Source organism: Nicotiana tomentosiformis, chromosome 4, assembly GCF_000390325.3.
Source record: "Nicotiana tomentosiformis chromosome 4, ASM39032v3, whole genome shotgun sequence".
NCBI classification, from domain to species: domain Eukaryota; kingdom Viridiplantae; phylum Streptophyta; class Magnoliopsida; order Solanales; family Solanaceae; genus Nicotiana; species Nicotiana tomentosiformis.
Genome location: NC_090815.1, coordinates 92242108 through 92314196, shown reverse-complemented (window position 1 = coordinate 92314196; position 72089 = coordinate 92242108). Strand labels below are relative to the sequence as shown.

The 72089-nt window shown below is 37.8% G+C and overlaps 6 protein-coding genes across 11 annotated transcripts in view; 3 read left to right on the top strand and 3 right to left on the bottom strand.

Moving 5' to 3' along the window:
* Window positions 1–5792, top strand: part of LOC104086129 (uncharacterized) — an 8749-nt gene extending 2957 nt beyond the window's left edge. The window contains exons 2-7 of the mRNA XM_009590315.4: window positions 169–247; window positions 2450–2601; window positions 3160–3283; window positions 3817–4002; window positions 4308–4379; window positions 4501–5792. Of these exons, the coding sequence (XP_009588610.1) occupies window positions 169–247; window positions 2450–2601; window positions 3160–3283; window positions 3817–4002; window positions 4308–4379; window positions 4501–5319 (1432 nt within the window). The 3' untranslated portion in view covers window positions 5320–5792. The remainder of the gene's footprint in view (window positions 1–168; window positions 248–2449; window positions 2602–3159; window positions 3284–3816; window positions 4003–4307; window positions 4380–4500) is intronic.
* Window positions 5793–6595: 803 nt separating this feature from the next.
* Window positions 6596–14358, bottom strand: LOC104086130 (uncharacterized). Of its 2 annotated transcripts, XM_033653380.2 has the most exons (6): window positions 14075–14330; window positions 13917–13980; window positions 13059–13132; window positions 12882–12985; window positions 12692–12757; window positions 6596–7176 (listed from the first exon to the last, which is right to left on the bottom strand). In XM_033653380.2, exons 1-6 carry the CDS (start codon window positions 14118–14120, stop codon window positions 6925–6927), a joined length of 606 nt encoding a protein of 201 aa, XP_033509271.1. In that variant the 5' UTR covers window positions 14121–14330; the 3' UTR covers window positions 6596–6924. The 2 variants fall into 2 exon arrangements, with proteins under 2 accessions (XP_033509271.1, XP_009588611.1); XM_009590316.4 differs by lacking the exon at window positions 13917–13980 and having other exon boundaries at window positions 14075–14358.
* A 26026-nt stretch (window positions 14359–40384) lies between these two features.
* LOC104086131 (histone H3.2) lies at window positions 40385–41025 on the top strand. The gene has a single exon (XM_009590317.4). The coding sequence runs from the start codon at window positions 40461–40463 to the stop codon at window positions 40869–40871; it is 411 nt and encodes a 136-aa protein (XP_009588612.1). The 5' UTR covers window positions 40385–40460; the 3' UTR covers window positions 40872–41025.
* A 6419-nt stretch (window positions 41026–47444) lies between these two features.
* On the bottom strand, window positions 47445–53670 carry LOC104086132 (putative late blight resistance protein homolog R1A-3). Of its 5 annotated transcripts, none has more exons than XM_009590320.4 (4): window positions 53498–53670; window positions 53192–53290; window positions 52018–52098; window positions 47445–50878 (listed from the first exon to the last, which is right to left on the bottom strand). In XM_009590320.4, exons 3-4 carry the CDS (start codon window positions 52080–52082, stop codon window positions 47596–47598), a joined length of 3348 nt encoding a protein of 1115 aa, XP_009588615.1. In that variant the 5' UTR covers window positions 52083–52098; window positions 53192–53290; window positions 53498–53670; the 3' UTR covers window positions 47445–47595. The 5 variants fall into 5 exon arrangements, with proteins under 5 accessions (XP_009588615.1, XP_009588617.1, XP_009588613.1 ...); XM_009590322.4 differs by having other exon boundaries at window positions 53192–53265; XM_009590318.4 differs by having other exon boundaries at window positions 53192–53670.
* Window positions 53671–54580: 910 nt separating this feature from the next.
* Window positions 54581–55146, top strand: LOC104086134 (histone H3.2). Its single transcript, XM_009590325.4, has one exon. It carries the CDS (start codon window positions 54581–54583, stop codon window positions 54989–54991), a length of 411 nt encoding a protein of 136 aa, XP_009588620.1. The 3' UTR covers window positions 54992–55146.
* Window positions 55147–57747: 2601 nt separating this feature from the next.
* LOC104086133 (protein WHAT'S THIS FACTOR 1 homolog, chloroplastic) lies at window positions 57748–59999 on the bottom strand. Its single transcript, XM_070200005.1, has one exon. The coding sequence runs from the start codon at window positions 59200–59202 to the stop codon at window positions 57940–57942; it is 1263 nt and encodes a 420-aa protein (XP_070056106.1). The 5' UTR covers window positions 59203–59999; the 3' UTR covers window positions 57748–57939.
* Window positions 60000–72089: the final 12090 nt, after the last annotated feature.

Here is a 72089-nt window from a genome sequence, read left to right as displayed (position 1 = left end):
CATTGCCTCTTTCTGAACTTTGTATACATACTCGGGGAAAATTCTAGTACGACTTAGAAGTTTACATAATGTTGTTACTGGTATTGTAGGTTCTCTTAATCTAATTTTTGCTTATTTAGGTTGAACATTGATACACGGACTTCTGATACTTGAAAAAATATTTTATAGGTTTAGTCCTGATCCAGATACATCAATGGGTTTAGTGCAGCATGAAGGTGGGCCTTGTGGTGTGCTAGCAGCAATACAGGTAATACTTTGGTTCTCTCTTGTTTCTTCTTGAATAGGAAAAATACATAAGTTTTCTACCCTAAACTTGTCCCAAAAACTCAGTTACATAAACTTTGCGGGCATCTTTTTACCCTCTTATTCTTGACCAAGGTGTATTAATTATCCCCCTCAGAGGCTGAAAGAGTGTTAGTGGTAAAACACTAAGTTAAAAATGAATTAAATTGCACAAATGTCATTTTTAATAGGATAAAAAATTTAAGTTTTTGTTAATCTTTTCTTTTTATTTTTTATTCTTTTGTTTTTCTTCTGTTTCTCTTTCTCTTCTTCCTTTTCTTCTTCCCTACAATTACACACAAAAGGATCCAACTCTATGAACCAACAAGGCAGCAACAAAAATCGACCTCTATTCTTTTTCTTCGGACAGATTTTTTTTTTTTTTTTTAGGATCTGTTTGAGACTCCCTTTTTAGAAGTATTTCGCAGAAGAGAAGTTGGAGTTAGCACTAAAGAGCTGGTACGCCGTTAAAATAGTGAAAGCTACAAAATTCTGTTGCCAATGCAACAACTATATCCAGCGGCATCGTTGATGCTAAGTTAGAAGGTTTTGACAGAAAGAAGAGGAAGAGAGGGAATGAGAAATAAAAGAAAAATAAGTAAAGTAATAGGATTTGGCTGGAAAAAGTTTCCGCTAAGAGACTGCCAGCAAATGCTTTTTTGGTGAAATGTTCTCACTTATATCCATTTATGAAAATATTAAAATTCAAGATGTTGAAAGGAAATCAATTGGACCTTGATTTGAGATTTGACCATGGATGAATATCACTTTAGAGAGGAGATGTGTTTATTTTGTGTGGTGAAGGTCCCTCTGGTGGTGTATATGTGTGTTTCATGGTGTTCAAATTAATTTAGAGAAATGGAAGAGGGTGAGACGTTGGAGATGAACAGGAAGAAGCATAAGGATTCTCACATGGTGTGGAATGAAGGGGGAAGCTGGGTCACTAATGGTGACATTCAAGTTCAGTAATTTTAATATGTCTATGTAAAAAATCCTATCAATTTTCAGAGAGAAGGGAAGTGAGGGAAATAGAGTTTTCTGAGGTAGATATTAGAATATGGTTTGGTGTTTCATAGCGGAATAGGGATGTTGGTGGGTGTTATGGAAGAGGGAGGAAGGTGATGGAAGATGAAGTGAAAAAAATGCAAAAGGATAAAAGGAGAGAAAAAGAAAATTAGATGGCATCTACATGGCTTTGATGTGGTAGGAGTTTGTGAAACACTGCCCACCACAAAAGTGGTTCTTTATTTTTAGGGAGGTAATGCTTGTTGCTACTGCTTCTTCTTTTTCATCTTTCCTTTGAGTTGAGGATCTACCGAAAGGCAGAAACAGCCTCTCTACCTTCTCAAGGTATGGGTAAGATCTGCCTACACATTACCCTCTTCAAACCTCTCTTGTGGGATTACACTAGGGTTTTTTTTGTTGTTGTTGTATTTTTAGGGAGGTAATAGTTACACTTTGAACAAGAGTAAGGGTAAAAGAACGCCCGCAAAGTTCAAGTGTGTAATTGAGTTATTGGGACAACTTTAGGATGGAACTTATGTCTTTACCCTTAGGAATAAATCAAAGTTTCTTAGATAAAGATGAACTGATTGTCATTTACTCTGGTTTATTTTTCTGCAGTGGACAGATAGGTTTCAACTTTTTTGAATTTTCTTATGTTAATCACTTAATCTTATAGCTATTTTCTGCAGCAGATAGATAGTTTTGGACTTGCTTTGAATTCTTTTATGTTAATCTCACAGCTACTCCTAGTGGTCAAGAATGAAACTTGTCCCTGTTGTACAGTAAATTACTAAATTTAAAGTATTTGGTAGAAGTTAGAAATTGAGATGGTTTTACAGCCACATGTATTGGATACAAATGTCAGTATTAATTAGGGAAAGTTGCAGTGCAAGTATGCATAAATTTCTTGTACATTCATGGGCATCTTCTGTCACTTCCAATAAATAACCAGGTACCATTTTGTTCTGCTGGATGGCGAAGTATTTGGCTTCTTACTCTTTAGTACTTTATTTTGTTCACTCTATGTAATTGCACACCATACTTTCATTTTACTTGATTCTACATTCATCGTACTCCCTGTTCGACTTTAGCATCTTTTGGACTCAATTTAAGTGCACGTAGTGTTCCATCTCTTTTTGACATAGGTTCCATGATTCTGCAGGCTTTTGTTCTGAAATACCTATTGTTTTTCTCGGAGGAATTAAATATTGTTTCACCTAGCTTGTCCACCAATGTTGGTTTGAGAAGATTGGCTGGCAAAGAATCTGCTGGAGCTGATATTTTTTCATCTCTAAGTGAAGAGAAAAAATCAAGGTTGATATTGTGAATCTTGTTGCTATGTGGGCATATTTTATTGGGTTTTAAAGCGGATTACTGAATTTATGTCTCATTGAAACCTTTTTATATATTTTACTGCTACAAGGCTCATATATTCCTGAGATATATTTATTGCATATCACACATGTTTTTTTTTTTGAGAATGGTAACAATATATTCATCAGCACAAAAATATGTGCTGCTAGTCAAATTTACAAAAATATACCAGGGAGTTTAATGTCTTTTTAAAGGACTCTACACACTGTAATATTGACTCTGTTTCAACTACAAAACTTCACATCACACTTGTATTTATATGTGAATACTTCCTTTCATGAGTGAAAAAAAAAAACGTAATCCCCTACCCCAAAGGGACAATTGCTGACTGCAGTTGGTGGCCCTTTTCATTGTCTCCTGATTGTTTGTTGTCCGATTGAATTATCTCTTCGTGAAGTAACTGGAGTACTTTTATGTAAATGCTCCTGGGAAAATTTTGATATTTTTAAACAAATCCTGAGAAACTCTTTTCTTTTCCTTTTTATTGATCGGGGACAGAGCATTGGTCAGAGGCATGGGTGAGATATTGTTTATGTGCGGAAGCAATAGAAGGGTTGTGATAGCATCTTTGAGAATGCTTGATGGTAATCTTGAGGCGTCTGAGGGGCGTTCGAGTGATGAGGTAAGCCACTAGATGTCTGCTAGGAATTAGTTTTCCATGTACTTGTTTTAAAAAAATGAATTTGTTTTCCATGTTGCTCCTTTTTGTCTTCCTCCTGTCCAATTTCATTGTTTGGGGAAACAAGCAATTTTTATTTGAGTACGCATATTTCATACTTCTAAAATATATCTAATTAAAAGAAAATAGTGATATATAATACAATTTTTATCTTATTTCTAAATATGTAACTATTATATAAAAAAGTAGAGGAATCAATGTTGAATTCCTCACTGAAAAATAAGTTTTTTTTTACCCTTGTACTCAAAATGTTTTCTTCTTTTTGGCACGGGGAATGCATTCCGAATCTGTTTTACATGTCCTTTTTTGTTTTCTTTTTCCTTTTTTTTTGGATAAGAGATTTTCACTTGTACCTTATGGATGTAATGCTTAATCAAGAACATGTGCATGTGAAGGTGCTTGCATTTAATAAATCTCTCTATATTGGTGAATGACTAATGTTTGATTTTAATAGGTTACTGTGTTTTGTTATACAGGTCATTTCTAAAGCACTTGAAGGTCTCTCACTTGAATCCGGGGCTAACTTGCAAAAGGTTTTAATCATTAACACATATACATCATCAGTAGATGCCCTTCAAAGACTTGAAGCACTGCTCCCAGTATTCCGAAGTCGTATGGGAGCAATGCTGTTCCTAATATCAGCTCTGCTTTCTCGTGGAATGGTAACTTCTTTTTTATTTTTTCACTTGTGTGTGTGTGTGCGTGAGGGTAGGGATTTCAGCTCCCCATTTTTGCTACAACATAGAAGAAGAGTAGGCTGTTTCGTTAGGACCGGTCCTAGTTCTGTGTGTAAGCATTGCTGAACAAGATGAGAGTAGGACATTTACAAAACTAAAAGTGAACAGTGGATTCATGGAAACAATTTTAATCTTCTCCAAAATGATTAAGAGAAATGATCATTGACAATAGCATATATCTTGTAGTGTATTAGTCCTTTTAACGGATATGTCTCTCTCTCTCTGTACAGGACTCTGTTCAAGCTGATAGGGATGATCCTTCTCAACCTTTGGTTACAGCACCTTTTGGACATGCTTCACAGGTATCCAGAGATTAATAAAAGGCTAAGTTTTGGTGAATATATTGTATGAACTTCTCTTTTGTGTCAATTATGGACTTAAGTACTGGTTAGACTATGTTATATTTTATCTTTCCTGGAACAGGAAATTGTGAACCTCTTGCTTTCTGGGGAAGCAGTTGCCAATGTGTTCGATGGGAGGATGGATTTGGGTGGTGGCATGTTTGTGAAGGGTATCTCCACAATGGTGGAAGTTGGGTTTCTTACTCTGCTAGAGTCCCTAAACTTTTGCAAGGTTGGCCTGCATTTGAAATGCCCGAAATGGCCAATATGGGTTGTTGGCAGTGAATCTCATTACACTGTCTTATTTGCTCTTGATACGAAAGTTCAGGAGGAGAATGAACTTGAAAGCAGGGAAACAAACATCCGTAGAGCTTTTGATGCACAAGATCAAAGTGGAGGTGGTGGATTCATTAGCGTGGAAGGTTTTCATCAAGTCCTTAGGGAGACTAATGTCAGTCTTCCCACCGATAAGCTTCAAAACCTCTGCAGCAGTGGATATATTGTATGGAGCGAATTCTGGCAGGTTCTATTAGACTTGGACAAGAGTTTGGGAGGACTAAAAGATCCTAGTGGATTAATGGGGAAAAAGGTCTTTGATCTTTACCACTTCAATGGGATTGCAAAATCAGTTATGAATGGAAACCAGGTTTCATCTTTAAATGATTTTCCGGTACAAAGGCCTAGACTCACTAAGTTGAGGGTTTCAGTTCCCCCAAGGTGGACGCCGGAGGAGTTCATGTCTTCAGGCCCCGGTACAAGTGATCCTACTGCAGGTAAGGATTCTGTTACTGAAGTTTCAAAACCGGAACCTTCTCAGCATGCTCCTTTGGTTGACTGCATCCGGACACGCTGGTCCCGAGCCACATGTACTTGGGAAGGTGATGCACCAAGCATAGTTTGATTGGTATTATTGTTGATATAGTCTGAAACAGCCACCTTGTTTTCTGGGGATTATGACGTAGAGCAGGAGTCAATTGAAGTGTGATGCGACGCTCACAGCTTTCTGGGCAGGAAGATTTTTGTCATTGCAGTTTTCCATCAATGAACACAATGCAATACCATTTACAACTGTGTGCTATTGTAACTTTAAGATTCTAGTTTGATTTGGAGAAGTCCAATTCTGAGTATAAGAGAGGCAGTACTGTCGTTTCGAACTTGGGGCATTAATTTATTCTCCTTGTGCTGTTGATTAGGTATTCCCCCCTTTTTTCTCCGAAAGGGATATCAATAAGCATTGGTCATTAATTGTTGTTGTAACTGTAAAAAGCCTCTCATCTTTGCGGTTGATTAGGGAATATCTTATTCAGAGAAGTGTTTGTCTCAAATACATGGTTCTATTATATTTGTTAATGGTTGGAATTCTTTAAACCTCCATTCTCATGATTCTGGTCGATAAGAGATCACTGAATACTAGTACTACTTATATTTTCTCTATATATGTGGGTTGGCAAGTGGCAACAAAGCTAAACAACTTCCTACTATTTCCTTCCAATCCCAAAAAAGACTTTTGCTTCTAAACCTTTTTCGCTTGATCGTTACTTTGTGTTCTTGTTAATACTGCACGCTATTCTCCATCTGTAATCAAACAAAATAAACAGTCTCGTCTCATGCGAAATCTATCAAACCATACTACACAATAAATGAAACTCGCTAAAAGTAATCAAGTGATAAAGGGAGAGTGTTACTCTCTTAATAATATAGGGAAATAAGGCCAAACTTGAGGGACGATAGATGTAAAATTAGTTTCTGCAAGTTCTAAATATCAGGTTAATGATGCAATGTATAAATCAGTAGTAGTAGCTAGTTGCTGTAGAACTTTTTGCTCTTGCAAATATCAATTCAGTGAAGTTGTCATTGATTCTTGCAAATATCAACTAAGTGCAGTTGTCAATTGATTCTATGAAAGATGGACAATCTTTTGCTTCCCACTTCCCTTCACCCCTTCCCCCACCCACGCCCAAAAAGTAAAATAAAAAGAAATTAAGGAAAAGAAAAAATGTTGAACTTTCCATGAAACGAAATTCCGCTTTGCATGTGAGATTGTCCCAAATGAACATTGCAAATGTTACAGTAGCAGTGAAATACAGAGTGGAAGTGCCAAATACTGGTAAGCTTGCTAGCCCAGTTTAATCCAGAACAAAGTAATGTGGAACCTAAATTGTGCATAAAAGGAAATATAGAGCTCAAAAAAGAAAATTAGTTAGATAAGAACCAAAATTCCCCAGAATAAATAGCATGATGTCCACAGTCCATGCGGAGAGTCAAAGACCATGTGGAGACGCAAACTGAGGTCTAACAAAGACCAAAGATATTTAATGACAAGCCAGAATTTGGAAAGTTTTACAAGATACCATCTAAGAACAAAAAATGCCATGCCGAATGCTGGAATGCTGCTCCGTTAAATGGTATGCTCTGCTCTGAGTAATCCGGAACGAATAGCTATTTCACAGAATTTTTGCAAGAATCACCCTCAGCTGAAGACTGTCTTGGAGACATATAGCTATATTCAGACCCATAGGCTTCCAAAGGCTTCTTCAAGTGCCCTTTTCCTGCTTATCTCTAGACTCCACCCTCCAGCCCTAGCAGCCTTCTCAGCTCTTAGTTTCATCGTTTCTTCATCTTCATACTCTAACCCTGGAATTGATCCAACTGGAAGAGGCTGTGTTGGCCGTGGCTGAGCTATACCTCCGGCAACTGCAGGGGCATAGTGCCCTTGTGGACCAGTACTAGACCCTGCCTGAGGGCCTTGGCCCAAAGCCTGTAGAAATGAAGAAAAACTCAGTTAAAAATAAATTGAGATGATCTATATGATCACTTTTTGAGAAGTGATAGGTCAATATGACAGAAAACGTAGAGTCAGCGACTATTAGTAACCTCACTCGCTCACTTTTCCTTTGATCACATACATTTTTGTGTAGGAACCATCACTATCCTTTTGTCCCATTCTACTATTAGTAACCTCACTTGCTCCACTTTTGAAAAAGCAAAAAAAAGATAATCCTTTGTCAGTCACTATAATAGACTCTTCAGGTCAAGATGGCATGTAGTTGGTAGTGGAGAAATCATTGAAGAAGAGGATATCAAGCTAGTAACTGCTCTGCCTTGACTAAATTAACTCTAAATATGACCATCAATAATTTATATATTGTGCACATAAAAAAGCAGAGAACATCTTTAGCAGAATGCTACAAGTATGGTAAGTAGCTCAGTGTAGATTGTGCACATAAAAAGAAGAGATGGACGACTTTAACAGGATGCGACAAGTTTGATAGGTATCTCATTTAAGACCCATTTTTCATATTTGAAAAAAGATTTGCAAGAGCTCATGAAATAGTATTTTATGCGGACTGGTGAAAAAAAGGTGGTGGAAAAGAAATACCTTTCTATTTTGGTTTTATGAGAGACATTAAATTGCCGAGGTGCATTAAATTGCTTGTCCAAGCCACTCTCAAAGTAACGTGAAAGTGGAAACTTTCAAGCGCGAATAAGCATATTAGTTTCAGACTTCCAGTCATTGCTAATAGCACAGTTAAAATAAACGAGTGAACAAACCAACAATCTCTAACAACTTCTTTAAACACTACATGCAAAGTAATTTCTAAACTTTCTTTAGCTTATCCCCTCAATAGTATCTCAAGGAAGATGAAGGACCCTGAATTTACCGTATTTATCTGACTTAATTTAAACCAGTCAGGTAGAAAGAATTTAGAAGTGAGAAATATTACAGGAATTAATAAGGGCCTGAAGTCCAACGATATACTATTTTTATGCCATACATGGCATCATCCATATTAGCAAGAGAAGACCATACTGTACTCAAAATTTGTTCAAACCATGCAAATCAATACCATAGAAATTCCTGTTTAACTATATGCAAGATGTTCTTGATTTAATTGGTAAGATTTCTGTAAGTACTACCACTTTAAATCTCTTTCTCATCATAAACTTTCTCAAGTCTCAAAAGGATAACTGCCGAACTAGTAGTTGCAAATTTGCATAGTAACAATTAATTACTTCTTTCAAGCTTAATTATCTTCTTAATTTTGTCCAAATGACATTTAACAGCAAATTTTAGTTGGAGGTACTATTAAAGAAAATGAAGCATAAGAAGCCTAGCTTGTGTATTCCAGGACAGACAAACATTGCAAGAATATAGGATTTTTTTGAAAGAGGATAGCATTCAGCATAAGAAGCCTGGATTATGTGTTGCAGGACAGCGAAAAACATTGCAAGCATTCAGGAATTGAAAACCTCGGAAAGGAAAGAGCACAGTGGTGGCTTGACCGATGAGCACGAGACCCCCAGTGGGAAGAGATCAAAGTAGCCTAGGTTGAGTGTACAACAACAACAAAATCCAGTGTACTCCCACAAGTGGGTTCTGGGGAGGGTGATGTGTACGCAGACCTTACCCCTACCTTGGTTGAGTGTACCTAATACAGGAAATAAGCTGAAAGAGAAATCCGAAAAAGGAGGAGATAACAATACCAAGTTTTCCCACTGCATGGGAAAATGTCACCAAAGATGTAATTTTCTTACAAATCATTGTCAGGCTTTCTCGAAGGGTAATAAAGACCAGGGAAGATTCTCTGTACCAACTTGTCAGGAAAAAGTATTCTAGGGTATCTAGACACTATACGATGTGTTTGGTGGGGGGGGGGGGGGGGGGAGGCATAGACAATATTAAGAATCAGCCTTGATAAAAAGGAGCTTAAAACCTTAAAAAGAGGTCGAGTAGAACTGTTCAGATGACAAGGCACCTGGTCAAATGGTTTCATCCTCGCCCTCAGCAGTCTTATTTTTATTTTTTCTGGTCTTTTTTTAAAATAAGGTAACTTGCCTTCAGCATAGCTAGGATGTGGGGAAAAATGATGTGATGGAATGCATGGACCAATTCTACAGGATGTGATCGGTTTCAAGGAAGCTTTAGTTCGTCGCTTTTTTGGGATAAGTTCATCCCTCATAGTATAAAAATGAAGAGGGTAGGTGCAGTAGAAAAAAAGGATTTCTGGCCTATAAGCTGGTAAGAGTGTAAAAAATCATGGAAAGGTACTGTCAATTGAGTTGAAAGTGCTAATAAAACACCTTAAATCAATTGAAGGAGGGAGAGAGTTTAGACGCCGGTTATCAAATGAAACTGTAGATTCGAGGTTGCGATGCAGAAAACTGAAATATACCGCAGATTAGATAATTAAATTCACGATGAGCCCTCTGTGATGATTAATGAAGCTCTTAAGGATGTTTTTGGGAGCTGTAGAGGCATCCAACAAGAGACTCACTGTTGCTCTTCTTATTTGTTAGAAAGCTGAACTGTAAAATTTGAATGGAAAGGGGAAGGGAATCATGAAGCATAACAAAAAAATTTATTAATGAGAGAGAGAGAGAACGAGAATCTTAAATAGAGTACCCTAATGAGCTAGTTAGTACGGAGAGGAATAACTCCAATTACAAAGAGATTAGCTAATCACAAGGAAAAACAAAAGACAAGACCAAACGGACTACTTATAGCCAATCGAAAACAAAATTTGCACTTTAAAACAAAAGGGAGATTGTTAAAATGGGGGAAGTTGTGGAAGAAACGGCCAGAAATGCATCATGGATTGTAACCATCAGAAAAGGTGAAGTAGTGGAAGACATGACCATCACGGGCTGCAACCGAATGCAGCATGGGTGGTAACTATCTGAGAATACAATAACCACCACTTAATGGGTTGTAACCATGAGATAGTTGAACAATATCCTCCATGTAAGGCTTATAATATTGAACAAAAACAGCCAACTTTTCTCTTCATGTCTCCGTGCTAACAGAATGCACCCTATCATATGCCTTTCATAAGCCTGTGCAGCAGTTAAGTGGATTTTAGGTGAGCAGGAGGAATTAAAACATCTCCATTTCATGCGTCTGACTTGCAGAAGATACATTGTTTTTTTGTGACCCACAGATAGCACAACAATGACCTAAGGATGCTAGTGCGGCTTGAGGTTATATCCAGTCTCCACATCAATGAGGATACGGAAAAAATTCCAGTAAGGGAAGTACCTAAACTTCGTAAGCTAGTGTCAACAGTTTGACCAATCTCCCCACAACATACTTGGGCTTGCCTCTAGGAGGTAAGTTCAAGATGTTAAACCTTGAAAACCCATCAAACAGAAAATTGAAAGGAGATTCGAAGGCCAAAAAACCAAAACATAATTATTGATGACCAAGAAATCCTTATGGGGACAAACCTTAGGACCAACCGCAGCCTTTGAAACTCGGGATAGTGGGCACGCCCCTCCAAAAAACAATATTTATCGAAGGTAAAAAAACATTGACGAAGTCGGTAGCTCTCAAGTATTCCTACGCATTTCATGTCATTATTCAATACTCCCTTGCTAGTGAGAATGAGAAAGGCAAACTAATGGAGAGATGGAGAAAGGACAAAACCATCCATTAGGGCGGGATAGGCTACTTCCTAATTGAGGCACGAGGATTGGGCATTACCAGATCAAACTTATGGAGATTTGCATGCAAAGACCAGGCCCTACTGAGGAAGGTGATCCTGGCAAAGTATGAATGGCAGCTATACCTTGAGGAGGTTGCTATCTGATATGGGACAAGCATGTAGAGGGGAATTATGAGGGACATGAAAGAAATATCTAGGTTCATTTATTTCATGGTAGGTAACGGTAACCACATTTGCTTTTGATTGGATGCATGATTTGATGATTTAGCACAAAAATCAGAGTTCTCCGCCTTATTTTTTTATCATGATGAAGGAAGCTATGATAGCTGACATGTTCGGGAGGAAAGAAGGTCAAGAGTTGCTACTCACTGCTGTCAAACCCAGCTCCCACCTCTGTGGCCATGGAAAACCATTACAAAGTGAAACGTTTCACTTGGCTGAGTTATATGGAATGGTGCAACCTCAAAATTCATTTTGGTGAAAGCATCTTCTAATTAGTGGAAAGTGAGGTTCATGTAGATGTCGGTATGGAAGACTAAGCCACCTAAGAAAGTAGGTTTCTAAATATGGTGGATCACTTGGCAGGATTATTTGACGAGATGAAAACACAGTGCACTCAGCATTGTTTATGCAAAATGAAGGGAGAGGAAGTATATCACCTACTACTACATTGCAGTTTTATAACAGAGCTAGCGGGCTTAGTTATTTCATGTTTAACATATTGGACTAGCTGGAATATTGGCAGAACGCAATATGGGAACTAGGAAGATTGTTGTTCGGAAAGTAAGACTTGTGGAACACTGCTCCTCTTCACAATTGTTTGTCTGATGGGGAGTAAAGACTAAACAAACTTGAAGGTGTTGAAAACCCCTATTGGAGAGTCAAGATCTCTATACTTAAGGTATATAAAGGATTTCTCGTATTGCATAAAACTACAAATAGTTGGTTGAATTAGTATAGCTTTGCTATAAATTCATAAATTGCAATGCAACACCAATTTGGTGTGACATTAATGAGATATTCAATTGTATAAATAACAAAAAGAAGAAAGAAAGAAAATGAAGCCTGTCTTATGCATGGGAAGGTTGGAAGCTCAGTCATTGGGTTCATGGCGTTTCGCTTATGCACCGTGGCCTAGATGTCTGCCATTTGCATTCTTGTGACACACATAGCCTGGCTATAGTTTATACACAAGCATATGACACAGACACATGCACCAGGCATTAACCAAGGTCACAGGAAGAAAGGCGCATATAGCAAAAGAAACTCAAGGGAAGATAGTTAGTTGTGATTTGAGTCAGATATATATGCTTCTCTATTGATTAGAAGGGATAGGGGATTCAATTAATTCTATCAACTACACTGTATAACTTTGTATTGTCTGGATTTTAACTCATATCTTTTCAGTTTATATTAAGGCTGATAATTATCTCTGTACTGTATAAGGTCATGGCGTCATGCATCTTTACCCCTGGTCCAGTTACAGAAAATGGGAAAGAAAGATGAGTACGTAGGTTATTCCAAATACTTTTGTTAAATGGTAGATAGGATCCATATTCCAATTAATTCTTATTTTCCGTAAAAAGAGTGAAATTGGGAAGGAAGAGAAGTTAGAGAAAGCTGTCCTACACTATCACTGACTCCGCAAGGGAGCAACAGTAAGCTTATTCGTCAACATGAAAGTTAAAATTGGAAAATGCGGAAGCCGGAAGCTTGAGATGTTTATGCCTCTTGCTGAACATTAAGAAGTTTCCAAAATATTTGACCACGGTTTACCAGAATCAGAAAATAAACATAAATCTTAAGAGTGTGAATATTAGATCAACTCACTGCATCACCATCAGGCTGTGTAGGCTGTCCCTTGCTGGCTGCCAAGGCTGCTGCATATTCTTCAGCCTAGTTCACCACAGAGCACTATATGATTAGAGAGAGAGCAGTTCACAAAATACTAGTGCTTCGCATGCAGCAGTTACTAAAAACTATATCCTATCTATGACAACAGAGTATCATAAGGACGAACCTTACGTGCTTGAGCAATCATGATTTGCTCTGCATTTTCTCTCTGGTACTGTGCAATCTTTGCCTCAATAGCGGGAACATCTATTCCTTCAATTAAATTGAATACTGCAAATGACAACATTCCATTAAGCAAAATGTTAGGATTTTCAACTTCAGCAAATCAGTAAATGAAACTTACTCATATCCTCCACTTCCTCTAAATAATCATTGTACTCGCGCAATGACGGGAAATCCTCTTCTCTTTTATTAAAGCTGCAAAACTACATGTTAGAATTAAAAGAGGTATCTAGAAAAGAAAAAGGAAGGAAAGAATGCACCAAGAAGAGAATTTCATGATAGTATAACACCAAGGGATTGTTTGGTTCACATACTAGTTATGCATGGATCATAGTGCACACATGTGAGAAGCCCGCTTGACATGGTCTGGACATGTCTTGCGTCGACCTCCAAATGCACTAGTTTGTAGGTGCGAAACTATGGCGAGTGAAGGTGCTAAAAGTACAAGAGGAAGGCCTAGAATAACATGGAAAGAAGTTGTCTTGAAATACTTACAATCTCTTGGCATGCACACAGACCTAGCGAAAATAGGGCACAATGGAAGAAAGCAATAATTAGATGAGACTATGTTTTAGTCATGTTAGTACATTTACTTTAGGTTTTATGTTTTCTAAGATCTTTTAGTCATATATGAGATCTATATGCCAATAAAAATATAGAGAACTTCTAATACTAATTATTAGTTTTAATTGTATAGTATACTAATTATTGCAAGATGAGCTTAAATGAAGCGGTATGCTCAGGATTCATATAGCCAACCCAACTTGCTTGCAATTGAGGCGATAGTTGTTGTACTAGTCATGCTTTGTAACAATAAGTCCAAGGGAGTACTAATATTTAAAATGAAGATTTACCTTTTAATGGTGCAATTTACCAATACATCCCCTAAGCATGTCCTACTTGATTTTCACTCAAAATCATCCCCTTCCATTATTTACAAATATAAATATATTTCTCCAGAAACCAACTATTTACTCACCACAAAATCAAAGAAAAGCCTCCAGCTTTGCAAAGTTTCTCAATAACATATTTATCAAAATAAACTGTTGCAACACAGAGAAAAAAGAAGTCCAACATAAAAAAAGAGATAAAACAGACAGATGATTAAGTGAGGAGTTAGGGTTTGTTTGAGATTACATGCTGGCAATGCGTTTTCTGATGGCCATTTCTTTGCCGAAGGCATTATTAGTTCCTGACACCACCACCATTCTTGGACTTCCAGCCCCTGAATTACAACTTTGTCCTCCTCGAGTCCTCTACATCTAAAGGGAGAGAGACAAGGAAAGAGATCACCGGCGGTAATGGAAGTCCAGCGAGAAGAGATCGGCGGTAATGAAGGTCCGGCGGTAAGTTGAGACTTCGCTCTATTTAATGGAGAAAGAAATATAACGCAAGTTTTATTTTGGCGAAATAGATAAAGCGCCTTTTAAGTGTCCCAATGACCATTTGAACCCATAACTAACACCCTTTTCATTTAAACATTTCAACTAACCAAAAATTGAACTCAATAAACACTCGACCTAGTCAGCTCCCGTCGCGTGTAACACACCTCCGGATTCGCGCGTGTATAAGTCATCCTATCGATAATAAACGGATTTTTTGTGAAATTCCAAAAAAAAAGCTTAATGAACTCCCTAATTTAAATTCTCAAACCCAACCCTAAAAATTTATTTCACTTTTCAGACTCCTCTCCGGCCGCGTCTATCTTCTTCCTCCCTTTGAAGAAAATTTCTTTTCTTCTCCCTCCCTACTTCTGCTATTTCAATGGAACCCGTTTTTAATTGCAAATGTGGCCAAATTGCTCCTTTAAAACTTTCGTGGTCACCATTTAATCTGGGTAGAATATTCTATGACTGTAGATTTGAAAAAGTTACCGGTGGTGGATGCAATTTTTTTCGTTGATACAATGTTGAATTGTCCGGACACTATACTAAAGTCATATGAATTATTAAAGAGGGTAAAAAATCATGAAGAAGAAAAGTCGAAGATGATGAAGAAACGGAGGATATTGGTGTGGTTGCTTATAATTGTAACTGTGGGTTGGTTTTTGAGGGAATATTCTATTATTTAGGCGTATGGTATATGTATATGGGCATGTAACCCTATTTGTTTTACTGCAATGTTGTTTTTGATTTATGGCCAATATTGCCTATTCAATGTAGTTGAAATTTATAATGTGTATGATGAAGTTTTCAATGATCAAATGTGTTTCAGTTTCTGCAAAAAATTATACTGCTGAAGCAAAGGTAGACTAATCCAAAAAACTGGGCTAACAAAAGTAGGTTCATATTACATCTCATACGAAAGTAAGGTTCATACATATGACCAAACGACCATCATAAGTAGGTTCAAATTACTTTACAAAAAATATTTCATATAAATGACCAACAAAATACAACAAACTTCTTCCTAAATTTGACTTTGACATGAGTCAACTGGTGTAGATGAAGTAGAGGTTCCAGCTTTCATCTTTTTATTGGAAACTGCAGCATCCCTTTGCTTTTGAAGTTGATTCCCTGTAACAGCTCTATTCCCTTTCCACTTAAGACTATTTGGTCTAAATTCAAGATCTGCATTAGTTTGTGCAGCATTCATCAAGTTGGCATCGGTTGAAATAAGTCGTTCACTTGGCCTACCAGGCTAGAAAATATAGTGAGTTAGTAAAAAATAATGCAGAAGCCTAAGAATAGAAAATACAGAATAATACTTCTCACACTTACATTAATGATACTAGTTCCTGTTTGTGTGTCTGTGTACAAACCAAAACTAGAATTTCTGGTCTTTTTCTTTCCAGCAGAAGCATCAAATGATCTTGTAGTAGCAGAAATAGATGCACTGGATGCAACAGAAGCAGCAAGTGATCTTTCACCTCTTCCCCTACTAGTTCATCCACCTCTACCCCTATAACCACTTCCTACAGTTCCTCTACCTCTTCATGATGGTGTGTTACTTCTTACTTTTGATGTTTCAGCACACAAGAAAGATGGGGCCACTGAAGTTTGGGTTGTGGTAGTTGATGTACCTGCAGCTTGGGTTGTATAACTTTGACTACCAACTTGTGTGCTTGATTGTGTTGTTCTATTTGACCTTTCCAGATTTTGTGTTTGTTTGTCCCTAGTATAAAGTGACAAGTCATTAATCAAGTACTATGATATTTGGAGTTGAGATGATTCTATCTTGGAGCTTTATTGCAATGTACTTGGTTGTATAAAGTTTGTTCTTGTTCTTTGTTGGGCATTTATGGACATGTATGTATGTCTTCACAGTAAAGTTCCCTGAATCCTTATCCTTACTAGCAAATATGTGCCACTTACACTTTTCATGCTTACACTTAATTCTTACTCTATCTTTCTCATTAGGTCTAAGCTTTAAAGAAACTTTATATTGAATAGCATAGTCAGAAATAGCTTTCCTAAAATCTTCTGCATTATCAAAGATCATGCCCAACTCAAATAGAGGAATTTTAGCATCAAAGGCATACCTGATCTTTTGACTTCTTCTAGAAGGAAGATCAGCACCAGGTTCAGCAAGTAGGTCTAACTCTTCATCACTGTCTACACTCCCAGCATCTGAGCTGTCCAAATACTTTTCATCCCCATCTAGCTTTCCAACATATTTATCCTTCTTATTTATCCCTATGTCTTCAAATCCCTTATCAATCCCAGCCTCACCAAGAATTACATCTTCTATAAAAACAGGTTTTCTCCTCTGTTTTCTCTTACTTTGTAATCCAACATCATTTGCATTTTTCTTCAGCCAGTTTCTATTTACTTCCCTGGCAGCATTCCTCACAGATCTTAACTCATCATATATCTCACTGTCATCTTCTTCTGGAATATCTTCAAGGTCATCTTCACCAAAAATTTTATCTTCAGATAGATTTGTATCTATTTCATTACTGTTGTCATGATCTGCAGCTGCACCCTCTTCAACATTTATATCCTCATCTGAAAATGTAACCCTATTTTGTTCTGCATTTACACCACTACCCTCAACAGTATTTACTTATATATCTGCAATACCCTAATCAACATTTACTCCAATATCCTCATCAATAGTTACATTAATATCCTCATCAACATTTACATCAATGCCCTCATCAAAAGTTACACCAATGCCCTCACCAACATGTACACTAACCCCTAGACCACCCCTAATTTCTGAATTAATTATAGCTTGGTAACTATCACCACCTTGTGAGGAAGGTAAATATCCCACGGGGACATCCTCCACAACCTCTAAATTATATATCACATGACTCACATAGACATTAAAATTATCCCCATCATTCAGGTCTTTAATCAAATTTAATAGTTGATAGTCATTTTTAATTGGAAAACATTTCTGAGTTTTAGGACATTGAACAAGGAACCCACCAACTGAGTTGTATCGCATTTCAGGGGTTTCTGTTGTGTAAGACAGAAGCTCGGTCAAAGAGGAATGTTCTTTGTCCACCACATGCCCTATATTTTCACCCTCCCCCACATACTTTCCGTCAATAAGGTGACCCCTATGGTGAAAGGCAACACCAATATATTCATCCATGTGACTCGGTACTAAAAAAGACAAAAGAAAACCAGTCAGTTTCCCTGACATTTTTAATTTTTTAGAAGAAAAAAATCCTAATTTAATAGCACCATAACATACACATATCAATAAAATACAAAAAGACATAATCTAAGCATAAAAATAACATACCTTTATGCAATAATCGAAGTCACTTTACAGCCGACTCCCCTTTGCACAAAAACTACACTGTCAAAACCCTAGGACGGCCTTCAGGTGATAAATCGTGAGCCAACAATCAAATTCGGACAAATCACAATTAACCCTACTTAGTATGTGAAAGAAATGTTGAATTTTGCAACGAAAATGCCGATTAAACCAAGCTTAATCGAAGAGATGAAGATGGGTGGCATTCAGTGAGAGAGAGAGAGTTTAGGTGTTAGACGGAATGTTTGAGAAAAATTTAACCCTTATGTTTTAAGTTTTTAATTAGACACCTTTTAATTGTTTATTTCTTATTGTTATCCACGTGTCGGCTTCTTATTAGTTCTTATAATATACGCCGGAGGTGTGTTACACGTGACGGGGTTGACTAGGTCGGGTATTTATTGAGTTCACTTTTTAGTCACGTGAAATATTTAAATGAAAAAGGTCTCAATTGAGGTGTTCAAATGATCGTTGGGGACAACTTAAAGTGGAGCTTTAGGTATTTCGCCTTTTATTTTCTTTGTCTAATGATATTGGTGTTGTTGAGCCATGTCCAAGTCTAATACTAAAAATTTAATTTATACAGTAAGTATATTTTTATTTCTCTTTTGTTCTATAATAAAACCAATAACCATCTTAATTATGAAAAAATAACAGTTTGGCATTTTCTAATAAGAAGGGTTGTTTTAACTAAAGAGTAAATTGTACTTACAAAATAAGAAATTGAAAAACTAAAGAAAAATAGTTTTTTTAGACATATAAATCTTTTACTTTCAAACAAGTACATGGCACAAAATCTCGTATTTTTTTTTATTTTTGAATTTTATTCCACTGAGCTTTAGCATATGCGTGATTAATATCACTCTTTTCCTAAACTATATTTGTTTGGAAAATATAAAAAGTAGTTTTGCTTAAGAAACATAAAAGATACATATGCTAAATTTTATTCTTTTACTAGGAAATTGATGAAGTTACTTATTAATAAAATAATATTTTGAAATAAATAAATTTTAAATGTTTACATTCAAGATAATGTTTATGGTGTTCGCCCAAATTAAACCATACAACATATGTTGAAAATATGAAGAAACTGGTCATTTTTCTTAGTAGGCGTTTGGACATAAAAATTAATTTTTGAAAAAAGTAATATTTGGAGTTAAGTTGAAAAATGGTATTTGGAATTTGAAACTATGTTTGAACATACATTTCACTTGAAAAAATATAGCAGTTTTGTGAGTGGGGAAATAAAAAATTTGAAAAAGTGGTTTTGACAACTTTTTGGTTTTTGAAGAACTCATTTTCGATTTTTTTTTAAAAACTTACAAAATTTCATGGACAAACACATTTTTGAAAAAACAATATCGAAAAAAAATATCTATGGACAAACGGAGCTTTAATATAACTTTTCATTTCCTTTCAAAAATGCATGTTAGCAGTTCATATTTCTTTTTCTTTTTCTTGGTTTAACTGAAATATTTTTTCAATACAGAATTTGCATTATAACAACATTATTAAACAGAAAATGATTCATGATAAATTTAATTTTTTGGTAACTAATTATTCTATTAATCACCAAGAATATTTGTACAAAGTTATAGTTAGCAGACTGAGCTAACTATCTAATATAAGAACAAATTGTCACGATCTAATTTTCCCTATAGGCCGTGATGGCGCCCAACGTCACCGCTAGGCAAGTCAGCGGTGAATTAGTCATGAATTTGTTCTTTTTAATAATTTTAAAGTATTTGACTTTTATTTATTAAGAGAATGATTAGTAGGAATTTATAGAAAAGTAAAGCATAAACTAACGAAATAGTAAATACAGTAAATTTAATACTTAAACCATAAAGTGTCTACTAGAATATTTCCAATCCCCGGTGTCACAAGTGTATGAGCAACTAGTAGAATATACAAAACTTCCTATACTATTGTCCGGAATAAGATAGACAAAAAAATACAAAAGAAAGACTACGGGCACTGCAGAACGGGTAGAGAGAGTAGCTCGCCATTATGCCTCGGGGTAACGGGGGTGCGCGCCTGAATGACTGCCAGATGTACCTGCCTCAGATTTTGCACGGTTAGTGGAAAAGTGCAGCGTGAGTATATAAACGATATGTACCCACTAAGTATCTAGTCTAACCTTGAAGAAGTAGTGACGAGGGATCGACATCGACACTTATTATGGGCCAATAAATAAAGTACAAAAATTCTAAATAGGTATGGAATACATCAATAATAATAACGCAATAATGAACAGTAAATAAATGATTCTTTAACTAAATATCAATTTAAGATCTCCAATTAACACATTCTAACTTTAACCAATACGAGCCATCAAGTAGATTATAAAGTCTCAAGTAATGTAAATAATATCAAGTGTAATTGAACTACGAGCATTATCACACACGATTTATGTCGAGGTCGTACGAATCGATCCAGAATAATGTGTACGCTGTCGAGGGCCGACCGGCGCAAACCATAGATGCATCTATTATACTGCTGAGGCGTTCGGCCCGCTCCACAAGAAGAGAGAATACCCTACGAACTCCGATTTAACGACTATTACAAGACTAATACACAAGGAGGCACAATTTCTACCAACGGTCAAATAACCCACCAAAACTCAAAGTAAATGAAATCCGGTCTTTACGAATCCTTCATCAAGTTTCAATAGAATTTAAGCATTTAAATTAACAAGCAGAGTGTAATTAATACAAGTATTATATGATAGAGTCCTAAAACTACCCGGACATAAGCATGATTTGTAGCTACGCACGGACTCTCGTTACTTCGTGCGTACATAGCATCCACAATTAGTGGCAAATAGTAATTTAAAACACCTATGGTGTAAATTCCCTCTTACAAGATTAGGCAATAGACTTACCTCGTTCCAAAGTTCACTTTTCGGTCCCCAAATCACTCTAAAAGCCTCAAGTCGGTGCCGAATACTCTGAAACTAGCTAAATATTATATAAATTAATCAATATATGCTCAAAGTTCATAATTTAGATATTGGAGTAATTATCCAACCCAATTTGGAAAATTCCTAAAATTCACCCCCGGGCCCACGTACCCGTATTTCGGAAATTTTCGAATATAAAAGTTACCCATGACCTCCAGAACTCAAATATATAATTTATTCTAATTTCCACCACCAAAACCATGATAAAATCCTAATTTTACCTAAACCCTAGTTTTTTCACAAAATCCCACTAATTTCATAATTTTTCCATGTTTAATCTACCCATAATTCGCGTGTTTAGCTAAAGAATTGATATGGATTGCTTACCTCTTGATGTTGATGAAATTCTCCCACAAAATGCTCTCAAAATCGCCCAAGATCAAGTGAAAAATGAGGAAAATGAAGCTGAGTCCCATAATAAAAAGCTCTTGCACCAGTCGCAGATGTCGCATTTGCGACATCTTGTTCACAAATGCGTTCACAAATGAGACAAAAGCATCGCAAATGCGAAGACTGGCCATCTCTATCAAGGTTGCAATTGCGACCAAAAACTTCGCAAATGCGAAGATGGGCAGCTTGCAAAAGCAGCAGAAATGTCCGCAAATGCGAAGCCCTCAGTGTTTTCCCCAATCTCGCAAATGTGAATCCCTCCTCGCAAATGCGAGATTTTGTTACGAGAAACCAGAAAACTGAAGTTCCTCCAACACTCTGAACGCGCTCGAAACTCACCCGAGCTCCCGGGAATCCACACCAAACATTCACACAAGTCTAAAAACTTCATACGAACTCGCTCGCACGATCAAAATACCAAAATAATATCGGACGCTAAAATGCATGAATTCAATCATGAAACTCAAGATCCTCTAGAAACACTTTCGCGCGTCCGATTCCGACCAAATCAACTCGGAATGATGCCAAATTTTGCGTACAAGTCATAAATCACCATACAAAACTATTCTCAGGCTCGGAATCCCAAACGGACCTCGATAACACCAAAACATACTCCAAAGCAAACTTAAAGAACTTGAAAACCTTCAATAGGTCAACTTTCAGCATTAAGCGCTGAAACGCTCCCGAGTCATCCGAAACCCGATTCGAACACATGCCCAAGTCCAAAATCATCATATGAACCTATTTGGACTGTAAAATCCAGATTTCGAGATCGTTTACTCGAAACATTGACTCAAGTCAAACTTGGCCATCATGGACCACTATTAAGGAACTAAGTGTTCCGATTTCAACCCGAACCCTTCCAAACACGAACCAACCATCCCCGAAAGTCATAAAACAATAAAGGCACATACAGTGAGTCTTAATTAGAGGAACGAAGATCTTAAAAGCAAAATGACTGGTCGGATCGTTACACAAATAAAGACACATATCCAATGCACTTCCTAGCTTTATAGTAGAGGAAACTAAAATAAACAAGTTTGCAATATTTTCTCATATCTAGCTGGTACTCTAACACCCTTCGTGCTTTTACTCTCTTCCTCACCATGTAATCATGAATAAATAAAATAAATGGCATAACATCACTCTTCATGTTTTTACTCTCGTCCTCACTATATAATAATAATAATAATGTGAATGCAATGGCACGGCATCACCCTTCATGCTTTTACTCTTTCTCACCATGTAATGATGATAATATGAATTTGAGTAATAAATAATGCGTAGAATGTATTTAACGTTAAATATGATGCCAAGATACCAAACTTCAACTTTCAAAAATACTCAACAACTATGAAATAAGCAATAATTACAAAACGGATAATTAAAGAAGTAGTAACCTAATCTAAGCATGGATATCATAATTAACAATGCAATAAAACGCAAAGAAATATGTTCCACTAGCATGCTTTAACCCATAACAGCGTATAAGTACTCGTCACCTCACATATATGTTGTTCCCACTCATAAAACACATAGCAAATAGACTATAAAGTCCTAATCCCTCAAGTCAAGGTTAACCACGATACTTACCTCGATTCGCAATCAAATCAAAACTCAAATAGAGCTTTGCCTCTAGAATTAGCCTTCAAACCAATCAAATCTAACCAAATATAGTTCAAACAATTCAAAATAAGCTTTAGAAACTACCCACGAGTCAAAAAGGTTCAATCTTTAATGATTTTGGAAAAAGTAAATAAAAGTCAACCCCGGACTTGCTTGGTCAAAACCCGAGATTCAGACCAAAATCCAATTACTCATTCATCCCCCGAGCCCGATTATGTGATTAGTTTCGAAATCCAACCCCAATTTGAGGTCTAAATCTCAATTTTATAAAAATCTTCAATTCTACCTAAATCCTTAATTTCTACCCTGGAAATCCTAGATTTGATGTTGAAACTCTAAAATATATTGATGGAATATGATTCGAAATAGATTAGAATCACTTTCCCAAAGTTTGTAGATGAAAAACCCTCTTCAAAATATGAAAATATGGCTAAAAATCCCGTCCCTTAGCTTTTGTCCAGTTGCAAGTGTCGCAAATGTGAAGAAAGCATCGCAAAAGCGAAGCCCTCCCACAACGAATAGTTCGCAATTGCGAACATGGGACAATCCGCAAATGCGACCATAGTAATCGCAAATGCAGACTAGCTCACCCATGTACCCCATTGCAAATGCGAACTATGGACTTCATCTTATCGCGAATGCGATCCAAAACTCTCAATTGCGAAACCTGAGATCTCTATGCAAAAACCATCAGAATTTAAACGTTGTCAAACACTCTGCTACGTGTTCGAAACTCACCCGAGCCCTCGGGGCTCCAAAGCAAACATCGACACAAGTTTAGAAATATCATACAAACTCGCTTGCGCGTTCAAAACACCAAAATAACACCTATAACCACGAATCGGATATCAAAATGTATGAAATTTTTAAAGAAACTCGAAAACTTTTAAATTTACAATCGGACATCTGAATCACGTCAAATCAACTCAGTTTTGCACCAAAATTTGCATACAAATTATAAAATAGTGAAATGAACCTACTCCAAGTTCCGGAACCGAAATCCGAACGCGTTAGCAATAAAATCAACCAATGGTCAAACTTAGGGATTTTTAAGCCTTCAAATTACTAGTTTTCAACAAATCACGCTAAATAAATTTAGGAACTTTCTAATTCAATTCCGGGCATACGCCCAAGTACCAAATCATGATACAGACCTAAGGGGACTATCAAAATACTGATCCAGTTTGTTTACATAAAATATTGACTATAGTCAACTCAAATCATTTTAAAGCTAAAATTCACATTTTCTTCAATTTTTTCACATAAAATTTTTTCAAAAAAAGACACGGACTGCGTATGCAAACCGAGGAATACTAAACGGAGCTATTTGAGGTCTCAAAATACATAAATGAAAGCTAAGTCTCAAAATAACCTATTAGGTCATCACATAAATACTCCATGACAATTTGCAAATAGGAATAGAGATATTGGGTCTCTTTGTATTTGTCCTCTAGCTGCATCAAAGGTTTAGTGGATTCCCCATTAATCATAATAGAATAATTGATTGTTTGAACACATTCCATTGTCCAGGCTATAAACTTGGACAGGAATCCCAACTCCTCCATTACATGCTTTAGATAGCAACATTCAACTGAGTAATGAGATTTTTGCATGTCAACCTTGATCATACATCTAGGTGAGACATGCTTCCTACTGTAGGATTGAACTAGCTCATGGGCGAGGATGATGTTATCTGATATCTTCCTGCCTAGTATAAATCCTTCTGTGCTTCACAGATTATATCAGATATCACTTTATGTAGTCTTGTAGCTAGTATCTTTTACATTAGCTTATACAAGACAATACAACAGACACTATGCCTATAGTCTTTCACAGTACCAGGGCTCTCAATCTTGAGAATCAAGGTAATTGCAGTATAATTGATAGCTCTATACATCTTTCTAGTTTCAAAGAACTCAAATATAGCTTTTATCACCTCATTTTTGATTAAAATGCCACCTTCTTTTGTAAAATATAGCATTGTATCCATCAACTACAGGGGATTTGTCATCCCTAATTAAACACAATCCCTCAAATATTTCAGCTTCTGTAATTTCAACACACAAAGCCAATTATTGTTCATAACTTAAAATAGGACTATTACTCATATACAGTTATCTTATTTATTGCAGGTAACATTTGAGTTAAATTTTCCATCAAGTCCTTGTAAAAGTTTCAAATTTTTCCCTTTATAGCAATAGGATCTGACAGTTTTACACCTGTTGTAGCTATTAACTCCAAAATGTGCTTTCTCCGTGCCCTCTCTTTAAAAATTGCAGTAAAATCTTTAGTATTTGAATATTCCAGTTTCATCTATTTCACCCTTGATTTCTACTTCGTCACACTTTTCTCTCGGATAGTAGCAAACCTGTTGTTGTATGTGAGAGAAAGAAAAGTGGACAAAACAAAATAAAGAAAAATCAAAAAGAGATGAACTTATGATGTAAGCGCTTACATCGACATTCTTATGATGTATGCGCTTACATCGGCATTCGTATGATGTAAGCGTTTACATCGACATTCCTATAATGTAAGCGCTTACTTCAGCAGGGCATTCAAATGCCTATAAAAGGGGTATGCATTTTCATTTGCAAATCATCCCTCAACTTCTTCTTTCTCTCTTCAATTAATAAAGAGCCATTCTTTGTGTGGCCGTGGAGTAGGCAAAATTGCCGAACCACGTAAATCTTGTCTTGTCTTGTTTTGTGTAATTTATTGCTTTTCTCTTTCAAATATTTTTCCCTTTTATTAGCCTAACACGTTTTCCAATAACTGGTATCAGAGCACAGACAGTATAATTCTGGTAGAAAAGTACGGTACTGGTGCAAGTACTATTCACAAGAATAGTGTGACACTATTGATCATTGTTACTATTCATAGGCACTATTCACATATTTTTTTTGTGAAAAATGGCATCGGAAGAAGGGAAGGTTAAGATTGACAAGTTTAATGGCAAAAATTTTGGATTCTGAAAAATACAAATAGAGGATTATTTGTACCAGAAAAAATTACACTTATCTCTGACCGAGGTAAAACGAGAGACTATGGCCAAAGCAGATTGGGATCTATTAGATCGCCAAGCTTTTGGTGTGATTCGTTTGACGCTAACACAAAATGTGGCATTCAACATCATTAATGAGAAGACCACTGCAGGCTAGATGAAGACGTTATCAAATATGTACGAGAAGCCATCTGCTTCAAACAAAGTCTATTTGATGCGTCGATTGTTCATCTTAAGGATGACAGAAGGTGTATCTATCACGAAATATATCAATGAGTTTAGTGTAATATTAATTCAGTTGAGTTCTGTCAATATAACATTCGATGACGAAGTCAAGGCATTGATTCTACTATTATCTCTACAGGAGAGTTAGTCTACAATAGTAACTGCAGTTAGCAGTTCATCGGGAAGTACCAAACTAAAATTGGATGATATTAGAGACTTGGTTCTAATTAAAGATATTCACCGGAGAGAATCAAGTGATTCCCCAGGATCTGCTTTGAATACCGAAAGCAGAGGGAGAAACAACCAAAGAGGACAAAGTCATGGTCGTGGCAAATCAAAGTCAAGGAGAAGAGAGCAATTCCAAAATCGCAAAGACATTATGTGTTGGAATTGCGATAAAAAGGGTTACTATAGTAGTCAGTGTAGAGAGACAAAGAAGAACAAGAACGATCAATACAAGGATGATAATTCAGCAAATGCAATTGCTGATCAAGTCGGTAATGCACTAATTTATTGTGCAGACAGTCCAGTCGAATCTTGGATTCTCGACTCAGGTACATCCTTTCACTCTACATCATGCAAAGAATTATTGCATAATTATTTTGCTGGAAAAATTGAAAAAGTTTATCTAGCAGACGGCGAACTTCTGGACATTGTTGGGAAAGGTGAAGTTCATATAAAGACTTCACAAGGCACGCTATGGAAATTGCGAAATGTCCGACATGTTCGTGGCCTCAAGAAAAATCTGATATCTATGGGTCAGATTGACAGTGAAGGATATACAACAACATTCGGTAACGGATCGTGAAAGATAACCAAAGGAAATTTGGTTGTGGCACGAGGCTTCAAGAAAGGAACATTTTATGTAACTACAATACAACGAGATATTATAGCAACAGTTGATCATGGTCGTGATGCAACATTGTGGCATCGGAGGCTCGGACATATGAGTGAGAAGGGAATGAAGTTGTTGGCATCCAAAGAAAATTTGCCAAACCTAAATCATATTGAATTAGGTTTGTGCGAAGATTGCATTTATGGGAAACAAAAGAGAGTTAGTTTCTCAAAGGTGGGAAGGACGCCAAAGAAAGAGAAGCTGGAACTAGTGCATACAGATGTGTGGGGACCAGCTCCTATAACTTCTCTGGGAGGCTCACGCTATTACGCCACCTTCATTGATGATTCCACAAGAAATGTATGGGTTTATTTTCTGAAAAATAAATCTGATGTATTTGTTACCTTTAAAAAATGGAAAGCTGAAGTTGAAAATTAGAAAAGTTTAAAGTTAAAATGTATGAAGTCTGACAATGGAGGAAAGTATGATAGTCAAGAGTTTAAAGCATCCTACTCTGAGAATGGGATCAGAATGATCAAGACAGTTCCTGGAACACCGGAATAAAATGGTATTGCTGAGAGGATGAACAGAACCCTGAATGAATGAGCCAGAAGTATGAGAATACATTTTGGATTGCTGAAGTATTTTTGGGCCGAGGCTGTTAACACGACAACTTACCTCATAAACATGGGACCCTCTGTACCGCTGGATTTTGAAATTCCTGAGGAGGTATGGACAGGAAAGGAGGTAACTCTCTCACATCTAAAATTTTTTGGTTGTGTTACTTATGTGCATGTTAACTCTAATGATAGAGATAAGATTGATCCTAAGGCCAAGAAATGTTTTTATATTAGTTATGGTGATGATAATTTTGGTTATCGATTTTGGGATGATCAGAATAGAAAGATCCTAACACACAGGAATGTCACATTTAATGAAAATGTGATGTACAAAGACAAGCTTAAAGTAGAACCAACCAACACCAGTAGACAAATATCTGAAACAATCGAGTTAGAAGAAATCTCAGAAAATGAAGTGGCTAGAGAGACTATAACTGGATCTGAAATTGAAGATGACGAACCAGAAGCCGAATCTAGATCAGAATCAGAAACAGAACTAGAGATAGAAGCAGATGGAGAATCAGATCTGGAGTCAGGACTTGAATAAAATTTGGGATCAGTTAATCCTGAACCTATATTAAGGAGATCTAACAGAGTCACGAATGTAACACCCCGAAAAAATTTTGAAGTACTTAAGTGGTAAGCCCAGTAAATTTTGTAAAGAAAATAATGTTTCATGGTGTCGGACTAGGCTTACGTGTTTGAGGATTGTAAGGCTCGGACCTTTTAGATTGAACAATGCACCGAAAGTAAAGAAATTTTTTTGGCGGAAAAGTGCATTTCTGCAGTCCATTATGCGACCGCAGAATCACTATGTGGACCGCATAATGGCCGCAGAGTGAGGCAGTTAATTGGACCAATTGGAAGCAATTATGCGGTAGACTATGCGACCGCATAACTGTTATGCACTGCATTATGCGACCGCATAGTGACCGCATACACAGGCAGTTCTTTTGGCTATTTTGTAACCAATTATGCGACCGATATGCGGTCCGCATATAGGTTATGCGGTCGCATACCTTGTTCCGGAGCTCCATTTTTGGGATTTTAAAACCCGACCCTATTTCATTAAATATACTCTTTGGGTCATTTTTGAGCTATTATCTTACATTTTAGAGTGAGAGAGGATGCCCTAGAGTGAGAAGGTGTTCTCTAACATTTGTCCTTCAAATCTTGTCCAAGTTTTGGAAGATTAAGAAGGGAAAACTCACTAGGTCTTCATCCTAGAGGTAAGATTCTATATCCTAACCCTCACTTTCGAATTTTCTGTAGAATTGGATAATTAGTAAGATAATTTCGGGCAGTAGGGTTGTTTATTTACATGCATGTGATATCAAGGGGTGTAGGAAGATTTTTGAACTAGGCATGGTAAATATTGGGTTGTGGGATGATGGAATTCTCCATAAAAAGGGCCTTGAAACCTTAATGCACACCTAGTGTTTGATAAAATGCTCGATGAGCTAGAACCATAATCATCTTCCTAATTTTGGTTCAATTTGTTATATTTCTAAAATAGATTGAAGTTGATAAGAATTCCCGAACATTTAGAGTGTAAGGAAGCTCAAGTGAGGTATGTTGGCTAAACTCTTCTTTAAGAATTGGAATTCTCATTATCCTTGTAAGTTCCGAGATGTTGATTATAAATCGAGTAATCCGATAATTTTTGTGATGAACATATATGTTCAATTCGTATTTCAAATTCTCTTATCATATTGCATTATAAATTGAGGATGTGTCCCAAACTATGGATTACGTATCCACATGTTATAATTTCTAGTCGTGATTTATGTGAAAGTTATTATGCCAAGTTGTGTAGATATTGCGATTGTGATACACCTCCACCCGCATACATTGGAGACAGGCGGCATGACTGCTTTGTGTGGAAATTATGGTATAGAGATTGTGATTGTGACACACCTCCACCCGCATATATATTGGGGTGAGGCGGCATGACTGCTTTGTGTAGGGATTGTGATATTGTGGGAATGCACCTCCACCCGCTTACATTGGGGTGAGGCGGTACGACCGCTTTATGTATGGTCTTGGTATTGCTGTGGCAACACCACCCGCATACATTGGGGTGAGGCAGCATAACCGCTTTGCGTTGGTATTGGTATTGTTGATGCATTTCCACCCGCATATATTGGGGTGAGGCAGCATAGCCGCTTTGTGTAGGTTCTTGGTACTGTGGTTATATATTCACCCGCATACATTAAGGTGAGGCGGTAGGGCCACTTTATTAGAGTTGTGGTATTGTCCGTACACCTCCACATGCATATATCGGGTGAGGCGGCGGGGCCGCTTTGTGTGAAGATGGTCATAGAGGATCTCATCTTAAATTCTATAAATGTTGTTGATAGCTTTTAATAAGCTTGCTATGGTTGAGACAGTTATCTATATTATTCTATTTCCGCGCTGGTTCATCATATTTATCTTATATTTCTAAATTCTTAAATTGGTGTTTAGTTTTCATACTAGTACTATTCCACGGTACTAACGTCCCTTTTGCCGAGGGCACTGCATCTTTAAATAGACGCAGGTGGTTCCACAACAGGAGACATTGATCAGTGATAGCAGTACACCTTCTTCTCTGCGGACTTGGTGAGCCCCACTTCATCCCGAGGTCATGTATCTTTTGTTCTTTATGTATTATGGTTGAGGTATAGTCGTGGCCTTGTTGCTAGCATTATCATTATACTCTTCTTTATCTATAGAGGCTCCGTAGACATATTGTGGGTTGTGTATTGGTACTGGAAAAGACAAACTATGCTATGTTGTGGTTGTATTACTTGTCTATTTGAGACTTTAAAAATGGTGAAACTTATGGTAAGAAATTAGTAATTGCAGACACGACCACTTTATTATTTAATTAAGAAAAACATATATTCCCTTTATTCATGAATGAGTTTGGGTAGAAGAAATCTAATAGGCTTGCTCGGGCGAGTTCACTCGGTTGAGCGCCAATCGCGCTCCACGATTTTGGGGCGTGACAAGCTTGGTATTAGAGCCTAAGGTTTTAAAGTATCCTAGGATGTCTCGGAGTCGTGTCTAGTAGAGTCTTTATTATCGGTATGTTGTCGGCCATATCTATAATTAGGATGCTACATGGGAATTTAGGAATAATACCCTTCTTTCATGTTCTTGATCGTGCGATAAAAGCTTGTTGTAAGATTGTTCCTCCTTTAACTCCTGAGTTGCTCTAATTTTTAGTACATGGCACCTAAGAAAAAGGCAATACCAAAGAGCCAATGTCACCCTAGGAGTGACAGTTAATCCTATAATTAATGATGCGGGTGAGCACCCGAGGAGTGAGAATATTTCTCCAGCTACTACACTGCCTGACTCTACTACAACTGATCAGGCCGTACCTGTCCCTACCCCTACAAAAGGTGCAACTGTTCCTCCAACTGATATTCCAGTTCCACCTCCACCTCCAGCTTCTGATTCTGGTGTGTTTGATATTGATATTAGGGGAGCCATACAAATATTGACACAGGTAGTGGCTTCTCAGGCCCAGATTTCGAGTGTTGGGCCTACTCCTTCCAGTCATCCAGGAGAATCTGCTAGTTCCAGGGTGAACAAGTTTCTTCAGTTAGATCCTCCAGTGTTTACGGGTACTGATCCCGAGGAGGACCCCCGGGACTTCATTGATGAGATGCACAAAACTCTCTGGGTTATGCATGCTACAAAGACGGAGGGAGTAGAGTTGGCCTCCTACCACCTGAAACGGGTGGCCTATTCTTGGTTTGAGTTGTGGGAGGAATCCCGTGAGGAGGGAAGCCCTCCGGCAAGGTGGGGTGAGTTCACATATGCCTTTATGGATCATTTCTTGCCTGTCGAAACTAAGACAGCTCGTGCCGCTGAGTTTGAAAGCCTGAAGCAGGGTAGTATGAATGTATGGGAGTACTATATGGAGTTTGCGCGCCTGTCCAAGTATGCTATTCACATGTTGCCCACTATGGAGGCTAGAGTGCGCCGGTTTGTACAGGGCCTTAGCCACTTGGTTATAAATGAGGCCTCTACAGCTGCCTTGAATTCCTATATGAACTATGGTAAGATGGTGGCATTTGATCAAGCCACAGAGACCCGCAAATTGAAGAATAGAATGGAGCGTCAGAGTAGTAACAAGGCCCAGTCCACGGGCAACTTTGGTGGTTCTTCTGGTGGTAGTGGTGGTAGGTCGGCATTTAGGGAAGGGTCATCAGGACCATCCCAATCATTCGCCCAGTCTTCGATGGGTGCACAATCATCTAGACCCAGTCAGGGCAACATGGGACCCCATCAGCAGGGTCGACCTGACAGAAAGTTTCAGTAGTGGAGGCTTCTATGCCCTAAGTGTGGGAGGATACACTTTGGGTCCTGTTTCGTGGACCTACTAGTATGCTATGGGTGTGGTTTGCGGGGTCATATTCAGAGAGATTGCTGCTCGTCCCGCCGAAATATGGGTAGAGGCATGGCACAACCAGCTAATTCTGCAGCTACTACATCTACATCACCTCAGCTCGAGGCACCCCAGGGCGTGGTGCAGCTAGAGGTGGTGCACAAAATTCGGGAGGACCCAGCAGATTTTATGCTATACGGAGACGTCGGGAATCAGAGGCTTCTCCAGATGTTGTCACAGGTATATTGACTGTCCAATCTCATGATGTATATGCTCTTATTGATCCCGGTTCCACTTTGTCATATGTCACTCATTATGTTGCTATGGAATTTGGGATAGAACCAGAACAGCTTTATGAGCCGTTCTCTGTATCTACTCTACTTGGTGAGTCTATTTTGGCCGCGCGGGTTTATAGGGATTGTGTTGTCACATTGCGTGGTCGGGACACCGTGGCCGATCTTATTGAATTGAGAATGATCAATTTTGATGTGATAATGGGGATGGATTGGCTTTATTCTTGTTTTGCCAAGCTTGATTGCCGAACCAGAACTGTTAGGTTTGAATTTCCAAATGAGACAGTTATTGAGTGGAAAGGTGATGACGTAGTGCAGAAGGGTAGGTTTATTTCTTACCTAAAGGCCACAAAAATGATCAATAAGGGATGTCTTTACCATTTGGTCCTGGTTACCGACACCGATGCTGAGGCACCTACACTTGAGTCTGTGCCTGTTGTGAATGAATTTTCGGGAGTCTTTCCGGATGAACTCCCTGGGATCCCATGAGACAAGGAGATTGATTTTGGGATTGATGTGATGCCAGGCACACATCCTATATCCATTCCACCCTATAGAATGGCACCGGTAGAATTGAAGGAGCTAAAGGAACAAATGAGAGATTTGTTAGAAAAGGGTTTTATCTGGCCAAGTGTGTCGCCTTGGGGCACACCGGTCCTTTTTGTAAGAAAGAAAGATAGGTCACTGAGAATGTGTATTGACTATCGACAACTTAATAAGGTAACAGTCAAAAATAAGTACCCACTACCAATGATAGATGACTTGTTTGATCAATTGCAAGGTGCCATGTACTTCTCCAAAATCGATTTACGATCCGGGTATCACCAATTGAAGATCAGGGAGCGGGATATTCCGAAAACAACTTTTAGAAACCGGTATGGGCATTTTGAATTTCTGGTGATGTCTTTTGGGCTAACAAATGCCCTAGCCGCCTTCATGGATCTTATGAATCGCGTTTTCAAGCCATTCCTCGACTCTTTTGTGATAGTGTTTATTGACGATATTCTTGTATATTCACGAAGTCGAGAAGACCATGCCGATCATCTCAGGGTAGTTCTGCAGACCCTGCATCAGCACCAGTTATATGCAAAGTTTTCAAAGTGTAAATTTTGGCTTGAATCAGTCATATTCTTGGGTCATATAGTTTCTAGTGAGGGAATTAAGGTTGATCCTCAGAAAATTTCAGCGGTGAAGAATTGGCCGAGGCCTACAACTCCAACAGAGATTCGCAGTTTCTTAGGCTTAGCTGGATATTATAGAAATTTTATGGATGGGTTTTCTACTCTTACCTCTCTATTGACTAAATTGACGCAAAAGGCAATTAAGTTCCAATGGTCAGATGCTTGTGAAAAGAGTTTCCAGAAATTGAAAGCAAGACTGACTACAGCGACGGTATTGACTCTACCAGAGGGTATGGATGGATTTGTGGTATATTGTGATGCTTCAAGAATCGGGCTTGGGTGTGTATTAATGCAACATGGGAAGGTGATAGCTTATGCTTCTAGGCAACTAAAGAATCATGAAAAGAACTATCCAACACATGATTTAGAACTTGCGGGGAGTGATATTTGCATTAAAAATTTGGCGTCATTATTTATATGGGGTCCATGTTGATATATTCACGGACCATAAGAGCCTTCAATATATTTTCAAGTAGAAGGAATTGAATCTCAGGCAAAGAAGATGGCTTGAGTTACTCAAGGACTACAACATCGACATTCTATATCATCCGGGAAAGGCCAATGTTATGGCTGATGCTCTTAACCGGAAATCTATGGATAGTTTGGCTCACTTGGAGGCATATCAGAAGCCATTAGCCAAGGAAGTTCACCGATTGGCTAGTTTGGGAGTTTGTCTTACGGATTCTAGTGAAGGAGGGGTAATTGTGCAAAATAGGGCTGAATCATCGCTTGTTGTGAAAGTTAAAGAGAAGAAATACAACGATCCATTGTTGGTGCAATTGAAAGAGGGGATTCATAAACATAAGACCATGGTCTTTTCTCTTGGCATGGGTGATGGTACACTAAGGTACCAAGGGCGATTATGTGTTCCAAATGTGGATGGTCTTCGGGAAAGAATTATGACTGAAGCTCACACTTCTAGGTATTCCGTGCACCCAGGTTCTACGAAAATGTATCATGATCTTAAGGAAGTTTATTGGTGGAATGATATGAAGAGGAATGTGGCGGACTTTGTAGCAAGATGTCCGAACTGTCAGCAAGTGAAGGTCGAACACCAAAGGCCCGGTGGGTTGGCACAGAACATAAAAATTCCAATGTGAAAATAGGAAATGATTAATATGGACTTTGTGGTAGGATTACCGCGCACTCCGTGCAAGTTTAACTCAATTTGGGTGATTGTGGATCGACTCACGAAATCAGCACACTTTTTGCCGGTTAAGTCTATCGATACAGCAGAGGAGTATGCTCAATTGTATATCAAAGAAATAGTCAGATTGCATGGCACCCCAATTTCCATCATTTCTGATCGGGGGCACAATTCACTGCTAATTTTTGGAAGAAATTTCAGCAAGGTTTGGGTACTCAAGTGAATCTTAGTACAGCCTTTCACCCGCAGACTGACCGGCAGACAGAACGGACTATTCAGACGTTTGAGGATATATTACGTGCTTGTGTTATAGACTTCAAAGGTAGCTGGGATGATCATTTACCACTCATAGAATTTGCATATAACAATAGCTATCATGCTAGCATTCAAATGGCACCGTTCGAGGATTTATATGGTAGGAGATGTAGATGATAGGGCCAGACCTCATGCATTAGGCTATAAAAAAAGTTAAAATCATTAAGGAGCGGTTGAAGATTGCTCAGAGTCGTCTGAAATCCTATTCGGATGTTCGTCGTAGAGATTTAGAATTCAAAGAAGATGAATGAGTATTTTTGAAAGTTTTCCCCATGAAAGGTGTAATGCGATTTGGTAAGAAAGGGAAATTGAGTTCGAGGTATGTCGGACCGTACAAAATCATTCAGAGGATCGGTGAGGTAGCATACAAGCTTAAGCTATCACCTAAGATGTCATTAGTACACCCGGTATTTCATGTGTCTATGTTAAAGAAAGTAGTTGGAGACCCGACAGTCATTGTTCCGGTTGAGACTATTTTGGTAAATGAAGAATTGACTTATAAAGAGATTCCAGTTTCTATTATTGATCGGCAAGTCCGAAAGTTGAGAAACAAAGAAATTGCATCCGTGAAAGTGCTATGGCGAAACCAACAGGTTGAAGAGGCTACTTGGGAGGCCGAAGAAGAAATGAAGAAAAAGTATCCTTATTTATTTGAATAACCATGTAATTATGAGTTATGCCTTATGAAAATGCTAAGGGATATTCCTATGAAATATGTATGACTTGTACATTTGGTGTTAAGGGTGCTCCGTTCTGGTAATATAATTACTTGTGAGGCCATATTTGATGTTGTTTTGTATTATGTTACGTTGTTGGATTATGTATATGCTGTTAGGATGTGTTTCTGGGGCTCTCTGACAGGTGGATAGGCCTAATTACAAGGGAAACTCTGGCGAAATTTTTGGAAATTTAGGGAGTTAGTAAAATTTGGGGCTGCTAGTTTGTGGTATAAAACAAACTAAGTTGCATAAGATGCTAATGACGGATTGTACCCTCATTCGAGGACGAATGATCCTAAGTGAGGGAGAATGTAACACCTCGGAAAAATTTCGAAGTACTTAAGTGGTAAGCCCGGTAAATTTTGCAAAGAAAATAATATTTCATGGTGTCGGACTAGGCTTACGTGTTTGAGGATTGTAGAAATTCTTCGCGGCGAGTTTGCGAGCCGCGATTCGGACTTTTTGGGTTGAAAAATGCACCGGAAAGTAAAGAAATATTTTTGGCGGAAAAGTACATTTTGCGGTCCATTATGCGACCGCATAATCACTCTGCGGACCGCATAATGGCCGCAGAGTGAGGCAGTTAATTGGACCAATTGGAAGCAATTATGCGGTCGACTATGCGACCGCATAACTGTTATGTGGTACATTAAGCGACTGCATAACGGTTATGCGGACCACATAGTGACCGCATACATAGGCAGTTCTTTTGGCTATTTTATAACCAACTATGCGACTGATATGCGGTCCGCATATAGGTTATGCGATCGCATACTTTGTTCCGGAGCTCCATTTTTGGGTTTTTAAAACCCGACCTTATTTCATTAAATATACTCTTTGGGTCATTTTTGAGCTATTATCTGACATTTTAGAGTGAGAGAGGGTGCCCTAAAGTGAGAAGGTGTTCTCCAATATTTGTCCTTCAAATCTTGTCCAAGTTTTGGAAGATTAAGAAGGGAAAACTCACTAGGTCTTCATCCTAGAGGTAAGATTCTACACCCTAACCCTCACTTTTGAATTTTGTGTAGAATTGGATAATTAGCAAGATAATTTCTCGGCAGTAGGGTTGTTTATTTACATGCATGTGATATCAAGGGGTGTAGGAAGATTTTTGAACTACGCATGGTAAATATTGGGTTGTGGGATGATGGAATTCTCCATAAAAAGGGCCTTGAAACCTTAATGCACACCTAGTGTTTGATAAAATGCTCTATGAGCTAGAACCATAATCATCTTCCTAATTTTGGTTAAATTTATTATATTTCTAAAATAGATTGAAGTTGCTAAGAATTCCGGAACATTTAGAGTGTAAGGAAGCTCAAGTGAGGTATGTTGGCTAAACTCTTCTTTAAGAATTGGAATTCTCATTATCCTTGTAAGTTTCGAGATGTTGATTATAAATCGAGTATTCCGATAATTTTTGTGATGAACATATATGTTCAATTCGTATTTCAAATGCTCTTATCATATTGCATTATAAATTGAGGATGTGTCCCAAACAATGAATTACGTATCCACATGTTATAATTTCTAGTCGTGATTTATGTGAAAGTTATTATGCCAAGTTATGTAGATATTGCGATTGTGATACACCTCCACCCGCATACATTGGAGTGAGACGACATGACCGCTTTGTGTGGGAATTATGGTATAGAGATTGTGATTGTGACACATCTCCACCCGCATATATATTGGGGTGAGGCGGCATGACCGCTTTGTGTAGGGATTATGATATTGTGGGAATGCACCTCCACCCGCTTACATTGGGGTGAGGCGGTACGACCGCTTTATGTATGGTCTTGGTATTGCTGTGGCAACACCACCCGCATATATTGGGGTGAGGCGGCATAGCCGCTTTGCGTTAGTATTGGTATTGTTGATGCATTTCCACCCGCATATATTGGGGTGAGGCGGCGGGGCCGCTTTGTGTGAAGATGGTCATAGAGGATCTCATCTTAAATCCTATAAATGTTATTGATAGCTTTTAATAAGCTTGCTATGGTTGAGACAATTATCTATATTATTCTATTTTCGCACTGGTTCATCATATTTATCTTGTATTTTTAAATTCTTAAATTGGTGTTTAGTTTTCATACTAGTACTATTTCACGGTACTAACGTCCCTTTTGCCGGGGCGCTGCATCTTTAAATGGATGCAGGTGGTTCCACAACAAGAGACATTGATCAGTGATAGCAGTACACTTTCTTCCTTGCTGACTTGGTGAGCCCCACTTCATCCTGGGGTCATGTATCTTTTGTTCTTTATGTATTATGGTTGAGGTATAGCCGGAGCCTTGTTGCCGGCATTATCATTGTACTCTTCTTTATCTATAGAGGCTCCGTAGACATAGTGTGGGTTGTGTATTGGTACTGGGAAAGACAAACTATGCTATGTTGTGGTTGTATTACTTGTCCATTTGAGACTTTAAAAATGGTGAAACTTATGATAAGAAATTGGTAATTGCAGACACGACCACTTTATTGTTTAATTAAGGAAAACATATATTCCATTTATTCATAAATGAGTTTGGGTAGAAGAAATCTAACAGGCTTGCTCGGTCGAGTTCACTCGGTTGAGCGCCGGTCGCGCTCTACGGTTTTGGGGCGTGACAGCGAATACTCCAGATAGGTTAACTCTCTCTCTCTCCACTATTTACTTCTGACTGATGCTGGAAAACGAGAGCATTTTGTTGAAGCAATGCAGGTGATAAGCTCTGATAAGTGGAAGCTAGCCATGAAAGAAGAGATAAATTCTCTTCAAAAGAATAAAACATGGATACTTATAGAGTTACCAAAAGGAAAAAGGTATTGCAAAATAAGTGGGTGTACAGGGTCAAGGAAGAGCATGATGGTAAGAAGAGATACAAAACACGATTAGTAGTAAAAGGCTTTCAGCATAAGGAAGGGATTGACTACACCGAGATCTTCTCCCCTATAGTCAAATTAACTACTATCAGGTTGGTGCTAAGTATCGTAGCTGCAGAAAATTTGCATTTGGAGCAGCTAGATGTTAAAACTGCTTTCTTGTACGGTGACCTTGAAGAAGACATCTACATGAAGCAACCTGACGGTTTTCAAGTTTCTAGTAAAGAAAATCTTGTGTGTAAGTTGCAGAAGAGTTTGTATGGTTTGAAACAAGCACCTCGACGATGGTACAAGAAATTTGATGGATTCATGCATAATAATGGTTTCACACGATGCGAGATGGACCATTGTTGTTATATCAAAAATCTTGATAAATCCTATATCATTTTACTGTTGTACATTGATGATATGCTAATTGTAGGATCTAGCATAAATGAGATCAACATGGTTAAGCAATAACTAGCGGAGGAGTTTGAAATGAAAGATTTAGGACCAGCTAAGCAAATGCTTGGGATGAGGATTATCAGAAACAGGTCTGAAAGAACCTTAAAATTGTCTCAAGAAAAGTACATACAGAAGGTACTAAACAGGTTCAGTTTTCATGATGCAAAGACCTCGGAAGCTATCTTAATCTGTCGAAGGACCAATCACCTAAGACATATGAAGAAAGGAAGTACATGTCCAAAGTTTCATATGCTTCGGCAGTAGGAAGTTTGATGTATGCTATGGTTTGCACTAGACCTGACATAGCCCATGCAGTTGGAGTTGTCAGTAGATACATGTCAAATCTAGGAAATGAGCATTAGGAAGGTGTAAAATGGATATTGCGATATCTCAAAGGCACCTCAGGTATGACACTTTATTTTAAAAAGAGCAATATTATCTTACAAGGTTTTGCTGATGCAAATTTAGGCGGCGATCTGGATAGTCGAAAAAGTACCACCGACTAAATATTCACCTTGGGTGGTACTGTTGTTAGCTGGATGTCCAGACTTCAGAAAAGTATTGCTCTAACTACCACTGAAGCAGAGTACACGACAATCTCAGAAGCTGGAAAAGAGATGATTTGACTCAAGAATTTTTTTAAAGAGCTAGGTAAAGAGGAGGACAATTGTGAGCTTTTCAGCTATAGCCAGAGTGCAATTCATCTTGCCAAGAATCCTGTGTTTCATGCAAGATCAAAACATATCCAGTTGAGGTATCATCATATCCGAGAGTTGATAAGTGAAAAACTCTTTCCCTGCAGAAGATACCAAGATCAAAGAACCCGTCATACATGTTGACCAAAGTTGTGGGTGTTGACAAACTGAGGCTGTGCACTGCCTCAGTTAGCCTTCAAGACTGATAGCGTGAGGGCGCCACCAGAGAATAGCAAATCTTTATTTTAATTTCTTTCTTGATGTAACATAAGTTTAAGGGGGAGATTGATAGTAGCAAACCTGTTGTTGTATGTGAAAGGAAGAAAAATGGACAAAACAAAAGAAAGAAAAATAAAAAAGAGATGAAATTATGATGTAAGCGCTTACATCGATATCCGTACGATTGAAATAGAAAAAATTGAAACAAAACTACTCTATTTCGTTTTTTTTTTCTATTTCCTTCTTTATCCCTTTCTGCATTTTTTATTTAAGGAAGAAAGTGCACCTTTATTCCTTGTAAAATTTGATCTTTGTGATATTTTACGAAGTATATTATTAAAATGTGTAATTTTGGTCCCTTTATATGGAAAATTTGTTATATTTGAATAATTTTTATAATTATATTATCTGAAAATAGAGTAACGATACAATATTAATGTAACATAGTGGTTTACTAATTTAAATAATTCATTAAATTAGTAAAAATTCCTAAATAAAATACACATTTCAATTATCTTTTGAAGAATATCATCCGAACTAAATTCATTCTCCAATTTGGCAATATTTCCGGGAACAAAAGTGCAAGTTTCAATTTTTTCCTATAAAAGAAATTACTACTCCATAAATAAGCAAAAAGCACCAGGATCGCGATCCGCGTCAAAACTATAACCCCAATCGACATCGTTCATTTCCTCTAAAATCTGACGGCCCAATTCCACCCGCGCCGAAATTTCCCCAAAAAGTCTCAAAATTTCATTGTCCTCCCTCCAAACTCCACACACCCTCCTCTTCACCTATATATATTCATTCAATCTTCATCTCTACCTCACACAAAATCACCATTTTCACATCATTCTCAGCTTTTCCCACTCTTACAAAAAATCCTTAAAAAATGGCAAGAACCAAACAAACAGCACGTAAATCCACTGGAGGAAAGGCACCAAGGAAGCAACTAGCAACAAAAGCTGCCAGAAAATCAGCTCCGGCAACCGGAGGAGTGAAGAAGCCCCACCGTTTCCGTCCAGGTACGGTGGCGCTTCGAGAGATCCGTAAGTATCAGAAGAGCACTGAACTTCTGATCCGAAAACTCCCATTTCAGAGACTGGTAAGAGAAATAGCACAAGATTTTAAGACTGATTTGAGGTTCCAGAGCAGTGCTGTGGCGGCGCTTCAGGAAGCGGCGGAGGCGTACTTGGTGGGTTTATTTGAGGATACAAACTTGTGTGCTATCCATGCAAAGAGGGTTACTATTATGCCTAAGGATATTCAGTTGGCTAGGCGGATTAGGGGTGAAAGGGCTTAGTCGCTGTTTTCTTTGAGGGATTTTGGTTCGTGTTTTAAAGTCTCTCTTATGGTGGAGTTAATGTGTATTTTAGACTTGGGATCTGGGGTTTTAAGTTTTTTCCTTTTGTTTTAATGTAACGAAAGATCTGGAAATGAAAATCAATGTTCGTAAACTTTGGTCCATATTTTTGTTTTTGTTTTTTAAAGCATGGTTATTATCTACTTAAGAGTGTCTATTATAAATAACTTTTCTACTTTTGGATAGATGTAAGGTTTGTGTATACATTACTTTGTGTGATTTTATTGGATTGTTATTATTGTTTGTTATTAATTGCTCTATATCTGTGCATATAGAATGAAATAAATTGTTTCTTGATGGTAAGTGTTACTCCATTTTTTTTTTAAAAAAATAAAAAATTAAATAAAAGGTTGCTACTCAATAAAATAAAAGGTTGTAACAGAAGGTGTTACTCAATTTGTCTTAATGATGTTGTTTGATTAGGTAGGAACTAGAACATATGGTTTTAAAATAAGTTAATAGATATAAATCATTTTATTTAGTTTAAATTAAGAAGTTTGAAGTTAAATTGTTTTAAAATATAGAAAGATAATTGTATTTGAGAATCACATAAGTTGGGATGATGGAGTACTAGTTTGTGCAGCTATCCATTTGGTCTTCCCTTGTTTTACTCTGAGTTTTGCTGGTGAGTACTGTAATATTGTATACCAAATTTGAATAGTTTTATCTGCTCTGCTAAATCGTAGACCAAATTCAAAAGTGTCCTTTCTATTTTAGGTTTTTGATAGTGTAATCTCAATATAAAGTGATGAACTCATGTTTTCCCTAGTGTATAGATAGTTTGAAATGGCTAAAGCTGTAGATATGCATTGCTCACAGATATGTGTAAATGCACAGAATACATTTAGAGTCTGTTTGGAAAGCCATGTGTAATTACTTGGTTGTGTAATTACTCAATCTGGTAATTTCACAGTATAGTAATTACAGGGCTTGTTTGTTTGTCGTGATGAAATTACAATGTAATTAACAATGTCATATTTGGTTGTACTAGTGTAATAATGTAGTTAAATAATTTTTTCAGATTAACATGTAAATAAATTTTACGGTGAAAAAATACTTATGTAATAACAAATATTAAATATTATTTATTATTATGTATTAAATATACATATTTTTTGTAAGAAAATATATTAAATAATTATAAAATAGACTAAAATAATTGGTATTCTCCATATAAATAATTTTATAACTTGAAAGAGAACAATGAAAATATAGCATAATTTAGTAATAACGTATGTCAAATTTCAACAACAAATAAGATAAGCTCATTTGGTCTCTTAACGAAGGTTATTGTAGCAATTACAATGAAAGGAACAAAACTTGGAGAAGCTGTATAAAGCATGGCTGGTCTATTGAAGGATTACGTTCCATGGGAACTAGAATTGATATCCCAAATGAAATTAATGAATCATCTAGCAATAAACTAATTATATGCAACAGGACAACGTCAGATTACATGATGAAAAATGTCATTTGTTTCCTCATATGAAAAATATATTTGAAAGGAAAAAGAATTTGAAAGGTTGCCTTGTAATTACATTCAATTCTTTACTCCCCTTAGAATTGGAGAGTGTAATTATTCCCTCCCAGTTACACCCAATTCTCCACTAACCAAGTAATTACTTAGTCAAATAAATATACCAAGTTGTGTAATTACAACCAATTACACACAAATCCAATTCCCTTGTAGCTTTCCAAACATGCTCTTAATAAGTGCAAAGATAACAGCATACCATGACAAATCCAAAAAACTCTCTTCTGCTTTTGGTTATCTCAAAATATTGGATTTTGATGAGAAGGTAAAGATTTCATTAAAGAGTACCAAGAAAGTATTGGAATGATTGATACGAAGAGTGTTCTTCTCCTTCTCCTCTCTATATGTTGAAGGAGTACATGAGATAAATCGGTGAAGCAAAATCAGTTACAACCTTGTTCTCACTTCTCACACCAAAAGGAAAGATTTTTTTAGACATCTACAGATGACATGTGCTCTGCTAAGAAATCAGAATACTAAACTCTTACTAACCAAAACAATCATCTTCTACTGCAATAGCACTAGATAGATGTTTATAGCTCTAGGCAGTGGAGATTTACTTCTTTCAAGATCTTAAAAACGGAAAATAGGAGATTAAAATCCAATGGTCAGCATCTAAACCTCATTTCTGGAACTCAAATTGTTGCTTGAACAGTGGCAGCAAGATGTTAATGTTAGTGATGAATGTTCTAATCCAAAGATAGATTCTAGCCAAAAGCTTTGTAAACTTGGTTGTAAGAGGACAAGGCTTGCATTTATGGCCATCAAAGTCTTACACTTTCTCCCTATTTCTGCCAAAAATGCAAATACCTTCAAGAGAAATATTCACAAAGCATCCACATGAACACGAAAAGTACATTAAACAACTGTATTAAGGGATGTCACTTTTTTATCATTTTCTAAGAAAAAAGAGACAATATCAATTATGCACGCATGACGCATCACTTTTGCTCCTTGGAAAAAAGTGTGTAGTTTTGGTTGCTGTAAAAGAAAAAAACACAGATATTTTTTTGATAAGAAATGAAAAATACAGACATGAAACTTAATTAATGTTCTCTGGCTGGAAAATGGAGGATCAGCTCAACCTGCATGCCAAGTTCCCTGGTTAAAGAAATAAACAACACAAGCACAATAAGACGTACATATCCCAGAACCAATAGGCAATAGTAACAGGAAATGGATTAACCTGGCTAGGAATGGGCAGGATCGGAGGAGCTACAACCAATCTCCTTATCAGTTTAACCTTCTTTCCTCTTTCCATTTTATTCATGTATCATCAATTTGTAAATTTCTACAGTTCTAAGAAGACAAAAAACAGTCCTTTGACGGGAAATGCACATGATCTTGCTGGCAGGCAAGTCTAGTTTTTCAAGAAGAGATTCTGCTGAGCAACGATAAATGCCAAAATGGATCCATCCAGTAATACGGTAATTTCATTGTTCTTGATGCCTTGAAGAAGTAACAACTTTTTTGCAATGCAGTATGATGCTACAACGCACTTTCAGGTGAGAAGGTCTAAGTCTAGAACTTTAAGAAGTGAAGCTCATGTTGCAATTGCAAAGCCTCCGTAGCTGGTCCCTAATTGGTCAGGCATACAGGGCACACAGAGTGTCTTTATCCCCCAAGCCACTGGGATGAGGATAAACTAGTTTGGGGTCTGACTGCCAATGGGTTGCTTTCCACCAAATCTGCTTATCATTACATTAGTGCACAAGCTAGGAAACATGCTGACATTGATGATGCCAATTTCAACTGGATTTGTTAACTCCACACACCTAACAAGATTAAGTTAAGTTCTTCTTCTGGATGCTCTCACATTTCAGACTTCCCATTAGTCACTATCTCCACTCCATCGGGCTCAATGTCCATCTTGTCACTACTGCGTAAGTGCCAACCAAGATATCCCTCGTATCTTCTTTGAATGCACAAATGCACAAAAAATTTGGTGCCATTTGTACCAGCAGTGTACGAACAACTCTTGCTTTCCGACTGGCCTAACATTTGGGATAACATCAGAAAGAAGGCCTTTAATGACCTTATATGCTGGGAGAATCTACTTCCTTTCTGTTTCTGGAATTTATGGCTGACTAGGAACAATAACTTGTTTGAGAATAAGTATAATCCTACATCGGCCTCCAACACCATTGCCAAAGCTGTCAAATAAATCTTTGTAGCAGGCTAAACAGAGTAGTATTAGACAGCAAGTCACTATACCTGTGAAATGGGAGGCCCCGGAAACTAGTTGTTTTAAACTAAATACTGATGGATCCTCCCTGGGGAACCCAGGAGTGGGGAGTGTAGGTGGGGTTATCAGAAATAGTAGAGGGGATTGGTTAGTGGGATTAGTGAAAGGCATTCCTATTGCCACTAACAATCTTTCGGAGCTGCTAGCTCTCATGCAGGGACTGGAAATGGCAATGAAAAAGAACCTAATACCGCTGGAAGTCACCACTGACTCAGTTGACATAATACAAATGCTGAACAATGGTAACCTTATTTACGATCCAATAATTTCCCAATGCAGGTTGCTACTGGAGAGGTTGGGGAAACCAGCTGTTAAGCATAGCTACAGAGCAGTAGTGGACCTCCTCGCTAAGAAAGGAAAAAGAAGGAAGCTGTTTGACAGGCCACACTTTTTGGTAGTTCCTCCTATGTTTGCTGCAAATGTTATATGGGCAGACATACTAGGAACTATTTTTGAAAGAACTACATCGGCTTGTAATAGTACTAGTAACTTGATTTACAATGCTACTCTACTAGGGAGCAATGCTCTCAGGTTGCTATAATTTTGATATATATATATATATATATATATATATATATATATATATATATATATATATAAAACCCAAAAAAAGTATAATAACTTTTTTCTTTTCTTTTCCCCCTTTTTCTTTTTTCTAGTTTGATAACTCAATTAACAGAGATAACCTAAAACCATTTCATTAAGAAATACGATTTTTTTTTCGGGGTGTTATGAAACTTTGAAGAAAAGTTAAAAGAATTCATGCAAAGTGATTATAAGTGAAAAAGTGAATTGATCCAGTTGAGACATTCTTGATTGATTGAGACAAAACGATTCCCTCAATACAACTTAAGTACGTCAAGCAGCCTGTACGAGTAGTGAAGAAGTATAGAGCACGTTGGTTGGTTGTTGACCAACGGAAAGCATAAGAGAAAGATACATAAACGAAAAAAAGATAAAAAAAAGGACAAAGTAATTTCATATATAAAAAGAGCGGTACACTTTTTTCAGTTTTAATCTATATGTTTGCTCAAACTACATAGACCAATATTTATATCTTGCTCAAAATAAACTCACGGGCAAGGAAGGAAATTTTGGTTTTTTAATTTGCCTTCCCTTACTGCTTTAGTTTAATAATTATGCCATTCAAAATATTCACATGTTATAGGCATGATGGCTTTTAATATGATATGGCATTGCCAAATGGATACTTTTTATTTTTTGAGCAAAAAACCAATAGTTGAATGACTTTTGTTGTCCCAAAAGAAACAACAGTTACTTTAGTAGGTTATTTTCATAAGTTGGATGACCATCCAAGGAATTAACTCGAAAGAACGCAAATAGTTGAGGAGTTTAATTTGTTCTACTTACTTGGATAATGACTTCAAGACAGTCGAATCCCCCTAGCACTTCGACTTCTTCCTTAATCTTGGGAGCTGAAGCCTTAAGGAAATCAGTCCTTAATCACCTTAATCTGTTTCAGTGCCTGAATATCTTTAACGCTAAACGGGATCTCCTCAAGATCATAACAACTTTGATAACAAGTTTTTAAAGCACGGGAAATGATTCTGCTGACGCATGCCACCATGTCAAGCGTACATTATGCAATCTCAACATTTCAAGTTTGTGGAACTCGATATCTCTACCCAGGCACCACTCATCCTGCGAAAATTCCGAATCAACTAATCTGAGATATTCTAGATTAGGCAGTTCCGCAGTCTTGGATACCACTCTTCTTGTTATATCCCCTCTTAGTATCAATTTCTTGAGATTTGAAGGCAAGTGCAACTCAAAGAGAGTTATGCCATAAAAAAACTCAAGGTCAAGAAATTGAAGCAGGGTAAGAACTTCAAGTTTGGGAATGCAAGTTTTGTTTTCTAGAGAATGATTGAAGATTAGGAAACCTCCTCACTAACCCCGTCATAAGAAGCTAAGACTTTCCCTAAGAACCTCAAATTTCCTAACATAAATGAATCTTCAGAGATCTCCTGCTTATTAATTATTTTCCAAATAATGGAAATCAAATTTCGCCATGCTGATATAACATGCCTTAACTTTGCCAATTTCCAAAATGCAGTTGACAGTAATACGATACCTTCAGAATGCATTATCAAAGTTTCTAAATGGCACGTACCTATTGCTGGGGTGCTACTTTGCCATTTTCCAAAGTTGCTAGGGGTGCTTACTTTTTTTAAGTCATCAAAGGTACTTTTCTCTTCATTATAGTAGATTCCATTTATGGTTACCACCACTAATACTTATAGGGATTAGAGAAGCTATCCATGACAAGAGTATAAGTAGACGACAAAAGATTCCGAAACGAAGCATCATATCTCACCAGTTTCAAATAGCTAGAAACTTTGATAGATACAAAGAAAGTGTTTAACGCAGATTTTCCCACACGCATATTAGGTACAGTATTATATATAATTTGACAATGGAACACCATATTGATTTTACATGGAGTATGTTTTAACTTATTTTTGCACTTTTCAGCTTTTGATTCTCACTCAGCATAACAATTGGAGTATCATTTAATTATTAATATAGCCATATTGGTTCTTGCACTAGTACCAACGTGCACATATAGAGTAGAGCTGCTCTATGGCACCATATTTCCATGTTTCTGATATACTTATTACGTATAAGTAGTGCCAAGTAATATGACTGAAACAAGAAGTAGAATCTTTTGACACAAGCTTGGTTTCAAAGTGACTTGGGTACAAGAGAGTCGTGTTGAAGGCCTGTTGTATTGCAAAATTCCACAGTAGGATAGCTTCAGGATTTACATTCAAGAAGATAAGGGTAGAAAGCTCTTTGTAAAACTGAAACTGGCTACTCTTCAGCTATATTTCAAAAGGTGTTTAAAGCGGACCAAAAAGTGATCAGCCCGTGCCATTTTTACCTTTCTTTGAAGGGCTAAAAGTGGGAAGGGGCGGGGGCAGGGGAGGGAGTAAATTGCCTGCACCATAAGCAGTGCAGAACCAATCATTGTAAAAGAATGATTGCTTCTGCTCTCTTACTTGGATAATGACGTCAAGACAGTCGGATCCTGCTATGGCTTCCACTTCTTCCTTAATCTTGATAGCTGAATCCTCAAGGGATTTATTGCTTTGAAGCACCTTAATCTGCTTCAGTGTCTGAATATCTGCAAAGCTAAAAGGGATCTCCTCAAGATCGTAACAATATTTGATAACAAGTTTTTCAAGCAGGGGAAATGATTCATCTGCAGACGCATGCCACCTTGTCATGTATACATTATACAATTTCAAGATTTCAAGTTTGTGGAACTTGACATCTTCACCCAGGCACCACTCATCCTCCTCAAATCTCAAATCAACTAACTTGAGATATTCTAGATTGGGTAGTTTCGCAATCATGGAAACCGGCACTCTTCTACTTGTATTCCCTCTTAGTTTTAATATCTTGAGATTTGAAGGCAAGTGCAACTTGAAAATGCCACAAGGAAATTGTAGGTCAAGAAATTGAAGCTGGGTAAGAACTTCAAATTTTGGATTGCGAGTTCTCATTTGTGGAGTAAAATCGTACAAGCCACCATAGGTAATCTGAAGTTGTTGAAGATTAGGACACCTCCGCATTACCTCCTCCACACGATCAGCATCATACACAGATATGAAAACTTTCCCTAAGAACCTCAAATTTTCTAGTACAACAGATGATTCTGCAAAGTTCTCCTGCTTATTATTTCCCAAATAATGGAAATCAAATTCTGCCTCGCTGATATGGACATGCCTTAACTTTGCCAATTTCCAGAATGTAGTTGATAGCAATACAGTACCTTCAGAATGGTGCACTACCAAAGTCTCTAAATGGCACATACCTGATACCTGCTGGAAATCAAATCGATCTATACGAATTGATAAGTACCTTAGGTGATTTAGTGATTCTAATGAAGCCACGGACAAACCAAACACTCTAATACAGCTCATATCCAATACATTGAGAAGTCTAAATTCAGCAATCTGAGATGATGCATTCGGAACATAGCAAGTACCATCAAAAGGACAGAAAAATAGTAGTGACCTTAGGTGTTGGTCCAAAAGCTTCAGTGGCTCGTATCCTGGAGATGCACAATCGTAATGATCATTTTGTAGAAGACAGCTCAGCCTGATTTCCTTACAATCTGGTGGTGGAAACTTGGTAAGCTTATAGTTTGTGATATGGAAGCTCACCCCCTTCATCACTGCCATAAACTTTTCTTCTCTACTCCTCTTCAAGCAAAATTCAAGCACTAGATCATGAACCTGACAGTATTTGACCTTACCTTTATGTCCTCTCTTTGAAACCATTACCAGGCTACAACTAATTAGATCCATCAAATAACCTCCAGCAACCTCTTCAAATCTCCTCGATTCAATGCTTTGCACGATACCTTCTGCTTTCCATAAATTTATCAATCGAGACACTTCAATTTCATGGTCCTCTGGAAACATTCCCATGTAAAGAAGGCAAGGTCTTAATTGAACTGGCAAATTATCATAACTGAACTGTATGGTGGCCAGACCATATTCTCCCACCTTACCAACCAAGGAAAACAAAGCATTTGAAACCTCAAGCCACCAAGAGGCTTCCATTTTTTTCCTTGAGATAATTCCAGCCATTAAGATAATTACTAGAGGCAATCCTTTGCATTTTTCTGCTGCAGATTGACCCAATAGGTATAGTTCAGGTGGGCAGCTTTCCTTCGGAAATACTTTTTTCTGCAATAATTCCCAACTCTCTTCTGGTGTGAGAAATGGAAGAAAATAAGGATCAGTATGGTACTTGACCTGCTTAGCTAATTCCTCAAGTCGAGTTGTTAGTAGCATTCTACTTCCCATTTCATCATTTGGAAAAGATAATCTCAACTCATCCCATGCCATGACTTCCCACATATCATCTAAGACAATGAAGTATCTCTTGCCCATTAAACTTTTCCGCAACATATCAGCGAGGTTGCGTTTTTCTTTTAAATTTTCCTTGCGACCAGTTACTTGATTGGATTCCCCAAATAACAACTCTTCTAACGTGCCCTTGAAACCAGTAACTTGTCTGAAAATCTCGAAAAACACCTCTTCTAGGTCATATGTTTGTGAAATGCAGCACCAAGCTTGAGCGTCAAAGTGACGAATAATTGTGCGATTTCTATATAACTTTCTAGCTAAAGTCGTTTTACCTTGTCCCCCCATGCCAACAATTGTGATGACATCTAGTTCATCTTCTCCTTTAATCAGCTGTTGAATTATTCTTTCTGTGTCACCCTCAAAACCCACTATATCCTCAATATCTGTAGGAATGCTATTTTGAGTCAACACATGCTTAGGGGGCTTTAATGCAAGGCAGGACTTGGGAGCAGTAAAGTTCTTTGACCAGATCTCAGTCACCTCCACACTAATAAGTTTGATCTCTTTTATGATTGTAGGAAGTGAGCAGAAAAGATGCTGAAGTAAATTATATTGAACAAGAATAGAGTCAATAGCAACTTCAGCCTCATATGCCAGATTGATAATACGCATCTGCAGATCTTTAAGAATTTCATATTCATGTTCAAACTTTGCAACATCTCCAAGAAATGATCTTAGTAGTGAGAGCTCTTCCTTTAAAATACCAATATGAGGCTTCATCATGGTCGCTAAGCTAGATTTAGAACTCAACATCTCGTTGAGTTTATCTAGGAGAAAATCCATAAAGCCCAACCCACCAATTGCCGGAAACTGAGATGGAGAGAATTTCAACATTTTGCAGTGCCTTTCTTCCATTTCTGCCTTTAGATGTTCAATTTTCTCCAGTATCTGTGCCACGCCAATATTAATCTCGCTGGTCTTGCCCTGGATTGAAGAGCTTTCAAGAAGCTTTTCAGCAACAACAAATATATCACCCACAAGATCTACAACCTTTTCCATGACCTCATCCAATGTCTTATCATTAATAACACTATTCGGCACATTTGCAAGCAAAATCAACAAGAACTCTACTACCGCATCAATCTTTTGTGCAGAGACATTGGTCTGAAAATCCTTGAGCTTTTCATTTTTGAAATACTCCATCCAACTTTGGAGCAGATATGAAAAACGATTCAGATTGCCTGCATTCTTTAATCTTTTTAGGGACTCTAACGTATCATCAATCTCGTTTTGAGCCATCTCCCTTGGATAAGGTAAAAAGTTCCTGCAAGTCAGCAAACTCATGTATTACTCTTCACTAAAAGCATCATGTTTTCGTTTTCTTTTTGAATGTATCTTCAATTTGGAATATATGCCATTATTCTTATGGAGAAACAAGTTCTCTAAACATCAGTTTTAATTACAATATTGTCACTCTAAGTTGTAACTTACTTATTAAGAGGCTTTTCATGAAAATCTAAAAAGAAAACAAGTTCCCTTAAACCATGTAACTAGTTAACGTTTTATATATGTCAGAAAGCACTTGGAAATATGGACTTCAAAAATTATAAATGGGGAAGCTTCGTATATGGACCTTCTAAAGCAAGTCAAGTTTGTGGTGTTTTGGGGGAAAATTGCCACTTTACTACTGCAATTTGAAAATAAGCCACAGTTCCAAAAACTAACAGAAATTTAGCCCTTTTTTAACATTTGGATAAAAATACCCCTAACTAAAGCGAAGACCTGCTTCTTCGTCTTTTCTGTTTTTTCCGAACTCCAGGACGCTGTCTGGAATTGAGCTTTTGTAACTTAAAACTCCAGGACACGTCCTGTAAGTATAAGCTAAAATGGCACATGTCCTTGAGTTTAGTTTTTGTAACTTAAAACTCCAGGATTGTGTCCTGGAGTTCGCCTATTGACTGTCTAGATCAAACTCTTCCTAAATATTCAAGTTCAAAAGAGATTGCAAAACTTGAACTTGGCCTTTTGTCCCAAACCCTACCTAAAGTACCAGCCACTACCAAAAGTTAGAGGCCCAAAACCCCAGCCCTAATGATTAAATAAACCACTCCAAGTCAGGAAACACAATTACTCAAAGACCATTGCAGCTTATTAAATCATCAAACTTTACAGCATATCCATCAAACACCAGAAACCTCTCCTCAAACATTGATATAACACGCCATAGAAAATGGCACAACGTAACATAGTAAAAAAATTACTGATGATATTGAAAGAAGCAAGGTCATTCCTGTTGAAGAATCCCACATATGTTGGTGAAGGCTCAAGGAATGGGTGGTCTCTTATACGACCTGGGTAAGCTTGCTTCTGGGGTTGAGTTAGACCTAAGGTCTATTTTATTAACAATCTTCCCCCACGGCGGAAATAAATGCCATGGATATCAATGAGGTACAAAAATATTACCTGCAAGTAAGCAGCATGAATCCTGCCCTTACTAACCCCCGCAGCTTGAGCAGTATGGACACCATACCTGAAAATAAATCCCTGCACGCAAGGCAACAATCTAAATTGAAAAACAGGAAACATTCAGTTTACAACAAGAAAAGGACACACATTTAAGAGCATCGAATCCTACAAACAACAACCACAAAGGCCCGGAAAAACTATCAAATATAGTCTCAAGCACCAACTATCAAATATAGGTTACATAGTTTTACATTTAATGGAGTTTCGAACTAATTAGTAATTGTGCCAAAAGAGTACTTGATCCATAATTGCATAATTCTCTGTAGAAACAATGTTCTGGCTCTTTGTACTATATTGGGCAAAAACTCTAAAAGGAGTGGACTATACTGTCAGTGCATAAAAACATGTTTATCGTCATGCTTCGTATTTTCATCATGGAATAGAAACATACACTCACTAGACCAAATTTAATGTAATTATAAGGAATTGGCTAGGCATTCATCTCCTTATATATTGATTGATTTTTGTTTCATTACCCCATTGTTCATTATCTTCTGACTTCTAATATGCCAATGCTATTCAATGAGCTTGTGTGTCTCTCCTCTACCTTGGAAAAAAGTGAAGTTAGGTCGGCGACCTACTTCACTTTTGTACTTTTCATTCTTCTATATAAATAAAAGTTGGCATGTTTGCCTTTCTCTAAATGAAAAAACGAAGGTAATATGGTCCATAGTTGAGAAGAAAAACATTTTCACAACAAGATAGTCCATAGTTGTTAATCAAGGTGAAGGTACAATCACTTAAATGTCATATTCTAACTTATAAATACCAAGTGAATCAACTTAAATTTCAAAAAGAAGCTAAGTAAACGGAAGTTCTGCTTCAGGCTCACAATTAATTAAACAAGTGTGAAGAATAGTCGTCGTCTTTTTCGCCTATCTTGTATTTCCAACTTATCCTGTAAAGTAGCAACATAGATGATAATTATAATTAAAAATGCTTAGCAGATTCCTCCCAGAAAGGTTAATATTGCATTTAAACGAAGATGCACTAATAAACATAGCAAGAGTTTTGTCAAGAGAGACAGTGCTATTATAATTAACTGAAGGCAAATGGAACTTAAAATACAAGTACAATAGACATCATAAAATATGAATACACAAGATCTTACTAAGTTGAGGCTCAGACTACAGCTCCACTCTAACTCTAACTCAAGAATCTACATTCACTTGGATATCGCCATATCTATAGAAAGTTAGGTCAAATATAACTGAAAAAGATAATTAGGATCACTAGATTTAGCACATAAATAAATTGTTAGATCAAGAAAACGAACGATGAAAATATTCAAATCTGAGCAAAGAAGACTAATTGACAACTCTAGTAGGAAAATGGCGAAGAAGTTTTTCCTTAAGTATTCTTAAAAGACTTGAAAGAATGCCAAAAAACTATGGTCAAGCAAAAGCTCAAAAGTCACCTTCAATGATCAAAAATCGAATCTGCTATAGCGGATTGTGTTCGTATTAAGTGAAGAGGTTGATAATAATAGTAACTCGGAGTATATTCAACGGCGCAGAGAGAGAATGTATGAGCTCTTATTTAGTTGCTAATGGTGGAAAAATATCCATTTCCATTGGCCTTAATGAAAAACATACTGTATATTATATGGCTCCAAACTCCAAACTCAATGATTAATTAATATGCATTATTAAATTTAGTGCTACTTTAATTTACACATCCCACAAGTTATCTGCCCAACGGTTATTTTTGTAGAAAACGACAAATTACAGAAATGATTTCACTTTAGATGTCTAGAGTGACAAACATCTTTTATAGTATTCTTTTTTGGTATCTTATAATGATTTGCCATTTTTGAAACTAGAGAATAAAGATATTTTGTAGTGCTTCTGTCTGGATATATTGCCTTGCATGACAAATTTATATAGTACGTGTTATCAAATGTATATTTTAATTTGTAATACATATCACTGGAATAGTGCCCGATAGTGGAGTTTTCTGATTTTGGTCCCTTAAAGTAGGATATCTTTTTATATTTAAATTATTTTTAGAACTAGATTATCCTAAAAATGGATTAATCGTACAAATTTAACATAATACCAGTGACTGAATGATTCATTAAATTTGTAAAAATCCATAAGTAAAGATCAAAAGTACAGTATTTGATTAATTGAAGGTCAAGAATACTTATCCAAATATCACAAAGACTAAAATGAGTACTAGTATATTCTCCGGGACTAAAAGCACAAGCTTCCCTCGTTTAAAAGGAAAAACAAAATGCGTTAGAAAACCAAAAAGCACCCGGATCATGATCCGCGTCGAAAGTGTAACTCCAATCATTACCGTTCGTCCATTTCCTCTAAAATCCGACGGTCCAGTTCCACCCGCGCCGAAAATTTCCCCAAAAAGTCTCAAAATTTCATCCTCCTCCTTTCACATTCCACACATATATTCAGTCACCCTTCAACTCTTTCCCCACACAAAATCACAACTTTCACACCATTCTCAACCTTTTCCACTCTTACAAAAAAATCCTTTAAAAATGGCAAGAACTAAACAAACAGCACGTAAATCCACTGGAGGAAAGGCACCAAGGAAGCAACTGGCAACAAAAGCTGCCAGAAAATCAGCTCCGGCAACCGGAGGAGTGAAGAAGCCCCACCGTTTCCGTCCAGGCACGGTGGCGCTTCGAGAGATCCGAAAGTACCAGAAGAGCACTGAACTTCTGATCCGAAAACTCCCATTTCAGAGATTGGTAAGAGAAATAGCACAAGATTTTAAGACTGATTTGAGATTCCAGAGCAGTGCTGTGGCGGCGCTTCAGGAAGCGGCAGAGGCGTACTTGGTGGGCTTGTTTGAAGATACAAACTTGTGTGCTATTCATGCTAAGAGGGTTACCATTATGCCTAAGGATATTCAGTTGGCTAGGCGAATTAGGGGTGAAAGGGCTTAGTGAATTTTTGTTTGGGTTTTGGGTAAATTTTGCTTAGTCTTTTGAAGAGGTTTTATGGTGGAATTAATGTGTAGGTTGGACTTGGGATCTGGTGTTTTAGGTTGTCTTTAATGTAATGAAAGATTTGGAAATGAAAATCAATATTGTGGTAAAAAGCCTGTCCATATTTTTGTTTCTTGAGCTATTCACTTGTCTCTTCCCTTTTTTAGTCTGAGTTTTAATGGCGACAACTGTAATTTAGAATTGCAATTTTATTTACAAGTCTAAGAGGCAGGTTTATTGTTATGTAAATGAAGCAAAACTTGGTTATATCAGAATGTCATTTTGAACAGAGTTCTTTCCAATATGGGAACATAACTTTATTTGCTCAAGTACAGGATTAGGAGGATAAGGATAGGTAACATAATCACAATGTAAAATATTCAAGATAAATTTAACAATGAAATGGGGGTTTCCAATAGAAAAAGGGCATATGGTCAAATATTGGACCACATACAGCTGTTCAGACTCTGCTAATAAATCATGTACTGAACTCTTACTAACCAAAACAATCATCTTCAATTGGAATAACACTGTCGAGATAATCTAAATTATGCATTCCTCTTGATGTTTATAGCACTAGGCAGAGGAGATTACTTTTTTTAAGAACTTGAAAGGGAGGTTGGAGATCAAAATCCAACGGTCAGCATCCAAACCTCATTTCTGGAATTCTATTTGTTGCTTCAACAGTGGCATCAAGATGTGATGAATATTCTAATCCAAGGATAGCTTATAGCCAATGGCTCTGTAAATTTGGGTAGAAGAGGATAAGGCTTTCATTAATGGCCAGCAATGTCAGCACTTCTATCTCAGACGAATTTCCAATCATTCAGAGCACATGTGACTTCCACTGGAGGCATATTTATCCCCGTTTTGGCCAAAAGATCAAACACCTTCAAGAGAAGATATTCACAAAGTATCCACATGTGAACATGAAAAGTACATCAAATTGACAAGTTTGAGAAATGAGAATGGTTTAATGTCTGAGAATTTGAAAGGATTGCCCTTGTCCAATATTGGAAGTGATACTCAAGGTGAACAGAAGTCTGGATAACAAGACTCAAAGGAGTCTTTTGTCGCGAATACAAGAAAACTCTAGCTTTCATTCCCTGTCTTTAACAAAATTTCACTTCGTCCAACCCTCTCCTTTCCCTGCACAACAAAGAAAGAGACAAAGTCAGGCTCCTAAGTTCCCCATACTTTCTAGGTCTCGACGAAAAAGTTCCTATTTATCACTATCTCTATACGTGTATAAGTCTGCTAGCATATGAAATACATAGACTCTATAGCAAGAAGCAAACAATTGAATGAAGGAAAAGGCGTCAAAGAGTTCAAATTCATTATAACCGCCTCACCTCTTTCCCGGTGCCCAGAGCCAAAACCCACTGGTTGGCACAGGAATGGGAGAGCGCTTGAGAGGATTAATGGGAAATGGTCAATCTTGCTAGGAATGGGCAGGAGGAGCTACAACCAAACCCCTTATCAGTTTAATCTTCTTTCTTCTTTCCATTCTATTCATGTATTGTCAATTTAAGAAGAGGAAAGCAGTCTTTTGACTGGACATGCACATGATCTTGCTGGCAGGCACGTCTAGCTTTTCAAGAGGAGGTTCAGATTCAACAATGATAAATGCTAAAATGGATCCATCCAGTAATGGTTATTTCATTGTTCTCAATGCCTCAAGTAAGAAATCTTATGCAATATGCTGCTACAACATACATAGTTAAGATAGTCTGAGGAGGATAAATAGCATAAATTCAGATATTATACTTCTATATTCAGGAAAAAGCATCATTAATGGATAGATTTCAAATAGCAAGGATATTTGATGCTAGCACAAGAAAGTTGCATCAATGTCTTTGACATTATTAGACTTAGGTCCTCTTGCCGCACTTGTGCCATCTTCTTTATGATTTAGGAGCTAGGATGTTTCAAGAAGAATCTTTTGATTGGAACTAAAGCACCAAACAACATTAAAATAACAACGTTCAAACCTATGCTTTTCTTTTAAAAGGAACTATTTGAATAAATATACAAGATTATATCTACACCTAACTACAACTGAGAGAAGTAACAAACTTTGAACAACTCCCCCCCCCCCCCCCCCCAACAACAAACTCAACAGAAAGATACTTCAGACCACGGTAATAGATCACATTTTCTGTTTGATCAGTAAAGTAGAACTTCTAAATAGTGTCTGTCATAGCCCCTAGTTTTGGTAAATACAAATTGAAAAGGCCTCAACTTTTACATCTAAAGGTGCTCAAGAATGCTGAAGTAGTGGAATCCTACATGAAGAATCCACAATAAATAACATGGCTATACCTTTGCTGTATATACCCACGTTTCAAAATTGATCCGAGTTTTTACTTAGAAAAAAAGAAGAAGATACGTTACATTAAGAATGACACGAAGAGTATACCATATGAAGATGGTGTGAAATGAACTATGTAAGTGGCATAATCTCTTTATCCCTCTGTTTCCTGAGACGAGAGAATTCAGTCCTTAAGTCTCATGACCTTTCAACAGCAAAAAGACAGGTGTACAAAATAAATTGAGCAGAATTCTGCTGATATATATATCTTCAAGCAGAAGTGGCCAATCTTTATCCGAAAACAAATTAAAAAAGGAACGAAAGAAAGGAGTTGATGTTAACTGCTTATTTTGGGTCATCCTCTAAGCTTTTCTTGGGTAGGGCAACATGGAGAGACATAAGGAGATAAAATAATAATCTAGATTAATCAGTATATATGGAAAAAGCAAAGGAAATATAACTATAAATTTTGGTGCTCATAGCAACATACAACTCCCCAAGGCTCTATTGCCTATGGACATAATAAGATCTGCATGTAATACTGATAAGCCTGTATCACTGATGTTAATATGGATATGTTTACTTCTTCTGTTGCTTACGGAGCATTGTCATCAAACAGAACTTTGTAAAACCGCTTCCTCTCTTCCGGATCAAATATGCCACCTAAATCTCCTCCTTCCTTATCTTGTTCTGATGAAATTTCGTCGCTTTGGCTCCTCCTTTTCTCTGGCTTTGGCATTATCATGCCTCTGTTCCTCTTCTTTTCTAAATTCAATAGATAATGTCTGCGATTATATTCATGGAGTCCCTCCTGCATTAATTCTCCAAACTTCTCCTTGACAACAACAAGAGGGTCCTTTTCGATCAGTTCTGACCCATTATATGCTTCCCTGAGGAGAACTGTATAGATCTGGTATCTGTTAGAAACATAGAATATTCCAGGATGTTTGAGCAGAAAAACATTTAATTTCTCTGGTAAACATAATTCCCTTCTAAAATGGCCCAATTTGAAAATTGATGCCTTTTTCCACAAGGTCAATGACAGTAACTCATGCACTACTCCCACTGTTCTCTTGTCCATTTCCTTTGAACCATCCACTAAACCATCAAGTCCAAGATAAGGTGAAATATATGGAGTAGAATTAAAATCTTCAAATCTTTCCCATGATTTGACCCAAGTCGGAGGCAAGGAGCACGGGAAACCTGGCTCTCGACCATCCTTTATGGCCTTTCTTTCGATTGCAGAAACTGCTAAATCAGGGTTCCAGGCTGTGAGCTCAATCTCCATCGAACTCCGCCTCCCGGTGTGGTTAACAACTCTAAATATTTGAGGGTACTTGGGTACAATCCTGAGCAAATAATCATCAGGAAATCCAAAATTCCTCCTCAATTCGTTAAGTTTCATAATATTCAGCCTTTGATCACAGCTCATCATCAACAACTTTGTTAATCGCTCAGCATATATCGGTTCCTGCATATCCTTAACAGACTCTTCCTCTTCAGTCAAAAACATCATTCTTTTAGTCAGACCACAATAGTACTCATCATTCTCAAGGTAGACTTCAAAGCAACAAGGATACTTTTTCAGCCAATTTAGAGCTTTGCCTTGAAGATCAAGAGTGTTGAACTTCTTCTGCAGGTATTTTACTGATGCAACCTGGTTAGGACATCTCATAATAATGTTCTTAATCTGATTATTCACTATCCATCGACGATTTCTATGTAATGCACCTTCAAGATCTGGATCTTTCTTCATTGACCAAAGAGAAAACCTTCGCCGAACACAAATATTAAACATTGTATCCCACAAACTCAAGTACCCATTTCTCTGGCTTTTCACATAAATCTGAGTTGCCATTCCTAATCACCACTTACATATATACCAACTAGCAGGGGCGGATGTACATATGCAGTATGAGCTATGAGTTTAGCAGAACCCAGTAACTTTGGCTCAGACTCTTATATGTACAAATATCAAATTTGGAACCCATTAACTCAAATGGACATAGGGTTCAGTGGGGTTCTCGAACCCATAAAGTTCAAATTTAAATCCGCCTCTGCCAATTAAGATGTAATTACTGCTTCAGACAAGTAAATAAAAGCTATTATTTGAGAACCTCATTACTTTAAATAGTAGAATAACATCAAAACATCAACCAAATACTCCGCCAGTACCGCCACGGAGAACATATGAAATCAAATAAGTTTCACTTAAGGGCTACTATCCTGAACCCAATTGCTTAAATTTGTAGAATCATAAGAAAATATGCAGCAAAGATGAATTCTTGCTTGCTAATAAGAAATGAGGATGTCAGTAGATTTATCAATCAACTGAAATTTTATAAAACGGACCTTTATAAGGAAGGAAAAGCACAAAAGCAATTTCTGTTCAATTTTCTTATGGGGCTAGCGGCTTTCAGTAACAGACATTTTCATTTATCTCTCTCTTTCTTGTTTTGCCTCACACACCTCGGACAACATCATAGTACGCCTTTTGACAAATTACAGATCACAGTTTTTCTTCTACTACTACTAATACTCAAAATCCCTTGTATTTCGGCCATCCTAATTCCTAATTTAGACGTATGGTTGGTAAACGAAGCGGGTCAAACCGGATATGATGACGTTTTACTGGGGCAAGTGCACAGATACCCATGGCCTCGTGAGTCGTGACCCCCTATTTAAGGCATAGCCAAAATTTATAAATTTTTGTAAGTTTAGCCATTTCAAATTCAACTATATGCATGCACAATCGAATTTGCAAAAAATCGGGTTGGAAATTACAAATTTGCCTAAGTTTGGCAAAAAGTCGTTTGTGCAAACAAATTTCTGACAGTTTTGCCTGAACTTCAAATATACACAACTGAAGTTGAACTACAATGTTTGACATTTATGTATGCCAAAGCCAAAAAAAATCCCCTAATTTGCTTTCTTATTTACGGTTACAGTGTGGGGTCCATCCCATGAATGTGAAAGACAAACTTCCTTTGTCATAAAGTACTACCAAATCTATAGAAAAAAAATGTGATTTGGGTTGACAGATTTTTATTGCTTTCAAAAGGTGAAAGTTTGACATTTCTATTATGATGATGTCATCTATGATGCAAGTAAAAAGAATTGGACGTCTATAAATAGATAGCTCTAGATTCAGTTAAAGATACACAAATAAAAAGAGAAAAAAGAGTGATGTTTCACAAACAAGGTATAAGAAAATAGTATGTGAGAAAAATAGAGAGTGAGCGATATTGTAGTGAGTTGGGAATATCAAAAGAGAATTATTTCTTTTGCGTATTGTTGTGATCTTTGAAGTATTTTACTTGAACCTATAAAGTGTAAAATTCCTTACTATAGTAATAACAGTTGCTCGTCTCGGGACCGTGGCTTTTTCCTTATTCAAAAGGATTTTTCACGTAAAAATCTTGGTGTCGTTGTCACTCTTTTATTCTTGCTAATGACCGTATCTCGGTGCTACGTTATTATTCCTCTTTTATTACTGTGAATATTATTTCTGTAGGGGGTTTATTCGCAACAACTGGTATCAGAGCACATGTTTTGCTCGTTCACAAAAATACTATTCACTGTCGATAGTACTATACTTAGTGAAAAATAAAAATGTCCGGAGTAAAGTACGAGGTAGCAAAATTTAACGGAGATAGCGGTTTTTTAATATGGCAAAGAAGGATGAGAAATCTGCTCATCCAATAAGGATTACACAAGGTACTAGATGCTGATGCCAAAATGCCTGATACCATGAAAGCTGAGGATTGGGCTGATTGGATGAAAGGACTGCTAGTGCAATCGGGTTGCACTTATAAGATGATGTAGTAAATAACATCATTGATGAAGACACCGCACGTGGAATTTGGACAAGGTTGGAAAGCCTATATATGTCCAAAACGCTAACAAATAAATTGTACTTGAAGAAGCAGCTATACGCCCTACACATGGGTGAAGGTACGATTTTTTTGTCATATTTAAATGTGTTTAACGGATTAATCACACAGCTCACCAATCTCGGAGTGAAAATCGAGAAAGAAGATAAAAGCCATCTTGCTGTTGAACTCATTGCCATCTTCGTATGATAATTTGGCAATAACCATCCTGCACGGTAAGACTACCATTGAGTTGAAAGATGTCACATCGGCTCTTCTACTCAATGAGAAGATGAAAAAAAAGCCTAAAAATCAAGGACATGCTCTCATCACAGAAGGTAGAGGCAGGAGTTATCAAAGGAGTTCGAGCAACTATGGTAGATCTGAAGCTCGTGGGAAGTCTAAGAACCGATCCAAATCAAGAGCTAGAAATTGCTACAATTGTGATCAACCAGGTCACTTCAAAAGAGATTACCCAAATCCAAGGAAGGGCAAATGTGAAACTAGTGGCCAGAAGAATGACTACAACACAACCGCCATGGTGCAAAACAATGATAATGTTATCCTCTTTATAAATGAGGAAGAGGAATGCATGCACTTATCAGGTCCAGAGTAGGAATGGGTGGTTGATACAACAACATCTTACCATGCCACACCGATAAGAGATCTTTTTTGCAGATATGTAGCAGGTGATTAAGGCCTTGTGAGAATGGGTAACACAAGTTACTCAAAGATTACGGGGATTAGTGACATTTGTATCAAGACAAATGTCGGATGCACATTGGTTCTGAAGGACGTGCGACATGTACCTGATTTGCGGATGAATTTGATCTCGAAAATTGCTTTAGATCGAGATGGATACGAGAACTATTTTGCAAATCAAAAGTGGAGACTCACCAAGGGATCATTTGTGATTGCAAAGGGAGTTGCTCATGGCACGTTGTACATGACAAATGCAGAAATATGCCAAGGTGAATTGAACGCGACACAAGATGAGATTTTTGCAGATTCGTGGCACAAAAGAATGGGTCATATGAGCGAGAAAGGATTGCAGATTCTTATCAAGAAATCATCCACTTCTTATGCCAAAGGTACAATGGTAAAACCTTGTGACTACTGTTTATTTGGTAAGCAGCATAGAGTTTCATTTCAGACATCGTCTGAAAGAAAATTGAATATACTTAATTTGGTATATTCTGATGTTTGTGGTCCAATGAAAATTGAATCGATGGGCAGTAACAAATATTTTGTTACTTTTATTGATGATGCTTCACGAAAATTATAGGTTTATATTTTGAAAACCAAAGATCAGGTGTTTATGTTTTCCAGAAGTTTCATGCTATGGTGGAAAGGGAGACAGGCCAAAAGCTAAAGCGTCTCCGAAGTGACAATGAAGGTGAGTACACTTCAAGGGAGTTTGAAGAGTACTGTTCGAGCCATGGGATCAGACATGAAAAGACAGTTCCTGGAACCCCACGACACAATGGCGTAGCCGAAAGGATGAACCGCACCATTATGGAGAAGGTGAGAAGCATGCTCAGAATGGCTAAACTACCTAAGTCATTCTGGGGTGAAGTAGTTCAGCCAGCCTGCTACCTGATCAATAGGAGTCCATCAGTTCCGTTGGCGTTTGACATCCCAGAAAGAGTTTGGACCAACAAGGAGGTGTCCTACTCGCATCTGAAGGTGTTCGGTTGCAGAACTTTTGCACATGTACCAAAGGAGCAGAGAACAAATGTTACACCCCATGTTTTCGTACGTAAAAGTACACCATGAGTAAATTGATGAAAGCTCGGAAATGAGATATTACATCCCGCATTTTCGTACATTAAAGTTTCGTCGAAGTTTGACATTTTGGGATAAAATACGGGCCGAGCTAAAATACCCGATATTCATGGACTAGTACCATACAAGGTACCACATGGCCATGATGGTAAGGTGTATAAAGTGTGTTAAAAGTGAGTAGTATTTTAAATAATTTAAGATAATTCTTAATTATATGGATAATTAGTTAATTATTAGATTAGTGAGAGATTAAAAAGTTAATTAAGAGATTAGTGAATAATTAATGATAATCTTGGATACGTTTAAAGAGGGCAACGTGGCAGCAAGATATATCAAATTAGTGACTCTTAATGTTGTATGGTAAGGTGGCAAAATAAGAGAGTTAGGTGGCTAAGTCATTCTAAGTGGGTCCCACACCCACCAAAAGTTAAAAGCCCTCTCTAAATCACTTAAGAGATGCAACAAGTTCTCTTAAGAAAGAAGCTTCAGCAAGATCTTAAGAATTAAGAAAGAAGCCTTAGCAAGTTCTTAAGAATTATATGATGTGATAGCAACATACAAAGTTCATACAAGACCACATAATACAATAGTAACGTGAGTTACTTCAACAATTCATGCGAGATTGTGTCTTAACAACGTGAGATCACATATACATTTAACAAAGGAAAGCCACTGTAAGTCTTAGGAACGTGAGGGTCATATATCAAAACGTGAGATTTTGCAATTATAAGGGAGTACAATGCAATCTTTCTCAAGAATATCATACGGATATTTCCCTACTTCGATCCGCCATTACGCGTTATCGCAATCAACGATATTAAAGGAATTGTCAAGAGAATCAGTTCAGGTATGTTAAGGCTATCCCTTCTTTTTTTTTGGCATGATCTATACGACACGAATGAAATGAGCAAATGCACAACTTCCATAAATGACTCTATTCATAGAAATACTACAAATGCTTATGTTCTTGATTTTTCATGTGAATTATTATTATATCTTCTATTCATGGGTCTCAGAAAAATACGTATTTGATAAAATTTATCCGACAGGCATATTATTTTTATGACATTCCTAGAAAATCTTATTAACGTATTTCTTAAGGCATATTATTTTTATGACATTCTGAGAAGATATTATTAACGTACTTCTTATGCATTTCATGCATTTATACATATACATTGACCCATGACCAGATGGCGTTATATACGCGTATATATGTATATGGAATATGGGAAAAGGTTATGGCGTTATATACGCACCACCACCTGATCAGCGGGTATACGTTGATGATTTGCCCACAGTGGCCGAAATGATGTGATGGGATGCCCTCAGAGGCTTGATGATGTTATGAACACATATACCTATGCATGGTATGACATTTATACGCATATTAATGACACTATAAAAATGAAATAATTCACAGAGCTTTGCAGACGTACATGTCGAGTCTTTTACTCTATGTTTCTCTCATGTCTATTATTTACTGATTTTCATTCCTTACATACTCGGTACATTATTTGTACTGACGTCCCTTTTGCCTGGGGGCACTGCATTTCATGCCTGCAGGTCTCGATAGACAGGTCGAGAGTCCTCCAAGTAGGGGATTAGCTCAACGGAAGATGTTGGTGTACTCCATTTGCTCCAGAGTTGCTTGTTTGGTTAGTATAATTTAGACATATGTTGTTTGGTATGGCGGGACTCTATCCCGACCCTTATGAAGATTATGTATTCTTAGAGGCTTGTAGACAGATGTCATGTACGTAAAAGATTGTATGGCCTTGTCGGCCTATGTTTTGAGTTTATAAATGATCATGTTGGCCTATTAGGCCCGTATGTCATATGTATATGATGATGTAATAAGAAAGATACGTTACGTTGGTACTCGGCTGAGTAAAGTACTGGGTGCCCGTCGCGGCCCATCGGTTTGGATCGTGACAACAAAGTTGGATGATAAATCTGTTCCGTGCATATTCATCATATATGGAGATGAAGAGTTCGGATACAGATTGTGGGATCCTGTAAAGAAGAAGGTCATCAGAAGCAGAGATGTAGTCTTCCGAGAAAGTGAAGTTGGAACTGCTGATGATATGCCATAGAAGGCCAAGAATGGTATAATTCCTAACCTTGTTACTATTCCTTCTACTTCTAACAATCCCACAAGTGCAGAAAGTAGGACCGACGAGGTTGCCGAGCAGGGAGAGCAACCCGGTGAGGTTATTGAGCAGGGGGAGCAACTTGATGATGATGTCGAGCAAGTAGAGCACTGTAACGACCTGACCAGTTGTTTTAAAAGTTATACCCCCATTCCCTTATTTACTGCTCATTCTGTAATCTATAATTGATATATGACTTGCCGGAGTAATTGGTTTAGGTCCGGTGAGGTTTTGGAATGAATTGGAATACTTAGTTCCAAGTTTTAAAGCTTAAGTTCAAATAGTGACCGGATGCCGACTTATGTACAAATGACCCCAGAATAAAATTTGATGATTCCAACAGTTCCGTATGGTAATTTTGGGCTTAGGAGTGTGTTTAGATTTTTATTTGGAAGTCCGTGGTTAAATTAGGCTTGAAATGGCTAAAATAGAAAATTTAAGTTTGAAAGTTTGACTGGGGAGTTCACTTTTTTATATCGGGATTGTAATCCAGTTCTAAAAATTTTCATAGCTCCGTTATGTCATTTATGACTTGTGTGTAAAATTTAAGGTCAATCGGACTTGATTTGATAGGTTTCGACATCGAATATAGAAGTTAGAAATTCTTAAGTTTCATTAAGCTTGAATTGGGGTGTTAATTGTGATTTTATTGTTGTTGGACCTGATTTGAAGACTCGACTAAGTTCGTATGGTGTTTTAAGATTGGTTGGTATGTTTGGTTGAGGTCCCGGGGGCCTCAGGTGAGTTTCGGGGTGAGTTTTGAGCGAGTACGGGCTTTTCGACACTCTAATATTGTTCTGGGGTCTTTGGCAGTGCGGACCGCTCATTTTGGGAATGCTGAGGCAAAAGGGAAGTGCGGACCTTAGGGGAATTGTGCGGACCGCACAATTTTATGTGCGGCCACACTTCAGTCCACAGATGATTGTGCGGACCGCACAATTTTGTGTGCGGCCGCACTCAGGAACTCTCATATTCGATGGTCCGACTTCGGAAGCTTATATCTTTTGATTCACAAGGAATTTTGAGATGATTCAAAAGAACAAAATTGTAGCCCTTCGTGTCTAGTTTCTAGAAAGGTAAAGAAGTCATCATTTGGACATATGTAGAGAAGGTTATGGCCAAAATACTAAAGCCTGGCAGTGCAGTCACCAAGAGAGTGCGGCCGCACAAATTTTGTGCGACCGCAAGAGCTGGGATGTGCGGCCGCACTTGGAATTGTGCGGACCGCACATGGTGAGTTCAGAGAATGTACTATATAACCGAGGCCTAGGGTATTATTCCATTTTTGGGACCTAGAGTGCTCGGTTTGTGACGCTTTTTCGTGGGGTTTTCAAGAAATTCATCGGGGTAAGTGATTCTAACTCAGATTTGGTTAACATACATGAATATATCATTGTTTTCATCATCCAATTAGTATTTTGAGATGGAAATTTGGGGGAAATTATAGAAATTTCATAAAATGAATTTTTGGGATTTGAATATCGATTCGAAGTCAGATTTGAGTGGAACTAGTATGGTTGGACTCGTAATTGAATGAGTTATCGGATTTTGTGAGTTTCGCCGGATTCCGAGACGTGGGCCCCACATGCAACTTTTTGAGTTAATTTCGGGTTTTTATTGAAAAATATAGTATTTTCTTATGGAATTGATTCTATAATTTTTTTTGACTATATCAAATTAATTATGACTAGATTCGAGTCGATTAGAGTCGAAAAATTGAGGAAAAGGCATACTACTTGATTAAATTGGAGCAAGTCGAGGCAAGTGACTTGTCTAACCTTGTGTGGAAGAAATTTTCCCTAGTATTGATATTGATGTGATAATTGTAATGTGATAAAAATCGTGTATACGAGGTGACGAGTGTGTACACGGGTTAAATGTGAAAGATTATATTTTTAAATTGTGTAGATCACTGTTGCATATTAATTAAATTATTAAATCTTGTTATATTCTCCATCATTGATCTGATTTATATACTTTAAATTTGCTTGACTTTCTCCTGATTATTGTTTTTACCTGTTTAGCTAAAATTTGGTTTCTTTTATTTTGTGCATTATTTGAAGGTGTAATTTCTTTAATTTAAATATTATTAATATGAAGTATTTGATATTTTAAATTTGGAACTGAGGCAACGTATTAAAATTTTTTAAATATTATTTTTGCTGAGTTATTTAATTTCCGAATATTTTGTGAGATTTTTGTACTCATTGTGATTGAGCCGTGAGCTCCCTGTTGTGGAAAATATTGTTGATGTTGTTTATTTTGGCAAATTGAAATATTTGGGCACTTGAGGAGCAAATTGTGATATATTGTGATATTGATACGCATGCGGTGGTATAAGGTCTTGTTGTTGAAACGCATGCGGTGAGATAAGGGTAGCTTAATACGCGTGGCTAGTAGGGGAACTACTAGAAGTTATGCGGTGTGATAAGGGTAGCTAAAACGCGGGATGCTATTTCGAAAAAATTGTTTTTCTTTAAAATTAAATGTGAAGGCTCCCGCTGTGATATAAGAAAATGAGATATTATGAATTTATTTATGATTTGGGACTACAAGGCAGTACCTCGGGAGTGCCCTTGTTGATATTGATTTATGGCCGCAGTTGCCTTTGATTATTGTTGTGATTTTCTTAAAGTTGAAAATAATTCTGTTTTGTTTCCACGAGGTATTATTTACCATTATTTTGCGTAGTTAATTGGTGACATACTACTTACTTGATTCATTTCCATTGTCATTTCATTTTTATTATATTGTTAAATATTTTACTTTGTCTTTTATTATTCCAGTAGGGCCTGACCTGACCTCGTCACTACTCTACCGAGGTTAGGCTTGGCACTTACTGGGTACCGCTGTGGTGTACTCATACTACGCTTCTGCACATCTTTTTTGTGCAGATCCAGGTATATCCTACCAGTCCAGACATCAGTGGGCTACCTGTGTACGGAGACTTCGAGGTATATCTGCCAGTGTCCGCAGACTCCGGAGTCCCCTTCTATCTTTATTATGTTGCTTCCTTATTTTCCTTAGACCCTGATATATATAGATACATTGAGGATAAATTCTTAGAAGCTTGTGACTTAGTTCTACCGGGTTTTGGGAGTTGAAATGATGTGAATTTGAAGATTATTTATTTCAGATTTCTATTGTTATTTTGCATTGATAGGCTTACCTAGTCTTAGAGATTAGGTGCCATCAGTACATCCTACGGAGGGAATTTGGGGCCGTGACAAGTTGGTATCAGAGATCTAGGTTCATAGGTGTTATGAGTCACAAGCAGGTTTAGTAGAGTCTCGCGGATCGGTACAGAGACGTCTGTACTTATCTTCGGGAGGCTATGGAACTGTTAGGAAAATATTCTCTTCTTTGATTCCTTATCGTGCGCACCGTTGACTTCAAAGTTCTAAACCATTGTCTTTCTATTCTCTCACAGATAGTGAGGACACGCACAATAGGATCCGATGATCAGACACCCGTGCCCCCTATTTGAGCCGCAAGAGGTCGGGGTCGGGGTAGAGGCCGATGAAGACCACGTGGTGCAGCCAGAGCACCCGCACGAGATGCTACAAAGGAACCACCAATAGCTCTAGTTGGAGAACATGCACCTGAGACGCCTGTTACCACTCCTGCACTTCAGGAGACTCTTGCCCAGTTTTTGAGCATGTTTGGCACTCTAGCTCAGGCAGGGTTAATTCCACTTGCTCCTGCCACATCTCAGGCCGGGGGAGGAGCACACACTCCCGCCGCCCGTACCCCAGAGCCACGAGCCCAAGTTGACCATGCCCCAGAGGTTATACCAGTGCAGCCAGTTGTCCCAGTTCGGCCTGAGGGTAGGACAACAGTTTCAGAGGGGGAGCAACTCAGGCTTGAGAGGTAGAAGAAGTACCACCCTCCCACATTCAGCGGTTTAGCTTCAGAGGATGCTCAGGGTTTTCTGGAGGAATGTCATCGTATCCTCCGTACTATGGGTATTGTGGATTCCAGTAGGGTTTCTTTCATGTCATTTCAGCTTAGAGGAGCAGTCTACCGGTGGTGGCAGGCATATGAGTTGGATAGTCCGGCTGAGGCAGCTTCACTTACTTGGACTCAATTTTCAGATATGTTCTTAAAGGAATATATTCCTCAGAGTCTTAGAGATGCATGGCGCGCAGAGTTTAAGCAGCTACGCCAGGGTTCTATAACCGTCTCGGAATATGCGGTCCGATTCAGTGATTTGGCCAGGCATGCACCATTCTTAGTTGCTACCGTTTGAGAGAGGGTTCGTAGATTTATTGAGGTTCTCCACCCTAGTATCAGATTTAGTATGGCCCGAGAGCTAGAGATGGACATCACATATTAACAGGTGGTGTCAATTGCTAGGAGATTGGAAGGTATGCGAATCCGGGAGAGGGAAGAGAGTGAAGCTAAGAGACTCCGAGATTCTGGCACATATAATAATTTTCGTGCCCCAGCTGTAGCCCGTCATGGTAGAGGTTATGTGATCCGTCCTATTCATTCAACACTTCCAGCTTCCAGTAGTATTCCGGCTACTCCCAGACCTCAGATTCTATATTATGCACCGCCAGTATCTTCTGTACCTCCTGTACGGGGTGCCTTCAGCAGGCAGTCTAGTTGATCAGGCCCGAGCCAGTCCCAACAGCCACGTCCTCCGAGGGCTTATTTTGAGTGTGGTGACACTCGTCATATCATGAGGGATTTCCCCAGACTTAGGAGGGGTGCACCTCCACAAATTTCTCAGGCCCCACCTATTCCACAGGGCCTTTGGGCTTCTCAGGCCATGATTACTGCACCAGTTGCCACTCCACCTGCACAACCAGCTAGAGGTGGAGGTCGGACAGATAGAGGTCGCCCTATAGGGCCCTTCCTGCTAGGACAGAGGCCGTTGCATCCGATTCTGTTATCACATGTATTATTACTGTTTGTCATAGAGATGCATCAGTCTTATTTGATCCAGACTCCACTTATTCTTATGTGTCATCTTGTTTTGTCCCGTATTTGGGCGTATCCAGTGATTCATTGAGATCTTCTATTTATGTATCTACACCCGTGGGTGAATCTATTATTGTGGACCACGTGTATCTGTCGTGTTTAATTGTTATAAGTGGTTTTGAGACCAGAGCTGATTTATTATTGCTCAGTATGGTGGATTTCGATATTATTTTGGGCATGGATTGGTTGTCGCCCTATCACGCTATTCTTGATTGTTACACCAAGACGGTGATGTTGGCTATGCCAGGTCTACCATGGCTAGAGTGGAGAGGTACCTCAGATCATGTTCCTAGCAGGGTTGCTTTATTTCTTAAAGCTCAACGAATGGTTGAGAAGGGGTGTGATGCGTATATTGCCTATGTGAGAGATGTTAGTATTGATACTCCTACCGTGGAGTCAGTTCCTATAGTAAAGGATTTTCCTGATGTATTTCCAGCGGATCTTCTGGGTATGCCACCCTACAGGGATATTGACTTTGGCATTGATTTGTTACCGGGCACTCAACCCATTTCTATTCCACCATATCGTATGGCCCCAACAGAGTTGAAAGAATTAAAAGAACTGTTACAGGAGTTGCTTGATAAGGGCTTCATTCGGCCCAGTGTATCGCCTTGGGGTGCTCATGTCTTATTTGTGAAGAAGAAGGATGGTTCTATGCGGATGTGTGTTGATTACCGCCAGTTGAACAAGGTTACAGTGAAGAACATGTATCCATTGCCACATATTGATGACCTATTTGATTAGCTTCAGGGTGCCAGAGTGTTCTCTAAGATTGATTTGCGTTCAAGCTATCATCAATTGAATATTCGGGAACCAGATATCCCGAAGACTGCTTTTAGGACTCGGTATAGTCATTATGAGTTCCTTGTAATGTCATTTGGGCTAACCAACGCCCCAGCAACATTTATGCACTTAATGAACAGTGTATTTTAGCCCTATCTTGACTCCTTCATCATTGTATTTATTGACGACATTCTGGTGTATTCCCGGAGTCAGGAGGATCATGAGCAGCACTTGAGAACTGTGCTTCAAACTTTGAGAGAAAAGAAGTTATATGCAAAATTTTCAAAGTGTGAATTCTAGCTTAATTCAGTGGGATTTTTGGGTCATATAGTTTCGTGCGAGGGGGATCAAAGTAGATCCAAAGAAGATTGAGGCAGTGCAGAGTTGGTCCAGACCGTCCTCAGCTATGGAGATTCGGAGTTTTCTTGGCTTGGCGGGGTATTATCGCCGATTTGTAGAGGGTTTCTCTTCTATTGCTGCACTTATGACCAAATTGACCCAGAAGGGTGCTCCGTTCAGGTGGACTGAGGAATGTGAGGAGGGATTCCAAAAGCTCAAGACAACTTTGACTACAACCCCAGTATTGGTATTACCTACAGGTTCAGGGTCTTATACTGTGTATTGTGATGCATCGTGTATTGGTCTCGACGTAGTGTTGATGCAAGACGGTAGGGTGGTTGCCTACATATCCAGACAATTAAAGGTACATGAGAAAGAATTATCCGGTCCATGACCTTGAGTTAGCAGCTATTGTTCATGCCTTGAAGATTTGGCGGCATTATTTGTACAGTGTCCATTGTGAGGTCTACATCGATCGCCGGAGTCTACACCATCTGTTTAAGCAGAAGGATCTTAATTTGCGCCAGCGGAGATGTTTGGAGGTGCTTAAGGATTATGATATCACCATTCTCTATCATCCCGGGAAGGCCAATGTAGTGGCCGATGCCTTGAGTCGTAAGGCAGAGAGTTTGGGCAGCTTAGCATATTTACCGGTAGCAGAGATGCCTTTAGCCTTGGATGTTCAAGCCTTAGTCAACCAGTTTGTCAGGTTGGATATTTCCGAGCCGAGCCGAGTTTTGGCTTGTGTAATTTCTCAGTCTTCTCTTTATGATCGTATTAGAGAGCGTCAGTACAATGACCCCATCTGCTTGTCCTTAAGGATACAG

Coding starts and splice junctions, on each gene's coding strand:
- LOC104086134 (XM_009590325.4), top strand. CDS start 54,581: ATGGCAAGAACTAAACAAACAGCACGTAAATCCACTGGAGGAAAGGCA.
- LOC104086130 (XM_033653380.2), bottom strand. CDS start 14,120: ATGCCTTCGGCAAAGAAATGGCCATCAGAAAACGCATTGCCAGCAT. Junction 13,981..14,074: donor AGAAAACGCATTGCCAGCAT/GTAATCTCAAAC, acceptor GTGTTGCAACAG/TTTATTTTGATAAATATGTT. Junction 12,758..12,881: donor TGATTGCTCAAGCACGTAAG/GTTCGTCCTTAT, acceptor GTGGTGAACTAG/GCTGAAGAATATGCAGCAGC.
- LOC104086132 (XM_009590318.4), bottom strand. CDS start 52,082: ATGGTGTCCATACTGCTCAAGCTGCGGGGGTTAGTAAGGGCAGGATTC. Junction 50,879..52,017: donor TTCATGCTGCTTACTTGCAG/GTAATATTTTTG, acceptor GCTGACTTGCAG/GAACTTTTTACCTTATCCAA.
- LOC104086131 (XM_009590317.4), top strand. CDS start 40,461: ATGGCAAGAACCAAACAAACAGCACGTAAATCCACTGGAGGAAAGGCA.
- LOC104086133 (XM_070200005.1), bottom strand. CDS start 59,202: ATGGCAACTCAGATTTATGTGAAAAGCCAGAGAAATGGGTACTTGAGT.